Consider the following 66,650-nt stretch of genomic DNA (forward strand, 5'->3'; position numbering starts at 1 on the left):
GAGGGCGACGTCGTCAGCAACAAGGACATCAACGTCACCACTGCTGCTCTTCATCCCGAAAGTGGGCGTACTTGTTTTCAACTTAGGGCCCCTTCTAACCACCTAAACCAGAGATTGTTGGCGGCACCATCACCAACCCCGCGAGCGGCCAAATCCGTAGCTTCCGCATCAAACGTATCGTCGATGAGCGTTCTGGCTCGGATACGGAATCGGATGGCGAGGATGAGGACATCAACAGCGTCGTATAGTGTACCTACAGCAGTCGCACATTGAAGGTGTATATTCCAAAGCAATGTATCTCATCGTTCGCGTTATGCGATGCCCTCAGCCAGATTTCAACATGGCCGGTTTTTCGGACATGTTCAGCCCTGGCTCCCTACCACTCTTTTTCTACATGGGCACGCTTTCCCTAGCGTCCAGGCAATCTAATCTGTGCTTAATACATGCGTGCTGCCGATCCCATCCACTGGCGCCAAATGGACTGGTGGCAGTGCCTGAGTATATACCCGGGATCCCGGGCATGTTGCGCATCTTCTCATATTGAGCGCCCACACTGCTTTCCTACATGCGCGGATTTCCGCTCATGTTCAAATGCACCAATATGTGGCCTCATCTATATTGCATATCTGGGTCGTAAAGTATAAAAGCTGGACATGCCCGGAAACCCGGCCGTGCGAATGGAGTGGCGACCTAGTATCCCTGGAATATTTGGAGTCAAGGCTATATGAATCGGCGCTAAGGGTGAAATACATGGCGCTTATGCTAGCCCTACCGGCGCCTCGTCTACCCCTAAGGCTAGGAGCCTCTTCAAAACCCCCTTCTATGTCGTGTGCCCACTGCTTGTATCCATCGCGACCCTTGAGCACCGAACCCTTGGCGACGGGGACAGTGTCCATGAGTGGTAGCGTGTAGAGGATCTCGAGGGTATCGTCTAGAGGGACGAGAGTGGGTGAAGGCGGAGAGGGAGTGTGAACGACGATAGGATAAAATTCGAGGGGACCGTAGACGTAGGAACCGTAGAGCAGAGCGTCTGGGGTGACGTCTGCTTCAAGGACTTGCTCGACTTCGAGCGAAGAGTGGTGTGAGGAGATAGGAGAGGGAGGAGGTCCGGTTGCTGCGGCCGAGGGAAGTGGAGAACCTGGCGCAGTGACCGAAGTTGACGCAGGAAGCGCGGGAGCGAGAGAAGATGAGAAGGATGCTGCGGATAATCAGGAGCGACAAGTCGTCCTGGTACGCGTAGATTAGCAGGTCTGTGACCAAAGTTTGCTGGCGCGTTGATATCCCGATGACGGTTAGGACACGGTTGGAAGCCGCAAGCGTAAAGATCTTCTTCTTCTTCGTCCCAGTGACAATCTTCCTGGTCTCGTGTGTCAAATACGTGAAAACAGCGGTAGCAATGAAGATCACTCGGAGGAGTGTTCTCGTCGAAGACAGGCTCAGTGGAGGAGTCGTCTGAGTGATCCGATGCCACGGCTAAGTCGGTTGAAGGTACAGAGAAGCGCGATGTTGAGAACGATATCCCCTACTCGTGGAGAATGAGCACCCGTTGGGGCAACCTCGCTACGAAAGCCTGTCGGAAGGCCTTGTGGAGGGTAGAGGTGAAGACGGAGGAAGAGGACTGCGAGGGTAAAACCCAAAGCTATGTCCGACTGAAACCGTCCACGAGTAGTCGATGGGGAGATCTTGAATCGTTGGCGAAAGGTGAAGCGCGCGTTGCTCAACGTAAGCAAGCTAGAGCGCAGGGCTCATAACCTGATGAACTCTGAGTAAGGCAGGGACCGACTGTAAGCACACGAAGAGGAGCGATCCTCAGTCAGTGATAGAACGACTATATTGAGGGCATAAGTAGTACCTGTAAGCACACGAAGAGGAGCGACTACAGATACAGTAAGCATATGTGTAAGGAGCGCATAAGAGTGTAGGTACTTACTCCTCAGTCAGTGATAGAACGACTGAAGAGCAGTGCGAGCCAGAGTCCTCCCTATATACTGTCCAGGAGTAGCATACGTAAGCAGTGATGGGAAGACATATATGGCGCAGAGGTCAGACCGAACAGAAGATGGTTACAGGGCTGTGCGGGCTGTGCGCTCAAGACAAAGAAAGTCCGTAAGTGGAACAAGGGAACAAAGAGAGAAGCGTAGAAGAACGGAATGGAAGAGATAAGGAACTACAAGGCAGTGAAGTGACATATGGAAATATGGGAAGTCTCTCACAGAGTCCATGTGGATGCGTAAACTGTCCTAATGTACGTATGTTCGATATCCAATGTTCAACAGCATGTCGCAGATGACCCGCCTCTGAGGCTAGTCCAGCCGCTAACGTCGAGATGCATGTGGTATCAACGCTCGTGAGAACTGCACAGAAAAAAGTACTTGTCTGTGCCTGCGTTCACAGAGGAAGGCTTCGATAATGATTGGACTGTACCCGCGGTAATTGACGTGTGGCCGGATCGCAGTTGTTCGGAGTCGGAGTCATCTGAGGCAAGGTCATCACGTCTGCGCTCTCGAGCGGACTCCGGAAGCTCCCCCTGAATGTGAGTTGACAGGGCCTTGGTAATACCGACGGCGCCACATCTACAACCATCCCAGAGCTAGTTTCTTTGGCTCGGACGGACTAGACTTGAGGATTTGGAGGCGCACTGGGCCCTGTGGGCGCCTACAACCAGCCCGCTGACATAACAATGGCACCCAAATTAAGCGTCCCGACGGTCGACTTTCAGTTCGGCCGAGCCACTTATTCAACATCCACAACCCAGGTCCAGAGTCTCCCGAAAACCCGAGCGAGACAAGGCAGCCTTTTATCCCGCATTGCTCCACGAGGCTGTGGTTGTCGGTGAGTCAATACTTCTCTGTGCTGTCCATCCGCTCCTATGACAAGTCGCTCATATATCTGCTTCGAAGCATGCAGGACTCATGGCCCCGATGAAGCTTGCCATCGTCGGTGCGGGGCCGTCCGCGTTTTACGTGGCATCGAGGCTGTTGACGTTGGTTCCGCCGTCCAGTGCGCTGGCGTCGTCCATCAATATACACATGTACGACCGCCTGTGGGCGCCGTACGGCCTCGTGCGCTACGGAGTAGCACCAGACCATCCTGAAGTCAAAGTACGATCAATAATGGTTGAGTATCTCGCGCCACTGACACACGCGTAGAATTGCACACACAAGTTCGACGCAACGGCCAGGGACCCTCGTCTCCGTTTCTTCGGCAACGTGAACATCGGTGACGCGTCACTCATCCCGGACGCCCTCCCCGTCCCGCTCGAGTCCTTGTTGTCCCATTATACTCACCTCCTCTTTGCCTCTGGCTCGCCCGTCCCGACACTGCACCCTGCACTCCCGCCCTCGCCCTTCTGCCTCCCCGCGCTCTCGCTCGTGCACTGGTACACCCAGCACCCGTCGCGCCCCGCGGCCCCGCCCCCGCTCGAGCGCACGAAGCACGTCACGATCATCGGCCAGGGCAACGTCGCGCTCGACGTCGCGCGCATGCTCCTCACACCTCCCGACCACCTCGCCCGCTTCGACGTCCCCGAGCCCGTCCTCTCCGTCCTGCGCGCGTCCGCCGTGGAACACGTGTCCGTCGTCGGCCGCCGCGGGCCCCTCCAGGCAGCGTTCACCGCCAAGGAGCTGCGCGAGATGCTCCGCCTGCCCAACGCCGCGATGGCCCCGCTCCCCGCCGCGCTCCTGCAGCCGCCCCCGGGGGTGCCGACGACGCGCCAGCAGACGCGCTTGCTCCAGCTTCTGTCCAAGGGCCCGGACAACGCGCACGGGTCCGCGCCCAAGAGCTGGGCGCTCGACTTCTTCCGGCAGCCCACGGGCCTGCTGGCCCCGCGCGCCCCAGGGAACCCGTCCGCGCGCCCGCTACTCACGCTCGCACACACCGCGCTCGACGCGAGCCATCGCGCGGTCCCGACGGGGGAGACGAGCGCGCTGCACACCGATCTCGTCGTCACCGCGCTCGGGCACCGCGCGGAGCCGGGCGCCCCGTGGGCGGACGGCGTCGTGGGCGGCGCGCACGTGCGCACGCGCGGGGCGAGGGTCGTGGACGCGGGCGGGCGGCTGGTCAGGCGGGTGTACGCGAGCGGGTGGGCGGCGCACGGGGCGCGCGGGGTGCTCGCGACGACGATGATGGACGCGTACGCCGCGGCGGAGACGGTGTTGCGCGACCAGTTCCCCGACGCGTTCGGGGGCGCCGACGAGGCTGCGGAGGAAGAGGTGGAGGTGCTCCCGCGCGCGGTTGCAGACTTGGACGCGGTGCCGCCAGAGGTCGTGGCCGGGGTCGAGGCGGGGAAAGTGACGCAGTTTGGGGACTGGGAGAAGATCGACGCGGAGGAGGTCGCCAGGGGGAAAGCATTGGACAAGGAGCGCGAGCGGATGGTGTCTTGGCAGGAGGCGCGCGAGTTTTTGGCCAGGACGAGGGCGTAGGCCCTAGCCACGTTGACAAAGTAGCTACCACCACTCTGCATCTCACTAACACATAATCCGAGCTCTGCATTTCTGTGCTCCCCTCGCTCGTCTGCATTTCCCCTCCGTCCGTTCACGAAGAGACGGTGCGTGCTCTCTATTATAAACCAAACCCGAGGGAAAGATAGAGTTCTCCAAGGAACATCTAAGTTCTTTTTCGCTCGCCACTTGTCATATCCTACGTATGCTGTGCAAGACTCGCGCGGCGCGGTGCCGCGTGCGCTTTCATGTCTCCGGCTCTGCCGTTCTTGAACGTTGAACCGTTCGCCTTCGAGATCCCGCCAAGATAGAGACGCGCGATGCGAAGCCTTGCGGAGCGCGAAGATATTCATGGCAAGCATCCCCTGGCCGGAGCCCTCAGGCCTCAGGCCCAACGCGAAGCTTGGGCGCATCGCCGCATCTGTTGTATCGCCGTTCTAAGACATTCTGTTGCGCAAGGTTCAACGTTCAGCCAGGGCAAGACATGGCATGTCGCGCGTGGCCTATTCTGAGCGTGCGCACATGGTAGACCAGGCCCGTCCGTCCGCGGCATGTCTACGGCGTGCGACCGACATCATCGCTCCTAGCGCCCTCGACAGACACTGGGTAGTATACTTATTCGTATGTAGGTGCTCACTCTCCCTGTGCTCGTTTTCCTTCGTCTGCCCCTCCACGCCCAATACGACTCCTTTCGTCTTTCTTGTTGCTCGCCTTGACCCTCTTCCTGCGCGGCGCGTCCACGAATGCCCCACCACCGCCGCCACCACCACCGCTCGCGCCGCCCCTCAACCGCGATGGCGCGCGTGAGCGCCATCGCGCTCGCGCTCTGCGCCACGACGTCGCCGCTCGCCGCGCACGCGCAGAAGCTCTCCGACAGCCAAGTGGACGGAGTCGTGCAGCGGCTCGCGGAGGGGGCGACACACAGGTGCGTCTCTCGCTCTCGTCGCGCGCGACCAACCGTCAGCCGACATTCTTCCACCTGCTCTTCCCGTCCGCCCGTCCGCCCTCGCTCCACCCGTCCGTCCGTCCGCCCTCGCTCCACGCTGGCTGCGGCAGCTGGGAGCTCGGCACGCGCGCCCAGGCCCTCCTTGAACTCAACTCGCCCGCCTACTCCGTCCTCACCGCCAACGCCGCCGTCCCGCCCTCGTCCAACGGCCCGGTCTCGCTCTCAGACGTCCTCGGGATCGCCAAGTCCGTCGTCGCGAACCTGACGAACACGAGCACCGTCGCGCAGCCGCTCATCAGCGGCGACGGCGCCGCGGGAGACCCTGCAAGCCTCGGCGTCGCGGTCTTGATCGCGAACCTGACCGGCCAGACGGGCGAGGACTACGGTGGCGCGGCGGCTGACCAGCTGCAGTACTTGCTCGAGAAGGTGCCGCGGACGAGCGACGGCGCGATCTCGCACAGGGTGAGCCAGGTGCAGCTCTGGTGAGTGTCTTTCGCGTCTCTTGCGTCTCAGCCCTCCCCGAGCCCTCCTCTTGCTTCGACGCCGCGCGCCGGACGTGCATCGCGCGGGTTGCCCTGGCCGCCCGTGCGCAAGCCATGTCTCGTTCTCATCTCTGGGTTCCTTCCGCATCGCCCTATCCGCTGCGCGACGGTGCGTCCTCACCGTGTGTGCCCAGCCATTCAGATTCCGACATTTTCGGTTCCGAGGCTTTTCGTCGGCTGATGATCAGCCCGAGAAGTGCCCGCTGACCTTGATGCCTCCCAGGTCAGACTTTGTGTACATGGTCCCGCCGTTCCTGGCGTATTACGGCGTGCTCTCGCGGAACGAATCCTTGATCCAGGAAGCGTACGTTCAGTGCCAGCTTTATCGGCAATACCTCCGCGACGACGCTGCGGGCGGGCTCTGGAAGCACATCCTCCTTGGGGACTTCAACGACGCAGGGCATTGGTCTACAGGTCCGTACCATTCTATTCGATAGCGAACAATACTGAAGTCTGCTCCAGGGAACGCATGGGCTGCGGCGGGCATGCTGCGGGTGCTCGGGACAATCCAACGTTCGTCGTACGCCAAGGACTTCACCGCTCAGCAGAGCTCTCTTGTCAGCTGGGTCTCGGAGATCCACGACGCGATGTACGCTCACCTCGTACGTATCTCTTGTTCACGGCAGAGCGTAGTGCATTAGGGCTGACGCACGCGCGCAGCCGTCCAGCGCGCTGTTCAACAACTACGTCGACGCCAACAACTCCTTCGCGGACGCGTCGGGCACAACCCTCCTCGCCGCCTCCGTGTATCGCCTCGCGCTCATGGCGGGCGTGCACACGCACCTGCCCAACGCGGAGAAGAGCCGCACCGCGCTCTTTGGGCCATCCAGTGGCTCGTCTTCATCTTCTGCTTCCTCGTCCTCGTCCTCGTCCTCGTCCTCGTCCCCCTCCTCGCCGTCCTCTTTAGCAGCGTCCAGTAAGACATCCAGCGCCTCCGCAGCACACCCAAGCACCACTGCTCCCCCGTCGTCGCTCGCGCACTTTGACGGCGACATGTGGCTCACGCCTGTCGTGAACCCGAACAGCTTCGGCGACGAGGGCTCCCAGTCGCCCGAAGGCCAGGCGTTCGTCGTCGAGCTCCACTCCGCCTACCGCGATTGGGTCGCCGCAGGCTCGCCCGGGGCTAACGCAGCTACTGCGCGCCGTGCGCCTGCGCTCGCTGCTGTCGCTGCCGTCGTGCTCGCGATGGCGGTCGGGCTCATTCACTGAAGGCGTCGGCCGGTGGTTAAGGGCGTGACGTGCGGGGATTTTACTGCGCTTCTTTTATCCATTTTCGGCTCTTTTCGGCGGTCGAGTGTGCTCGTTTGTATTGCACTACGCTGTGGATGTTTGTGGGCGCCGATTGGACGATCTACATTGTTGTCTGCTCACACTCGTTTACCCTGCTATTTTTACTATAATGCGAGATGTTTACGAGCTGCATAGGACGGACACTCTATTTGTACAAGCACTTTCCTCGTAAGTAATCCACAGGGCGCTCGGCACACCCAAAAGTATGTAGTCACATGAACAACGTATTAGTGGCGGATCGGTGAGAGAGAGAGAGAGAGAGAGAGAGAGAGAGAGAGAGAGAGAGAGAGAGAGAGAGAGAGAGAGGGCAGTTCAATCACCTCCTCTACCGGAGGTGATCCCGGAACGCTACTTAGATAAGCACGGCAGCACGCCGACTCCCGCACTGTCCTGTAGACGCCGCGTCGTCCGACGAGTGGCCGCATGAGCACATGTCTAATATAGCATACACGTAAGTCACGAAACTATTGAAGCAGTGATCAGCCACCGCATATATGGAAAGTATGAATCAGAAGGTCTGCCATCAATGCCATAGCAGCCTTGTCTCCGATCCACGCCGCCAGCCTACCGATGTCCCGTGACGTCATGCGCACGAGTCACCACTTCTAGGGGTGCTCATGTCGCGAGTCACCAATCATAGGGGTGCAGGGGAATGGGAATAGGAGCACCTACACACCAGACGAGATGGGGGCAGAGGACGGGAGGGAGAGAAAGTGAGTGAGAAGTAGGAAGGCTCTGAAGGAGCAGGACAATAGTCAAGACATCGGCGCTGAAGCGCAGGGAAACGACACGAAGGACCATAGAGTAGGACAACTCGCGAAGACGAAGTCGGCGCTGATGCTCAGGGAAACAGCACGACGGCGATAATCGCGTAGGGATAGGATGAAGCTCACCCGTGGAGCTGCCGATACAGAGTCTTGAGAGCGTCCGGGACAGTTGTGTAGAAATCAGCGCTGATGCGCAAGGGAATCGGCGCTGATGCGCAGGGGAATCGGCGCTGTTGCGCAGGGGAATCGGCGCTGTTGCGCAGGGGAATCGGCGCTGTTGCGCGGGGGAACGGCGAGGAGAGAACGGCATATAGTGCGTACCGGGCGCGCGGGAGGCTCATAGAGAGGTTGGAGGGTGAACGAGAGAGAGAGAAGCTGGGACGGCCGATCTCTTGCTGGGTGCTGCTGACTCCTGTGGGCGTTCGTTGACAGAGCACATCGAAGGTCGGGCACAGACGAGACAGACAAAGAGGCGTTCAGGAGCGGAGCGGCGATGGTCGCGAGTGCTTTGGGTGAGGTTTTGACCCGTCGAGGGGCGCGGCGGTATTGTTTTTGCTTTCCTGGCAATTCTAATATTGGCGCTAATCGCTCTCGCGCGCCCTGGCTCGCGTTCGGCGCGTGGCCCCGACGCGCGCCACCGTGCCTCCGCCGCAACTGCTCATGGATGCGTGCGCGGGGCGGTGGCGTTCCAAAGGACCCGCAGTTCACGCCTGCAGAGGAGACGCGGGGCGCGCACCGCGAGCTGCGTGAGCGCGAGCTCGAGCGTACGCGAGCGGGCCTGGCGCAGATTCCACCCTACCTTTCGACACGGGAGCCACGAGAAGCGCGGCAACGCTTGTTCACAATACGTTGATCACAAACCAAATGAAACTACAAGGCACATAATCAGGAGCAAGGCTCCATAAATATCTTCAAAACAGGGCTTGATACTGACATGTGCACACACACCCTAACTTAGCTTACACCCATCCAGACCTCTGAGGGTCGTCACGAAATTCTCCCGTATGCGCCAGCCTTCCTCGTCTGGATAGATAACTGTACGTACAGCCTACCAGAGGGCTCCGCCCTCACGGGCGATAAATGGGATACAAGCAAGCACGGCACGATAGACAAGAGTACAAGACGCGAACCAACGACGTAACTTACCCCAGTACCGACTAGTGCACGACAGAAACCGATATTTGTAGTGCCTTCGCACTCTCTCTAAATTCGGGCGGTGGCATCTGTTCGGTGATCGTCACCGTCATCTCCCCCGCGCACACACGCTCGTGCTCGTCCGCGCCGTCCGCATTCGCGTTCGCACCGCTCGACGAGGCCGGCGCGGACATGCCCAGTGTCTCGGTGGGGGGCAGCGAGAGCGGCCGCGGCGCGAACAGCGGCTCTGCGATCGTGCTCCCCGTCTCCGGGTCCGCGATCGGCGCGAGCCGTTCCGCCTCCCCGCTCGGGCCCGCGGCGGACACCTCCTGCGCGGCCGCACTGGCAGCGGGGGCGAGCGTGAGGCACGCGCAGGGCACGGAGACCGCGGCGCGGCGCGGCGTGTTCGACGGGTCGAGCTGCATGTTGTCGAGGCTGGCACCATCGTCAGCCCCAAGCGATGAGAAATGAAGAAAGCACTCACTCGACCGCGACGTCGACGCACAGCGCGATGTCGTGTAGCGTCTGCATCAGGACCGCGTCGTCGACCTTCTTCCCGACCACCATCCACATGCCGCGGAATACCGTCTTGCCCATGATGACCGGCAGCTGGCTCTCGTCCAGCGCCTCCTGCTGGGATCCAGAACTTGAACCCGATGTCGATTGCGCAGGTTTCTCGATGATGGTTCCACCCGGGCGCGCGACGAGCGCGGCACGCAGGGCGGCGAACGCGGCCTCCTTCGTCTGGAACTCCACTTCTTCGTCCTCGCCGTCCTCATCCGCCACGCGTACCGTGTGCCGCCGCCGCCGCATTCGGCCCAGCCCCTGCGGAGCCCGCTCGCTTTCCGCGATTCGGTCCTCGCGCCGCTTCCAGGACAGCGTTGCCGCATCGAGGTAGTGCTCGCGCGGGGCCGCTGCAGCCGCCCGTGCCATAGCTGTGCGAGGGGTCAGTGGAACTTCTTTGGGAGCTTTACTCCGAGGGCGGGGTCGGGGCTTTGGGGGTTGAGAAGTGGACGCTGACCCAGCGCGACTCTGGGATCCGGCACCGGTTCGGCTCTTACTCCTGACCTTGCTCGCCGACGCAGTCGCAGATGGGGTACGGGCGCGAGAAGTGCTTGCGCGAGTCCCGCCCCCACGACCGCGGCCGCGGCCGCGCCCACGCCCACGCCCACGGCTCGCAGTGCGTCCGCGGGGGATGTCGGCTTCCTCGTCGCTGACACCCACGACGTCGATGATATCGTCCTCGTCCTCGTCCGGGTCCCGCAGTGGCTCCGTGTAGTCGTACGTCGCGCCGAACGCAGACACTGACGCCTGCGACGTTGAAGCCTGAGGCGGTGGCCACACCGCGTCCTTCCGTGGCCGACCCCTGGGCCGCTTCGGCAGTGTGCTCGCACTCCCGCCCATCACGGCCTCGCGCTCCAGCGTGCTGCGACTTTTTGAGCTTGGGGGCCGCCCGCGACGCTTCACCGGCGGCGCGTTGGGGTTCGCGTTCGCGTCCCGCCTCAATGGCCCCGCCGATTGCGACCGCAACCGCTCCTGCGCCTCGCGCTCCAGCGTTGCCCTGTTTTTGCTCCCTGGGGGCCTACCACGCCGCCTCACCGTCGGAACCGGTCCCGGGGGCGCACTCGTGGCGTACACGTTCAGAGCCGCTTCCGCGGCAGCTTGCCGCTCGAGCGCGTCTGCGAGGGGGCCGATGTCGACGGACTGGTAGTGCGGCAAGTGCTGCGATAGCTCTGAGCTGATGTGTGGGGCCGCGCGCGAGCCCGTGCGGGACTTTGAGCGCATGCGGCTGGCGGCGCGGGAGGCAGACGCGGAGGGCAGAGCGGGCTCGGGGGGAGGATTCTTGCGTGGACGGCCGCGGGGCCGTTTAGGTGGCGCCTCGAGTCGCTCGTCTTTGTTCTGTGCCGGTTCTTCCTCGCCGTGGTCGCGTCTAGTGCGCGAGCATGACGTACGAGAAGGGGACCGCTTGCGTCCTTGCGTCGTGGAGGCTACCCGGACGGATGAGCGCCCGCGCGCGGACGTCGACGCGGCGACGTCCCTGTGTGACACCACGGGCTGCATAGCTGAAGACCCGCGTCCGCGGCGTCTGGGCAGGGGACCGGCACTGGAGGAGAGTGCATTGTGTGATGGAGAGGGGGTCTGGTGAGCGTACGCGGAATTGAGCGCGTTCATCAACACGGTGGATGGGTTCGTCGGTGCGGGTGCGGGTACGGTGCCTTGAGAAGTTGTGGAGGGCGTTGGGAGCGTGGCGTCGTTTGTTCGCCGGGATTGGCCTCGGATGGACGAGGCGCTTGCAGCGAGTGTGGCGGATGGCTTGCGTGTGGACGATGGACGCGGTGCAAACGGAATTTCGACGTAAACACTAGAGAATGACTTACGCCGCGTTTGGTGGGGTGGCGGGTCGTTGTCGGTGGGCTCAGCTGCAGAGACTATCCTGCGTTCGGCTGCCTTCTTCGTCGGACTGTCCTCCTCCTCCCATTCTGAAGGAGACACACGTGCAACTGCACACAGATGAGCCGATGGGTGAGGTTTATAACAATCAATACTCACTGTCATGGGCGTCGCCTCCTTCGTCGCTGTCGGGCACCACCTCTTCCTCTCGCTGGCTCCTCGCGCGTTTGTACGAGTACGTCTTGTATGTATGCGCCGAGCGGGCCTTGGGCGCGTCGAACACGTCTCCCCGCTGAGGGGTCAACGGGGGATCTGGATCGGGGACCACGGGAGAAACATTGCGGCGTTTGCGTTTTCTGAGAACGGAGGGAGGAGGATCCCCAATATATGCGTGAAGTGAGACAGGCATGGGGACCGCGAGTGCAAGAGTTGTAGTGTAGCGTAGGATGGAGAGAGAGAAGGGTGGCGAGCTCCGCCATTTTGTGAGACGGCGGGAGCAGATGCGTCCAATATTCTCACGCCGTGTGCGAATGGGTTCGCCATAGAATAGTTATATAAGTATTGATGGGCATGCCCGCCTAGCTCAATCGGATAGAGCGTCAGACTCTTATCTGAACATTTGAACTATCGGGTGTATCTGAAGGCTGCGAGTTCGACCCTCGCGGTGGGCTAATGGAAGCTTTTTTTGGATTTATACTCACTGTGTTACGCTTGGTGGAAACCACACCTTGACATGTGATACTTGCTCGATACTTGCAACTTGAACCTATGGTCTCGTAACTTTTATGCGACAACAGCCTGAAGTTTATGCTGAAACGCGGGCAAGTATAAGTAAGTAGTCGCGTGGCTAGCTACGTTTCAGGACGGCGCGGCTGGCGTTGGGGCTGGTCAGCCTCACCAGGCCCAGGGCGATAAGCGTTTGACAGAAGGCTGGCGTGCCTGAGAGCTAGAACCCATCATCGGTAAATAGCCCGGGGCACGAACCGCTCACCCGCTCCCCTCCGACGCTCTCCCTCTCCCACTGCGACACCCTCCGCGCGCACGACGGCAACGCTTGCTTCAGGTCCCATGGAGGGGCCCTCAAGCCTCCAGGCCGGAGATTCTCCACATACGCGCGTGGGCTCGTCCTACCTCGAGGTGAGTTCGACTTTTCTGCTGCGGGGATACGGTACATTCCGCAAGAGACCTCCCTATATGCGTCCCGCGCTCGTCTGGTTGGGTACCCTGCTGCACCTCCCGTGGACTCTCGACATTCACGGTCAGCCACGACGGCGGGGCGAGCGCAGCAACCCGAGGACGTTGCAAGCGCGCGTGCCGCTTGATCAGCCCAGGCCGCTGCCCAGCTCCCGCGGGGTTGGTGGCGCTCCACCGCCCATCATCCACATCTCCGGTGGGAGCAGGAGTGCCCAGTCCACCGACGGGGCTGTCCGGCTGCAACGGACGGCGTCATCGTGCGACGCGCTCCAGCAGGCACAGAACGCGAGCTCGCGTCGCCACTCCCGCTATCTTCGTCTTCGCCTGGCGTCTGGACCGTCGGGCGCGAAGCCCTGCGCGCGCCCAGGCGGTCCTCGTCGTGCTTTCCTCCTTGCACTCCTGCAGCCTGCCCCGGGGACGGGCCCGTCCTTGTTCCATGTTCCATCCATGGCGGGCTGGGCGCGGAAGTTTGCGTGGTGGCGCAGAGCATATGGCGCACCCATCCGCGCGCTGGCATTTCCTCCTGCGCTCACACGCCCCGTCGCGCGCAGATAGCGCGGCCGGTCAGCCCATCGCACGGCGCGGCGCGGCGGTGGGCAGATTGCTCCCGCGACTGACACCCCATCTTCTTGTCCGCGACGCTCGTCTTGAACCCAGATTGCGTTATGTACAGGACAAGGCACTGACCCCTTTCGCCCCCTCCCTTTCAGACCCTCGCCCCCATCATGCCGGCACACATCTACCACGCCCACGATATGCCGAGGTCACCCGCGTCGTTGCACGAAAAGCTCTCGGTTGAAGTTGAGAAGCTGCACGGTGCGCACGTTACATCCATTGCCTCCTGAATGTCGCTCATCTGTTCGATTCCGATCTGCAGCCCTGCACGATCACGAACAGCACTATGTAGTGCCCGACCCGGACTATGATGATTGGGACGACCCGAACATAGACTCAGATGTGGTATCGCTTGGTACGTCTTCTCTTTCGGTGTTTCCGGAGAGCTTGGCGTAGCGGGTAGATGTGCGGGGGAACCATGCACCCGCAGCTCGGCATCAAGATGCTGCGATTGCGCAGTATTCTTTGTGGGAGCGCCTAACGGTCCACATTTCGCCTTTGCTCGATCGAATGTTAGTGCCAGGCTAATCGTTACGATGACGCAGACGACGATTCACCATATCCAGAGGTACGCTCTGCTGTCGCGAACACGGACGACCCGGACATGCCCGTCTCCACGCTGCGCGCTTGGGTCATTGGTCTGGTGTGGGCGATAATCCTGCCGGGTATCAACCAGTTCCTCTTCTTCCGATATCCGTCGATTGTAGTCACTGGAGTATGTGCCACTTGCCTATGGCCAAACCAGCCTGCTCACCCCGCCTCAGATCACCGCGCAGCTGCTCTCATACCCACTGGGTAGATTATGGGCCTACATCGTTCCCGGATACCGGATATTTGGTGTCTCATTGAACCCCGGGCCATTTTCGATGAAAGAACACGTCTTGATTACGATAATGGCCAACGTCGGTTACGTTTCTGCATACGCGGTACGTGCTTACTTGCACGGTCTTTGCACCTGTCTGACCCTCGACGCAGACAGATATCGTCGCGGTGCAGCGTGTATTCTATGGCGAGGTGTACAGCTTCGGATATCAGTGGATGCTCGTCACTTCCACGCAACTTGTGAGTACACTGTCGTCGTCAGAAACACTGTTACCTGACATGCCCAGATCGGCTTCTCCATCGGAGGCGTCGCCCGACGGTTCCTCGTCGCGCCCCCGTCCATGATCTGGCCAGCGAACCTCGTCACATGCGCGCTCTTCAACACCCTCCACTCCCAGCAGTACGCCGGTATTGGGAGCCGTGGCGGCATCACGCGCGAGTGGTTCTTCCTTTACTCGTTCGCCGCCTCTTTCCTCTGGTACTTTTTTCCGGGGTACCTCTTCCAAGCGCTCAGCTACTTCAACTGGGTATGCTGGATCGCGCCCAAGAACGTCGTCGTCAACCAGCTGTTCGGATACTACACCGGCCTCGGAATGTCCGCCGTTACCCTGGACTGGTCGCAAATCGCGTACATCGGCTCGCCGCTCGCGACACCGTGGTGGGCGTCCGCGAACGTCGCCGTCGGCTTCGTTCTCTTCTTCTGGCTGCTCTGTCCGATCCTGTACTACACCAACACGTGGTACGCGGCGTTTATCCCGATGTCGACACGCTCGAGCTACGACAACACGGGCGGGACGTATGACGTTACCCGGATCCTCACCCCCGATCACACCCTCGACATAGACAAGTACAAAGCGTACTCGCCCCTCTTCCTCTCCATGACGTTCGCGATGTCTTACGGGCTCTCGTTCGCTGCCATCGCCGCGACCATCGTCCACACCATCGTCTACTTCCGCAAGCAGATCTGGATCCAGAGCCGTCGCTCTCTCTCGGAGCAGCCCGACATTCATGCCCGGCTCATGTCACGGTACCCGCAGGTTCCCGACTGGTGGTACTCTGGAATCTTTGGTACACTCTTTTTCTCCACTCCAGCGACCAAGCACTCACCTACTTCTCTCCCTCCCAGTTTTGATGTTCATCTTCGGTGTCATCGTGATCGAGGTGCAAGAGACGCAGATGCCCGTCTGGGCTCTCGTACTAGCGTTGATGATCTGTGAGCAACCTACGGCATATTTCCGGTCACAGATACTGACACCTTCCTAGCGTTTATTTACACCATCCCGGTCGGCATGATCCAGGCCATTACGAACCAGCAGATCGGACTGAAGTACGCACGGGAGTAACCGCGATCCTACACTATACTAATCCGCTCACAGCGTGATCACCGAGCTCATTGTTGGCTACGCGCTCCCCGGCAAGCCGATCGCGATGATGCTCTTTAAGACATGGGGCTACAACACCATGGCCCAGGCGTTGCAGTTCACGTCCGACTTCAAGTTGGGGCACTACATGAAGATCCCACCGCGCGCGATGTTCTTCTCCCAGGTGGTCGCCGCCGTTGTCGCCGGCACCGTGCAGCTCGGCGTCCAGTCCTGGATGTTCAGCAACATCCCGGACATGTGCCATCCTCGACAGCCGGACGGTTTCATCTGCCCCTCCACCGAAGTCTTCGGGACCGCTTCGATCGTCTGGGGTGTGATCGGACCGCAACGGCAATTCTCGCCGGGGCAGATCTACCATTCGCTCACGTACTTCTTCCTCATCGGCGCCCTCTGCCCTGTCGCGGCGTACACGGCGAGTTTGTGGTGGCCGCACTCCTTCCTGCGCTATGTCAACTTCCCCGTCATCTTCAACGGCACGTCCTACATTCCGCCCGCGTCCGCGGTGAACTACGTGCCCTGGACGATCGTCGGCTTCGTCTTCAACTTCTTCATTCGCCGCCGCCACTTCTCATGGTGGACCAAGTACAACTGTGCGTGTCCGCTTTCTCCTTCTCTTTTCTCTCCTCTCCTCTCCTCTCGTCGCCCCAATATCTCCTCCTTCGCCTCCCTCTTCTCACTTCTCAGGGAGATCTTCATCGCTAACGCCGCACCTCGACAGACATCCTCTCCGCCGGGCTCGATGCTGGCGTCGCGATCTCCATACTCGTCGTCTACTTCTGCCTTCAGTACCCCGCGCACGGCACGCTCGGCACGAGCACCATCGGCTCCTGGTGGGGCAACACCGTCATGACCAATACCGCCGACTACGGGCCCGTAGGGAGCGGCGTCCCGCTCACCGCCGTCGCGCCCGGCGCAACCTTCGGGCCCTCGAGCTGGTAGCGGTCACGCGCGGTCCCGGCGACGTACGGTCATGCGGGGATTGACTCGTTCTTATTTTGTTTCGTCGCATCGCGTCGTGGCCGTAGTTGTTGTACTTGTAGGTGTGCTCCCTCTCTCTCGATTATCGCCTCCATTATTGGGCCTATGCTTCGCTTTGTACGCTCTCGTTATCAATGTCCAGACGCTTGTAACATAATTACCGACCCCCATCCTACCACCACTACCTTATCTCTCCCCGCTGTCCGCTATACCCGGACCGAGGTCCATGGGCTGATACATACGGACTTCGGTCGCTTGTATAGAGGCGCACCCGTTGGTTTTCCCCGGCGCCTCCGACGGCGGACGACACTAGTTGTACCGTTTGTTACATAGCGCAAAAATTAAACTTGAATAAACATCGACAACAAAAACGACGACGACGACCGAATGGCGGCCGCGGCGCGGCACGGGGGACGCCTGGCCGTGGAGATCCTGCAGACTGATCATAACGTCCGTGTTACGAGCACGCTCGACATAGATTGGAAGAGAGAGATAGCACAACATAGGTGACGGAAGGCGGGGTGCGGAGAACATACGGAGAGGTTTCAGAGAGAGCGGAGGGTGCCGGGGGGGCGGACGCCCTCACGGGAGGGTTTGAGTGTCAGAAGAATCGCTGGTGCTGGGTACGGAGTACGGACGAGAGCGTGTGGTAAAGTAAAGTGAAGGGCAGCCGGAGCAGCCTGTGGTATCTTCTGAAAGGAATGCGGTGAATATGTACGATGGTGTAGCAGTAGCAAGCCGCGCCTCGCTTTTCCCGTGAGGCGCGCATCCAAGACAGTGAGACCCGTGAATAGCAGTGAGAAGACGGTAAGCAGAGGCACGGGGTCCTGTGTGTGATGTGTGTGATGACGATGCTGAAGGGAACGTACATGTACGAGTCACGGGAAGGTGCGAGGGGCGGTAGTAGCCGGGGTGTTCACCGGTGCTAAATACGATATGATATTTCAGAGACGACCGACGCGAGCGAGACAAAAGGGGTAGGGCTGGCGAACGTTCAAGGGAGCACGTTCAAGGGAGCGTCTCGGGCGAAGGGCGTGAACGCAAAAGGGCGGAAGGGCGGGCGAGCGAGCGACGAAGCTACTCTTCCTCCTCCTCCTCCAGGACGTTGTGAAGGGGAGCGCCATGAACGTAGCGGGTGGGAAGATCGATCTCAATATCTTCGACGCTCACCTTGTCGTCCGTCGACTCGATCTCCGGGATGTCTACCACGGCAGGGGTGGGGGAGGGATGGGGGGAGGTCTTGCCGTTTGACGCCGTCAGCGACGCCTGCCGGACTGGGAGGCGCGAGGAGGGGATCGGAGAGCTGCTGTTCTGACGCTCACGCTCACGATACATCTCGATGAGCGTCGCGGTCTTGCTCGAACCCTTCGTAGGAGGCTCAGGCGCCTCCGGTTGACCATGGGGGTCAGGGAGGGCGCGGAGGGGCTTGGCTTCTTTGGGAGCGGGCTTGGGCGGCTCAGGAACGACCTTGGGTTCAGGCTCGTAATCAGACGCCGTCGACTGGCGGTAGCTCGACTCGGAGTCGTCCACATTGAGGTGGGCACGTGTTTGCACCGTTCCTGCGGCGTACGGATTCTCCGTGGAGGTGTCGCTCTCGTACGACGGTCTTGATATTTGATCGCGAGGGTCGTCGGTGAGAGTTGGCGGACGACGCTCTGGGTGGAGGTCGAAGTAGCCAACTCGCCTCCGGGGCTTGACCTCCGCGTCGTCGTCCGCGCGACCGTACCGCACTGAGTCAGAGTCTTCGCGCTCGAGCATCGAGTCTTGCAGCGTGTCCGTGTCCCCGTGAGGGTCTGCCACGGGCTCCATCCCCTCGTCTTCGTCGTCCGAGAAGCGTCGTCCACGAACCCCTGCGAGGACCTCGGAAAGCTCCTGGCTGGCGAGCTCAGGGTCAGACCGGCCGCCTTTGAGGGCCGCGTGACGCATCTCCGCATCCTGGCCTCCTATACGCCGGCTGTTCGTCGCGACGAGGATGTCTACCCATGCGTCGTCCTTCGATCGCCGTCGACTGCGCTTGTTGGAACCTTCTTCCTCGAAGCTCGCGATGCGCGTATCGAAGTCGACCTGCTCGTATTCCGTCGGTGTGAGACCGGCGCGTTTCGGTGGTGCGGGGGAGGAGGGGAGACCCGGCAGTCGGAGACGAGATCCTTTCTTGGGCTGCGGCGAGCCGTTCTCATCCTTGGGGGAGACGGGTGAGTCGCTACGGAGGGTATTCATAGCCCTCGACAACGGGCTAGTCACCTTGACGAGAGGAGGTCCGGTATGAGCCTCCTTAACAGGAAGTGGAGGAGTCACGGCTGCGACGCCCGTTGGCTTCTCCCGCTTAAGGGTGATGACCTTGGTCGAACTACCGTTAGAGCGCAACAGGCCCTCGAATTCAGCTTCGCGGTAGCTGGGAGTATGTGGGACTGCGCCGAGAACGTACGGACGGCCGTTGAGAGTGGCGGCGGGCTTCCATTGCTTGGACTTGTTGGTGGAAGAAAAGAGTGAGGGTAGTCTTCGACGCGCGCCGCCGGCCGAGGCGACGAGTTGTTGCCGGTATTCGAAGGGCACAAACTCCTCGAAGAGAATGAGTGTGGTGGCCGTCCGCGGATCCGCAGTCCCTGACACAGTTGTTCGTTGTACCGGAAGAGCCTTGAACTCGACCTTCACAGCGCATATAAGAGGCTTGTGCGCTCAGGTGATGTTGCACGGAACTCACCAATGCCCAATTGCACTCTCTGTCCGTCTCCACCCTCCGCTCGTCGTCCATCCACCCTCCTCCATAGATGAGATCGCAGAACACGTCCACGAACGCCTCCTCGATGACCTCTTCACTCCCAATGACCGGCTCTGTATCCCACCCGAACGCAGGCAACGCCTTCTGCGTCTTCTTGAGCTTGCGGTGCATTTCCGCCTGGTTAACCGGCCAGGATTGTATGGTGTTGGCGACCGGGGCGCTGAATTGAAGGGTGGCGCTGAGGTGGGCGTCCGAGCGCGAAAACCCCGCCGACGAGAAGTCCTGCCAGTTGAGCGTCGCACGCTTCGCGGCTCGGGCCTACCATGGTCGCAAGATGGTTGGGGCTTCAGCACAGACAAGAAAGAAAGAGGGGAAGAGGCGTACCGCGCGTGCACCCTCGGTGAGATCAAACTGCAGCTTCTTCTCGTCCGTCTGCGTCCCGAAACCCATCGCCTCGAACTCTCCCCACTTTAGGTCGGTCAAACTCCGGAACCGCTCCTCGCCTTCTTTGTCGTCGAACAGTGTCGACGTGACGGAGGAAGCGGATGAGACTGACGACGACAGGGAAGGGGGCAATGACCCAGAAGAGGCCGCTGCGCCGGTGTCTGGATGGAAGTTGGACCCGAGAACCATGCGCTTCTTGTACGAGTCCGAGTATCGTGGGGGCAGCTTGAGGGTCGGGGGAGAAATGCGGTCCCACTCTCGTGAGCCAGCGAAAGCCATCTCGCCTGCACTGGAAGTCGCGTTCTTCGGCCGGTACGCCCATGATGCGGTGGTCTTGACGAGGTCGGGGGAATACATTCGCACGTTACGACGCACGCTCATGACGCGGACCGTGCGTGCGCCGCGCCGTGGTTCTGGACGCTCGTTCTTGCCGATTAGGGGAAGCATTGAAGGATAGCCCTGGATCCAGGCCTTGAGGCGAGTGGGTACGCTCCCAGGACTCGACGAGCTGGCTTTGGCGTCCTGCCAGCGAATGAATGCAAGGATAAGATGTTCGGTCGCTATTGCGGCGCGGAGATAGTGAAGATATGCATGGTGGAAGTTGAGCGTAGACGGTCCCAGCCCGAACAGTAATGGCCCAAATAGTGGAGACAAGGTCGGAGGGGTGTGTCCCGATGACGCCGAGTGGGCGATGAAACGGCTGAGCAGTGTAAAAAGGCCGACCAAGAGAAATTGCAGTTGAGGCTCGAGACGGTCCAAGAATGCTGAGAAGTGCATGCCAGGGTAGTTCATGGCTGTAACGAGGACTGATCAGTTCCGCTGAACATATACCAGCGACCCCACTTCCACCAAGCAAGCAAGACATTTTTCATCCCCTTATGCTTCCGCCGACTAGACGCGAGAATATCCTAATACTGCACGGGGTATCTAGACCCCAACAGCACCACCCAGCCTAATCCTGTGCGCATATAGTGGGTGCAAATGGTCCAAGCACTTCCGCAATCCACAATCCCCGAGCTATGCGCATTGTCGCATGACAAACAGGCAAGGAAGAGAGCGAAAGCTCTCCCATCGTGCCTGGCTGGTGATGGAAGCTGGCGATGACCGGCTCTCCCACAGCCGCAGCGGTCCCCAGTGGCTTGGGCATAGCGAGAACCACCCATGCCCCGGAAAATTGCCACGAATTACAACCTCCGTCTCGCACCAACATCCAGCACCAACAGTGCACTGGGCGGCACACGCAGGAGGTGAAACTCTGCGGCGCGTTTCCAAGCCCACGTCGCCCCGGAGCCAACGCACAGAGCAACGCATGCACTCACCGGCTTCGGAATCTCGCCACTGGAGATACATGTCGTACGAGACGAGCCCACGCACTTCCTGCCCGTTCGTCCACCGCACGACTCGCGCTAGGCCCCATCGGAGGGTCATTCCGAGTTCGGGCGGGCCCGCCAAACGCGCCTCCTCCCGCCACTGCCTCTCCGCCTCTCCCGACGGCTTGCTGCACGTCTTGAGGAAGACTTGAACCAGCCTCTTCACGGACGTCGCGGAGACGTCGAGGGCGAGGGACGAGAAGATGAAGGGGACGGTGAGCCCGCGGGTGCCCAGCTCCTCCCCGACGACGTCGACCAGCCGGGCGATCTCCTCGAGCCCGAGCACGACGTGCCGCTCGAACGAGAGGTAGCCATAGTCGTGCGTGGGGGCGGCGAAGGGGGAGTCGTCGTCGGTCTCGTAGCGCGGCCGATCGAGCACGAGCGGGAGGAAGCTGCCGTCCGGGGGGCCGTAGTCGACCGTCGGGTCGTCGTCGGGCGGGCGTACGCCGGGGCGGGGCGTGGTCCGCCCGCCACCGCCGTCCTTTTTCGAGCCTTTGCGGTTGGCGGTGAGGCTCTGGTCGGGGCGGCCGGACCCGCGGCTGGGGATGCGCCCGAATTCGTCGTGCGCGCCCGCGCCGAGGTCGAAGGCCGTCTTCTTGTTCGGGGTCGAGGTGGTCCGCGCGCGCGAGAAGATGCTCGGCATGAAAGGAAGGAGGGGGGAGGAGGAGGGGCTCGAGCTCGTCGAGGTTGTGGTGGTGGGAGGCAATTGATGAGTTAGGCGACCCACGCGGCGGCGGGGATTCTGGGCCTCGCCCCGTCGTCAACGCCGCAAACGCCCGCCTTCCGTCCTCCGTCCCGCTCCCGCACAAAGACAGTGGCCACCTTTGCCCCGTCGAGTTCCGTGCCATCCTCACGTCCGCACGCGACCCCTCGTACGCCTTCAATGCCTACCTTGACACACAGCATGAATGGAGTCGTAAGATCTCAGACGATTCTCGTGACTACGTAGTGGCAGATATTATGATACAGTAAGATCGCTTCCATCCTCCAATACAAGCACATAGTCTCTGGTCGTGAACAATGAGCCGTTACGCTACCCCCGCTTCTGGTCCGTTGCAGGGGGAGGGCCGGCAGGCGCTTCGTACTGGGGAAGATGTCCCGGCGGTGGGCCAGCCGGCGGAGCGTAGTTGTGCAGGTCTCCAGGCGGCGGACCCACTGGGGGGCTGTACTGCGCATAGTAGGAACTCGGGGGCGACTGCGATGATTTCGGACACACGGTGTAAGTGGGCATGGGGTACTGCGGCGCATAGCCATCGTTCGGTGCGGGTCCCCCTTGGTAGGGATAGTACCCTGGCGCGCCTGTGGGGTAGCCTGCTGGGGGCACTGCGCCAGACACCGCCGAAGTGTTCACATAAGCGAGGTTACGGCGGCGCGAAGCCCTTGCTCGCATGAGGCGGAATGCGATCAGAAACACAACCAAGGCAACGACTACGATTGAAGCAGTCAGGCGAGGGGGGCTCGAAAGGGAAGTAGGGTACGTACTTCCGGCGACAGCGAGCCCAATGCGGACTCCCGTGGACAACGTACAATGCTCTACTCCGAATCTAGAACAAGCATGGGTATGTCAGTCTCATACGAAGCCACATGAGACCAGTGGGAGCAAACGGGATAATCTGCAAACACACATCCGCATTCATCTCAACTTCAACGCGTTATACGCACATGCCCCTTATATCCCCACGTGTTTGGATGCCCCTCCCCACCAGGTAGCACGAACACAATACCAGGCTCGGGGAAACACTCACCGATCGAAGTAACAGTACGCATGTGCTCCTGGGAGTGACGAGAAGGCGAGGATCGCCGCAAAAACAGCCGTGTATCCTCCAAATTGGACGCCTGCGCCGTACCGCGATCAGTGACGTCGTTCTCGCCGGTGCAGAGAATGAGAACGCACTCATGGGCACGTGCAGAAAAGCTGAGTAGATGTGCTGGTGAGGAGGGGGAGGAGGGTCGATAGGGTGGTGGTAGTACGAGGACAGGGTGCGTAATGCTGAGCGCAGCCTGAGCACGCGGATTATGTTCTCGGCGTTCAAGTCTCGGCGACTTCGGTGGACACAGCCCGCTTCCAAACGCGGACGATCATTCCGGGTATGTAATATTCTGGCGTGGGAACCGCCACTGCCCTTCCCGCATTTCTCCGAGCAGGCTTGGCACGCAGCGCTTAGCTTTGATTTGCTCGCTTACATACCACTCGTTGAACCACTCCAGTCGTTGAACGGTAAGTGAATTAATGGCGGGTCAAGACTGTTCTTATGCTATGCGTAGTTGAAGTTGACCTTTGTTGTTTTTATACACATGCCACTGCCGCTTTTTCCCTGTGACCCCCGGACGCGAGCTTCAATTCAGTGCTGGCAATTTGCGCGGCGTTTCAGTCCGAGCTTGTCTCTGCTTTGCCCGCCCTTTTGAGGTGCGTGCGGCTTGACCTACACGCTGTCCTCCAGCGCGCCTCTGATGGGTACGGGCCAGCGCTCATACTATTTGCAGAGGGCCGAGTTCCGAGAAGGTAGCCGGAGACAAATGGCGAAAATAGCGCAACACCCCAGAGGCCACCCCCGTTCCTGCCTCGGCCCTGCTCTCCTCTTGAGAAGACCACTGGCTAAATCTAGGGTCCGGTCGAATAGAGTTGAGGTTGAAGGTGAGCCTGCGCGATGGACCGATGGCGCAGCTGAGTTCTGTGCCGTTGACCTGTGCGGCGATCAAGGCAGGTTCACCACGAAGAACATTCAGTAGAGGTCACCATAGTTAAGCTTTTCTGTTCACCTCGTTCTGGTAGTCGATATGGACGGATGCAATCGTTTTTTACTGCCTAGGTCTACATATCTTTCCTTCCAGCCGCATCCAAAATATGCGCTGTCGACCGATATCGACTCCCATGATCACCACGGTGTCGCACTGCATGTACACGTACATGTAAGTCTTCTCGACTTCTCACTCAAAAGTATTGGCTAAACCCCGCACTAGGACGCAAGGTCACCCGTTGCCAGCTTTCTCAACTCCCATGTAGGGATACTGCTAGGATGCGGTATCCGAAGCCGTCCCGTAATCTTGAGCTTGAGGCTCGGTGGTTGCAAGTCGCCGACTCCATCGACATGTTCAAACTCCGCTATATCCAAGCCATTCGACTTCCATCGAACGATCTACTCGTACGAGCACCGCCCGTGACCAAGTACCCTGTTTCCAAAGCGCGGCCAACACGGTGCAGGACGAGGTACGTTCGTTCAAACCTCCGTGTACGACGCCCACAGCATTCGGCCACCGCAGCGGACAAGGATCGAGGCGAAGTCCCGAGGCTAAATCCGCGAGGGACCCATAGCGATTGTTCACCGTCGCGCCATCGTCGTCCGTGCGTTGGTTCTCATGTCCTGTCTTATCGATCGGCCTCGCGGGCGCGTGCCGCGCACAGAAGCTCCTCCGTGACGCTCTGCGTGCACGCGCGCACTAGGGGGCGATGAACCGCGAGAAACAGCGAGCGCCCTACAAAGCGTCCGTCTGCGCGTTCGAGAAAGACGTGTGGGCGCGAGCGCGGCCCTTGCAAGGATGCCGTGGGGCCCTGGAGCGCGAGCAGACACCGCCGTCTGCTCCCGCTGCCGGTGACGTTGTCGTGGGCTCCGACCAGCGCAGCGGCGACTGCGTTTCCCCATCCTTACCTCGCGTCCCCACTGCTAACTGAGGACATGCGCACTGGGCGGGTAGTGCTGGGCGTTCGGGTCGTACATCCGAGCTCCCCGCACTGCTTGTTACATGGTGCTGGTGCCGAGGTGCCGATGCCGTAGGCTCCATCTCTCCGCCACAGACGAACGGTGCGTCGTTCGGGCGAGCGAAGCCTTCGTCCGCCCGAGTGCCCAGAGCCTCACCTTCTTGTACACACAGACTTGGCCTGGGCCCGGTGCTCGTGCCGTACACACGCGTCGTTCCGATCGACCGCCGAGTACTGATCGGAGGTATCAGACTAACAGGCTCGCCCAAGTTCCCGGTCGTCGTGAGTGGTGGGCGCTGCGCTCGGCGTTCACGCGCGATAACCAACGGCGATTCACAGGACTGAACACAGAAGCGCAGTTCAATATATAGACTCGGTCACCAAGATACGGCCCCCTCAAGTGCGCACGAAGTACGTCGTTGATCCGCACGCGCTTCGATCGCAGACTCGCCACAGCGCGCGTGCGGCGATGGTTGCACGAGATTAGAATGCTGCAAGCTCGAGACCAGCTGAGTATCATCCCCGCGGCCGCCTCGCCGCCTCACCAGGCCAGGGCGGCCCGGGCCTAGGCCATCGTGCGCACCCAGCTGAGCAGCATACTATGTAAACCGGTGAGCACGCACGCCACCACCCGCCCTGCTGCGGACGACGTTCTCTGATGCTCGCACGTTCGACCGAAGAAATCCACCGCCTCCTTCCTCCCCCCGATCGCCGTATCGTGGTGCGCGTGGGCGCCCGAATCGCCTCCGTGACGACAACGCGAACCTGGAACTCAAAGCGTAAGTACGCGCGCGCACGACGCGAGTCTACCACAGCGCAGGACCGACTCCAGAGGCAGCACGCCGCCTCACCTGGCCTCCGCCCGCGCGTGCATCACGGCGATCGGGCGCGGCGCGCCTCCGGGGCCGTCAGGCCCGCGACGGTGGCGACGAGTGCACTCAGCGCTGAGCACGCGCCGGGAGACTGCGCACCAACACGTGGGTGGGCGATCTACCAGGAATCAGGATCTACCCCGACGTCGCGCGCGCGCCCCCACGCGGGGCCTGGAGCGAGATCTGGTGAAGAGAAGTCACCCCCGTTCCGGAGCGGCGACAATACCGTCGCGCGCGCGGGAGCTCGAGTTCGAAGGCCGGCGGGCAAATTGCGTGCGCGCGCGGGCCCGATGGCACCTGCTCGCGCGAACTTATGTACTTATATCGACCGTCTGCGCCGGCCACTGCCTACAAATACACTCCGTCTGCCACACCCCGTCGCCCACATACCCACCGCGCACACTCGCACTCGCGCCTTCCCGCACTCTAAATATCGAGCCTCCGCTCTGAGCGCCCACGAGCCTCCGTCGCAAGTCACGTGCCGGTATGTTCGTCCGGGCGCCTGCACTCGCTTGAGCTGAGTCGCATCTGTCCTCCTCCCCCCACTGACCTTGTCTACCCCCCGTCTGTCTGTCACATCATGACCTCCTTCCTCCGCCGTTTTATGAGCACAGCGTCTGCTGCTGCAAAACCCATGTACGTCCTTTTCGCGCGCGCACCCTGACACGTCACATACTCATATGCCGCATTGCGCCCCAGGTCGAAAGTCTTCGTACGTACGCGTCACGCAGGAGTATGGAGAACAGGGAGCTCACCCAGAGTTGGAATACGCGCAGTTTGATATCACGATCGACTCGAAGCCTGCCGGTCGCATTGTCTTCAAGCTGTACGATGACGTCGTGCCCGAGACCGCGCGGAACTTCCGCGAGCTCGCGACCGGCCAGCACGGCTTCGGCTACCAGGGCAGCGGCTTCCATCGCATCATCCCAAACGTACGTCCCCCATTCCCCGTGTGCGCCCGCGGCTTCGACGGGATGCTGAGCCGTTTGGCGGCGCAGTTCATGCTCCAGGGTGGCGACTTCACAAGACACAACGGCACGGGCGGCAAGTCGATTTATGGTGCAAAATTCTCTGGTACGCAACAGCCGCGTACAGCCTGCGCCGCTCCCGTGTGCTGACCCAGCTCCTGCGCCGGGCAGATGAAAACTTCGACCTCAAGCATACCAAGCCCGGTCTCCTGTCCATGGCGAACGCTGGCCCTGACACCAACGGCTCACAGGTGAGCGTTTGTGCCCGTTACATCTCCCAGTCGTTCCAGATGCCTCTCTCGCGCCTCACCGCCCATCCTTCGCTCCTGTCTCTCCGCTCGTCTTGCTCGTCTCGTGCGTGGAACGAATGCTCATCCTTACGTCTAGTTCTTCATCACGACTGTGGTGACGTCATGGCTCGACGGCCGGCACGTTGTGTTCGGCGAAGTCGTCGACGGTATGGATGTCGTCAAACAAGTTGAGGCTGCGGGCAGCGAGTCCGGTCGGCCGAAAACTCGCGTCGTCGTCGCCTCCTCCGGCACCGTCGACGAGTAGATGCCGTGACTCCGCGCACCCCAGGGAGGGCGCCGGACGTGCGGTGTGTACCGTCGCGGTCTCGGCCCTCGCGGCGTGGCAAAAGGTTGTTAGGATGTTGGATATCAGCACATGCTTTCCCCCGTCCCGGACCACATGCGTACATGCGTCCCCGTACTTTTCATCTATTATCTTGCCATTACTTAATACAGCTCTGTTTGCTCTTGCTCTCGCCTCTCATTTCGTTCCCCCTAGCCTTACACCTGCCCAATCTTCGTGCGCTTCCAGTCTGACCCTTGGACTCCGCCCGGTTGCCTCACGAGGAGGTCGTCCGTGCGGGTACAACGCCAGGTGAGGGCGCCCAGAGTAAAAATTGAAAGGATGCGCTCATCGCGATAAGAGTTTCTTATCCGAGCAGGAATATAGACGGCCTCGACACACAGTGCGCCAGTGGCTGGTGGAGTTCAAGCGCGCGGGGACGCGGTGAGCAGCTGTTCGTGCGAGACCTGGCGAAGCGCAACTCACGCGACCTCTCGATCGGCCTCAGGGTCAGGCAGACGGCTGCTTTCAAGCGCGCCATCGACGGATGGAGCGAGCGGCGACTTGGATCCAGGCGAACACCAGAAATGCGCGTGCGCGTGAACATCCTGGAGCTGGACGTAATGTCGCAGACGAGACACGTCTGACTTGCTGTGGAGGCCGCACGCTTCAAGCTCGAGTGCGTCGCGACGCAGAAGTGAGAACCCGCTCTATATGCCGCCGTGCTTCGACGCATGGAAACACATATCCACACGCATATGTGCATGCATCCAGTCTATCGACGAGGCCTTGTGCGTCATGAAACCACTCAGAGCCGAGTAGAAGGTTTTGTCGAAAGCTCTCAATCTGGCGCAATACTAAGGCCAAAGCCTAAGGGACGCCTGTCTCGGCCAGTCCGCTCGTAACTGACCTTTCCTTCTATCCGACAGCGTCAGAAAATGTCACAGGGTCCCAGCTTTCAAATTTTCAAGTGCAACGACTACAAATACACCGCGGCTATACAATGAACTTTGTTTCCCAGAATCGAACTCAGTTTTCGATCGTCCAGACAGACGTTAACCTTCTGTCAACGGGCCTTCAAGCCCCAGGACGTCTCCACCTCCTTTCCACCCACCTTGCCTCTTGACCACACCCCTCACAGATGCCAACCTCTTACGCTGTTATTGGTGCCTCCCGCGGGATCGGTCTGGAGTTCGTCCGTCAGCTGGTGGGTGCCCCGCGTCCTTATGAGCACGAGGTGCAGCGCTCACTTCGAGAAAACAGGCCGCGCATCCCGATGCCACGGTATACGCCGTTGTGCGCAACCCGTCCTCGTCGACCTTCCTCAGCGATGCCGTCAAGGGACTGAATAACGTGCACATCGTCCAAGGCGACGTTGCGAGCCCGTCCTCGATGAAGGTCAGCGTCTGGCTTTCCTGGGCCGTTCGTTGTGTCTGCTGCTCATCATTCACATGCGACAGGCCGCCGCAGACGCCGTCGGCGCGCTCTCCGGGGGGAAGCTGGATTGCCTCATCCACAACGCCGCGAAGCTGGACGTTCCCTCCGTGATCAAGGGCTTCGACGACTTGTAAGCGCACCTGTTCTTGCCCGTGGCTCGATGCTGACGCAATGCCCCGCGCAGCAAGGACTTAGACGAGATGGACGACGCGCTGATCGAGATGGTCAGTCCTGCCGCACCACTCCAAGTGCGACCCCAGCTGACCCACCCGTTCTCTCGTCGCAGTTCAAGATCAACGCGCTCGGCCCGATCCACAGCATCTCCACCTTCCTCCCCCTCCTCCGCGCCGGCCCTACCAAGAAGGTCGTCGTGATCGGCACTGAGGGCGGCTTCCCCGACGTCATCCGCCTCCTCGCGCTCGACAACATGGTCGGCTACGGCATGAGCAAGGCCGCGGCGCACACCGCGACCGCCAAGTGGGCGGCCAAGCTCGCCCCGGAGCGCTTCGTCGTCGCCACCGTCTCCCCGGGCACGGTGGACACCACCGCGACCATGCCGCCTGGCGACCTCGACCCCGCGCTCCTCGCCGCGATGGGCGCGCAGATCGCGGCGTGGAGGGCGAAGGGGGTGCCCGTCGTCGTGCAGACGGCGGAGGCGGCGGTGGGCAAGATGTTGAAGGCGGTGGAGGGGCTGACCCCGGAGCAGAACGGGGCGTTCTTGTCGCCCACGAGCGGGGTTCCATAGGCGTGTGGCGAAAGTCGCGTTTGTTGTATGTGGTGTGCGAATAGGAGTGCTGAGCGTCGCCAAGCTACGTTCGAATGGGATTTGTGAATCTCATCACGCGATGCTTGGCCGTCGATCCCGCACCGAGAGTTGGAAATCTGGATGCAGAACGACTTTTCCAGCCGGCTTATGGTGATGGCGAGCGGTCGTGCGGCATGTCCATACATCATCCAAATGGGTGTATCATTGTCCTATGAAGCTGCCGGCCGGCATCCCGACGTAAGACGTATCTAATTGTACAAATTCATCAAGGAATCAAGATTCCACATGACTGCGATCTACGGGTCAAAAGCAGAAGCCATGGGGTCACTGGTACGGCGGAAAACCACATCTCCTGCCCGGTTCGAGATTCCGACCATCACCCCGTCTGCGGAAATCGCGAGCCGGTTTATACTGCGACCGTCTGGCCACCAGAAGGCGGTCTTTGTGGTGCCTTCTTCGATGTTCCAGATCCAGCAGATAGAGACGTCGTTTTCTTTGGCCACATATACTGCCGTCCGTCCATCTGCAGACCACTCCATGCCATAGATATCCACAGCATGATCGAGACGAAAAAGCGTGGACCCGGTCATCGTGTCCACCACCGACAGTGTCTGAGGGTCCGGCCGCACCAAGAGACGAGCACCGTCGGCGGTGAACTTGGGTGACCAACGGCGGCCGAATGACAGGTCTGATTCGTCGATTGGCGGAAACACTGCTGGCGTGACGATGGGGGTATCCTCGACCGTTGGTGCGACCTTCGATTTGCGCAGAGTTCCATCCTGGCATGCCGAGATGACATGCAACTGATCTTCTCCTCGTGTTCCGCTCCACAATTTACTGCTGAGAATAGGGTTCTGGCTGTCGGTCGACTTGTAATGGCAGGTCCCGGTGCTCGGATCCCATAAAAAGATGTAGTTCTTCGCCTGGCCTTCATGAGGAATTAATCGTAGAGTTGAAAGAATACGATGACCGACTGCAGAGAAACAATAAGACCGATCGAAGTGGCCCTTCAAGCGCTGAATTTCGTCCAGTTCGGAAGATTGTACGAGGAGCGAGCGGAGATGCGCGAAGCTTGAAGCATCCCAGACATGCACCTGAGCCAGGGCGTCTTGAACAAATATTTGTATGCCGTCCAGAGACCAGAGAACCCCGACAAAAGGCGCGTTTCTCACATCCAGTGTAAGGCGCCCGATTCCCTGCGGGATCTTGCTAGATGTTGTAGAGCTAGTCGCCAGGGGGAGAGCGTACATGTGGATGGTTCTGGAGGAGACATACGCGATCTGCAACTCGTCGGGAGACAACGCAAAGTGATGGGGCTCGTCTTCGTGTGTGTGTTCTTCGTACCACTCGGTGAGTACTGGGATGCCTGGCGCAGTATCCCAAATCGTGAGCGCCGTTACGGCTGGGTCGGCACCCCAATTCGTGATACTTGCTGCCCAGTTTCCACGTGAACTGAAGACGAGGCAATTGGGACAGTGCGCAGATCCGTAAGGCGTGAAACGCCTTTCTGAGATAGACACTGTGATTATGGCAGTCAGTGCTTGCCGTTTACTCTATCATAACAAGAGAAATACCCGTATTTTCCAGTGGTAGGATATGCAGCAGGCTTTTATGATGCAGAGTTTTGAAACATCGTGAGAACAGAGTCTCCCATTTTGCGAGGTGATTCCGCGGAAGGTTGTGAACTAGACACACGAGACCGGCGGAGCGGAGACGATTATGACGAGCCACAACCTGAGAGAATTCTTCAATCTCTCTCTCTCCTGTCTTGCTGGGGTCTTCACACTCCCAGTATACCATCTCGGAGTGAAACACTAGACGGAGTGTGCGTAGCAAGCCTGGGAGCTTCATGAAAGCACGCAATACCGTATAGTCCAATAATTGGCTCCAGATGAGCATCGCCGGGAGTGTCATCCAAACGGAGAGCGACTCAAGATTGTGACACAGCGTGAGGTCTAAGTCTAGGCGGATCCGTTTCTGAGTTAGCTGCATTTACTTGGAAAGTGTCATGCTCTCATACCCGCAAGGTAAGAGCCGTCCAATTCGATGACCACAAGCGTCACAGCGTTCTTGACAAACAGCGTGCTTGCCGCGGTAGGATGGATTTCCGATAACGGAGCAAACTAGTATAAATGGGTTGCTATCAGCTTGATTCCAACGATGTGGATTCATTAGGTGTTACCTTCAACCACCGAAGCCTCTGCAAGCCCTTGCATTTGCGTCGTGCAAACAGAAGCGACGGATTTGACGAAATACAAGCATGCTCAATGTCTTCTAGGGTGATTTCTTCCAGGGCAGGAAAAGCGTTCAGGAGGGGGTAGAAGTGGAAAAGGTTCTTGAAATATACACAGCAGATGATTACCCGCTTCACATCCCGATACTGGCTCAGGGCAACCAACGTCGCTCGCCGGAGCGGAAAAGGTGTCTCTCTAGTTTTGTATCCGAGAAACTCCCAAGCCCGAATGTGGATGAGGTATGGGAGTAGGACGATCGGGGCAGTGACAGGGAACGGATGCCGGCCTTCCACATCCTTCACTGAGCGATCGGGCTTCAGCCGGACCACTTCTACCAGGGATTGAAGAGTGGGGTTCCGGTCAAACGTGGCACAGATGACGGGGAGTTGTTTCCTGCTCGACACCGTGAGCGTGCGCCAGAGATGGATGCGAGTCCGGGGAATCCAGTCCTTGTTTACTCGGATGCAACGAACGAGGGCCGTGGTATCTTCGGCCGCACCGAGTTCATCGATCATGTGCTCAATGACCTCGATGGGGACACGGGGAAATGACATGACAGGATGACAGAGGAGAAAGGACGATGGTGCGCCGTGAGGGCAGTTTCTCGTTGGAGGCTTGCGGGACGAGGCGAGAGAGCAGACCCAAGGAGAGCGCGAACCTAATCGCCTCGCCGTGGGGAATTCCGCCTGCGGTGATGGATGCCGCGCGCTCAACTCGGGGATAGACATTGTTTCCATTGGGAAGCCGAGACTACAACAGTACTCCCCGCCCTCCGAACAGGCTACCTAACGCATCGGGCCACTTCGGAGGACTCACGGGGATGTGTGTGCAGATATGTCGAGGCAGCACACTATGTCCTAAAGTCGGTGGTCGACGACATGAGGAGGTTGACATCGAGAGAGATACAAGAATTGCGCACCTTAGCCGCTCCACCCAGTGGTCCACATGCGCTACATACATATTTCACCATCCGTAAGGCGCGCTGATTAGTTGCTCTTGATACCCGGAATTAAGGTAATTGTGTCGACTTTCGAGATGGCCGCAACTCGTGAGTGGACGCCACGCAGGAAGGTGAAAGAGGTATGGGGAGAACAGCGGGGTGATGAACCAGAGTCGACGTTGAGAGAGAGAGAGCAGCGCGGGAATCGCCCACAGTGACGCTCGAGCGTACGCCTCAGCGAGTCTTCCTGCACAACTGTCTTCATGCGGAACCCTCACGTACATGCAATGATCCCTATCTTCTCAATAGCTTCGCGATGGTAGCGAAAGGCAACAGGGATAAACCCTCTGGGACACCGGTCCGTTTCCAGACGTCCCCGATGACGGCATGTACACATACTTCAAGCCCTCAGTCACTGGTCTATGCTTTCATCTGTGACCGCCTTCCATCGTCCTGGATGGCATCTCTCAGCTCTGTACGAAGCCGTCATGATTCGTGACGACAAATTTAGCAGGCAAGTACATCACGCTTCGCTCGCGCTCCTACCGCGGAATGGTGTCCGCACTCACACGCAGGAGCCGCCCCACAGGTCACGGCCAGACCAAAGATGGGTCTAATGCAGCCGGTACCTTCGTGCCGTTGGCTTCGTAGCTCTCACCACGCCACCTGAGCTCGTCTGACCCTGCGCTGAGTAGACCTTCTCTTGATATATGCAGCGCTTGCTCCAATGTGGACAGTCGTCATCTCCCGTCGTGGCAGCGCTCCGCACCACAGCATTCCCAAGTCCACGGCAAGGTTTTCGCGTATTCGTTATTTGTATGGGGGGCAGAGTGCTTCAGAAGTACGGTCTGACTCTTTCTCAGTTCCCCCCACCTCTCCAGTGTGCCTCACTCCGGACTCATGAACTCCTCAACACCAGCCATGCAGGCCATCGCGAAGCTGACCAATGGGTACGTGTCCCGCTCTGTCCTCAAACTGTTTCTCACTTAAGCCGGCTTTACAGGGTCATCGACAACTACTGTGTAGTAGCGTCTGATGGTGATTCATCTTCCTCTCGATGACGCCCCCGCTGCACTCAACCTGACCCCCTACCAGCGATCGTCGTGGCCGAGTTTTTCCTCCTCCTCGAAGAAGAGGTCCGGTACTTCTGGTCGACGCGGCTCACCGGTGCCACCCTGCTCTTCTTCGCCAGCCGGTACATCTCCCTCGTCTACGCCCTCTACACGTTCGTCGACAAATTTGTTCCGACTACAGCAAAGGTGCGCGAATTTCCAGGCCGCCCTAGCAGCACTCGATCGTTAAGTGCGGTCGCTGGCCTTGCTTCCGCTCCAGAGGTGCGCGTAGCGGGTCGGTTGTACTACTACAGCAGGCTCACGGCGACACGTAGCTGTATCGTGGTTCCGGAAGCTGCGGACGCACTCGACTTCTCGCGATACGCCGTCTGGGCCGGTGAGTCTGGGCCCGCCTGCCCCTGCATTTACCTGTGGCTTACCGACCACTCGCGATCACAGCATTCTCTTCTCTGCGCACCCTTGCGCTGCTGAAGTTGCGTCTCGGACAGCGTGAATGGTCGGGGCGGGCGATCGCGCTGCTGGTGTTCCTCCTCTCCATGGTCCCTTGCGGCATCAGCTTCGTCAGTCGCTTCCGCTCTTCCTTTGATTAAAGTCCACTTCAAGCTGACATCATATACTCCGATCGGGCCCCAGTCTGGCTACGCATTCACGAAGCCGGCCGAGGTTGCGCCTGGAGTGTGCGCCGACGCGATCACTTGGAGCGCTGAGCTGTCCATGAAGTGCGTCGAACCGGCGTTTTCATCGTGCTATCCGTGCATTGACGGCTTTCCTCGCGCAGCTGTAAGGGCGGAGAACGTGCCTTTCATGGGGATGTACCACTGATGTTCATAATCACCTACAGTGGCGATCGCAAGTCGGACGTGTCTCATCGCGGCGGACCTCCTTGTCGTCTACATGACCTGGTACACGCTCGTGTGGAGCGACGCCGCGCGGGGCCGCATGAAGAGCAGAAGGCTGACGTTTTCCGGCGTCCTCGTTACCGACGGTGAGGCGCATCTTCAAGCTTCGTATACGGCTGACTGAACCGGCTTTTGTTTAGGGGTGCTCTGCTTCCTGTGGGTGCTTCAGCACGTCCCGCATCGTCCCGTCAGCTATCTCACGTCGTGGTCACGCAGCGCGCTGTGCGTCATGAACATCCTGCACGTAGCGTTGACCGTGTCCGCGGTAAGCGTCCCCCTGACCATGTCGCGCTTTCCTTTCTCAATCACTGCGACACGCGCAGATCACCGACCCCTCCAGCGGGCATAGTTACGTGACGGTGTTCACGCAGCCGTACGTGTCACTTTTCTGCCTTCGCACATGGGCAGACTCCCCGTGTGCTGACAGCCTTCCCGTCTCTTGCCTACAGCATCACGTCTATCCTCGTCTCGCGTTTTCTGCTCCACCTCCAGCGCGCGAACGTCGAAGCGGAGCAGGACAGAGGGTCTTCAGAGTTGGACACCGGCGGCGCCCAAATCTCCACAGTGCGCTTCGAGCGTGCTATGGGCTCGATAGGTTACGTGCCCGGAGGCGGGGCGGGCGGCGGAGAGCATGAGCTTGACGGGCACAGAGGCGACGAGGAACGGTTCGACCATAGGTGAGGCCGAACGGATCCATCTGCGCTGTAGCCTGTGTGTATGTATGTACGATACCGCTAGCTTTCTCTCGATTAGTTTGGGGTCGTTCACGTAGTGGACTTGTTCGTCAGCAACGATAGATGATTCTCGTCTCAGATCGTCTACACAGGTCTACACGTTGACCTCCAAGCAATAATTGAGATCGCCAACACGGTAATGAGGGAGACGACGACGACGATGATTGGTGAGGATGGTAAACAGAGAGAAATGGGATTGCAAAGGGCGGTGCGTGAGTACTCGACGCGAACTTCGCTTTCTCCTGGGGGACCTCCAAATCCCAGGCCCCCCTCCCTCGCCATCGCCCGAATATCCACCCAGAGCCGACCATGTACTTTACCTGCTAAACGTGCGTCGTTACCGGCCCAAACGATCTTACCCGGCTCGAGGACGTCGTCGGGGACAAAGAAAGAATAGTTGAGCTCACTATCCACACCGTCCCTATCTCCTCTTGCCCTCATTATCCCGGGAAGAGGTTCTGCGTCATTTCAACAATGGCGCACGGATGGGCTCTGCGCCGGAGAGTGAGCATCGTTTTTGTTAAGGCCACAAAGTTCGATGTCGTTTGAGGCCTGAGGAGTGAGGCACGGGGGTCGGGTTGGGTTCGAAGGCGCATACAGGGACAAGCCAAGAACAGAAGGTGTTGTAGTAGGAATGTGAGTTTTTCAAGCAAAGGAAAAGCCGTGCCTTGTGTCGAAGATGTCGATGAAGGACTGGTTGACAGTCGGGAGGATCAGAGTCGAGAGCAAACAGCTACGGGCTACGGAACGGCGACGGGCACTCGGAGTACCGGGCCGGTGGACGGCTTTCGCATGAATCTGCCAGACTCTGACCAGATCGAAAATTCAAATTCGCTATAGCCTTTCGTCTCACTCTCCCAAGCTCGTCCAATCGGTAACTTTGTTCATCTGGCCGTTCCTCGTTCTTTTTCAAGCACATCCCGGCATGTTGTCAAGTCTTCTAGCGCATTTGCCACGTTGTAGACTTCCTGCTCGCGACTAACTTCTAAAAGGACTTCCTTTGAAAATCCTGTCCGCTTTCCCCCCTCACGCCGCTCGGCGCGCATGGCCCATTCTTCAGAAGCGGTTCGGCTTGTCGCGAAGCTCCTCTATGGGTGCGTCGTCTTCTCCTTCACTGAAAGCCTGTCTAACACGTGTCAGTCCCTAGGGTCATAAACAGCTACTGCGTAGTGGCCGCAAGCGGTGACTAACACTCAATTTAAGCAGCATTGGCAAGCTTCTGATGCAATACGCGCCCTTCCAGCCCTCGTCATCTATGAACACTTCCTTCTCCTCCCACAAGAGGTCGCCTACTTCTGGTGGACGCCACTTACCGGGGCCACTGCGCTCTTCTTCGCCAGCCGCTACATCACCCTCGTCCACGCCTTCTACACTCTGGTCACGCGTTTTACGCCCAGCACAACCGCAGTACGTACTCGATGCTTTTGATTGGGTGCGCCGGTTCCCCCCGCCCTGAGCCAATCACTGATTCGATTTCGTTCGCAGAGGTACGCCGTACACGTGGCTCCGCTACTCCCGCCTAGTTGTGGATGTAACTTGATCTGACGCACGATTCCACCAGCTGTCTCGCCGTCCCTGAGACCGGCAATGCCCTCGACTATCTGAGGTACTTCATATGGGCAGGTGAGCTTGGCTGCGTCGCTCCGAAATGCGCTCGCCGCTGACCGCGGCTTGGCGTGACAGCATTCTCGTCGCTGCGCGCACTCGCGCTCATGCGCCTCAGACCCTCGTACAACCTGTGGATGGGGCGCACGGTGGCTGGGCTTATCTTTCTGTTGTCGATGGTACCGTTTGGCATCGGTTTTGTGGGATCTATTCGCGTCCGTCTTCCCCTTCTGATCGTACTGACGCGAGCTCCGGCTAGTCTGGCTATTCATTCACGGAACCCGCAGAAGTCACCCCGGGACACTGTTCTGCGGCTATCACGTGGAGCGCGGAATTGTCAAAGCAGTGAGTCGTAATGTGCATCTTTGCTCTTCGTGACCGCACTGACTTGTTACCAACAGACGTGCGTATCTTTACTACTCTGTACGCTCAAATTTCCTCTGATCTGTGGCGCGGTTAGTGGCGATAGCATCGCGGACATGTCTTATCTCGGCCGACCTCATCGTCGTCTTCGTGACCTGGTCCACCCTCGTATGGACTTCGGTGTCCAGAAGCAGATGGAAAAGCCGAAAAGCAACGTTTTCGAACATTCTGCTTCAGGATGGTGAGTTTCGTCTCTAGAACATGCGGTATTCGATAAAGGCTGACACTGAGCTCATTCCCCTACCAGGACTGTACTGCTTCGCGTAGGCTCCTTCATAACCACCTTCTCAAACCGACTACTCAGCTTACTGATTTCTTTGCAGAGCGATGTGCGCTTTGAACATACTGCACGTCGTGCTCACAGTGCTCGCGGTACGCATGTCTCCCGCTTCCAACGCCCACCGTTTTCATCGGACCCGGCACAGTTCACCGATCCCGCCAGCGGTCACAGCTACGTGACGGTGTTCACCCAACCGTGCGTTCGCCCATGTCGCGCCCCCCGTTGCCACCCTGCTGATCTGCCCGCCTCGCGCGCGACCGAAACAGGATGACCTCGATCTTCGTCTCCCGCTTCCTCGTCCGTCTGCAGCGCGCGAACCTCAAGGCGGCGCAAGACGGCGTGCTCTCGTACTCGGACGAGAGCGAGCCGTCGACGGTGCGCTTCGAGCGCACGATGGGCTCGCTGTGCTACACCTCCGTCAGCTACGACCACCGGCCAGAAGACGTCCGCGCAAGCGAGGGGGACCACGAGATGCTCGAGTACGAGTACGAGGATCGCATACGGACAAAAGACGGCACTCGTGACTCGTGAGACTCAGCCTCGGATTCGGGGTGGATTAATAGCTTATGATGCTGGTTTTATGTGCTCGCTGTACTATAGTTGGTGATCTCTATATTGTTGTCTCCTTTGCATGTGTCACGTCACGGGGAAGGCTTTCCTCAAACATGATGAAGGGCACAATATGTTCATTCAACTTTGCTACATATGAATCCGATATGGTGTAGTGGCTAACATTATCGCCTCTCACGCGATAGCCCGGGGTTCGATTCCCCGTGTCGGAATAGTTTTTAAAATTTTGACCTTTTGTCCAAGCACACGCCTTCGTCAAGCAATCCTCGTGATGGCACAATAAATCACAGTGTCATATTGTACAATTTCCCAACAGATAGTGTACATTTTTCTTTCCACATGACTCCATAAAGGGCAACCGCCCCGGACAACTCAGAAAATGGTCGTTCAGCAACCTGCAGGGACCGTGAAATCGTTCCTGTGGTTGGCCGCGTTCACGCCGAGTCCGCGGGACGCGAACGAGGTCCACAGCGTGCAGAAGTTGGCGCCAGCAAAGCGGTTCGCGTCCGCCTGGATCCACGCGTTGCGCGCGGTCAGGACTGGTGGCAGAGTCAAGGTGGAGATTAGATCGCCTGCGCGCGCGGGGCACACAAGTCAGGATGGACGCACAAGTGGGGTTGCAGGGCTGGATCGTGAAGGCGTCGAGGAAGAGGTGGAGGAAGACGGTGTTGCCGCCGGTCGTGCTGCGCGCGGGCTAGATAAGCACGCGTGCAGCGAAAAGAGAGAGAAGGTGTCTGCGCTTACGTCGCGTCCGTCTTCGCCGTCGCGGAGAAGCCGTGCACGCCCACGAGGCCGGCGTAGACGTTGTGGAGGATGTTCGCCCAGACCTCGCCGATGTCGTGCACCTCGGTGAGCGTCTGGAGGCTCGCGTACGTGAGCGGGTTCGTCGTCCTGTCAACGCGCGCGCGCGCGGGTGCCATGATCAGCTCGGGCGCAGGACGGGCGGCGCGCAGAACGAACGCACATGGACGTCGAGTACGGGTGGGAGCGGATCCCGGCGGGGTCGTTGATGACGTACTGGCCGAGGACGAAGTCGGGCACGGTCGCGTCCTTGTGCTCCGTCCACTCCGCCATCGCGTCCGACCAGCCCTCGCCCATGCCGCCGGCCTCGGTCGTCTGCAGGCAGCGGCCGGTGCCGCCGCCGGTCATCCGGTTGCTGATCCCGTGCGTGTTCTCGTGCGCGACGATGTCGTTCTCGAGCGCGCCGTCCCGCATCGGGCTCGTGAAGTCCCAGAGGAACATGCGCATCCGGCCGGACTGGCCGCTGTGGTGGGGTGCGCTCGTCGGTCAGTTGCGCGCGCGAGAACTACGGAGGAAAGGCGGGGAAAGGCGAGGGAAGGCGAGCGGGGGTGGGCAGAGAAGGAGAGGAGACGCACTCGGCGGGGGTCGCGAAGTCGGCGTTGTCGATCCCGGCCGAGTCCTGGACGGAGATCGTGACGCGGTCGTTGCCGGTGCCGCCCTTGCCGAAGTTGTTGGTCTGGAAGTTGAAGCCGGCCTCGGTGAAGCCGTAGATGTACGAGATGTCGTGGATGGAGTTGACGATGTAGAACGCGTTCGTGCGCGCGGCGTCGAGGTTCGCCTGCGTCGTCGGCGCGGCGTTCGGGTTTTGGGTGAAGACGAAGTTGTCCGTCGCCGACGACTGCTGGGTCGTGCTCGTCTGCGCGCCCTTGAAGGAAACGGCGTTGTTGCCGCTGGAAAGGAATTAGCGTGTTAGGCAATCAGAAGGGAAAGGAGACGACGTACTCGGTGTCCGTCGTGGTCGTGGAGCCGGTGCTATGCCAGCCGTCGGGGGAGGCGGCAGTGTTCTGGGGGTTGGTGAGAGTTTCGAAGCCCTCGGTGAGAACCTCCTTCTGGATAGGAAGGACAAGGTACTGCAAGGGCATATGCGTGAGAAAAACTTATTGGGTGAAGGCACGATTGATGCTTGCCGAAGCCCTCGCGACGAAGTCCGTCAGCTGAACTAGCTTGCCCGAGTGCGCGTCCACGAAGGCCTCAAACCATGCGCCAGTCTCGTCGTTCTGGATCTGCACGACGTGCGTAAGGGCGAGGGAGCCGTCCTTGAGGGCAACGAACTCGAGCGTCGCGGGGTGCTCGTTGAACTTGCCAGAGAGAGCGCTCTCAGCGTTGGCAATGGCGTCCTCGAGTGAGACCGTGGGGGTTGTTGATGGGACCGACGCTAGTACAAATCGTCAGAGGTGCAGTGAAACGAGGGTACGGGAAAACGCACTGGGCTTGACGAAGGACGAGCCAAACGAGACGACTTTGTTGTCCTTGTTGAAGGCTACGTTCGCCACTGCGTTAGAGACCGGTACGCCGTTCTAAGACCGATATGTTGAATGAATGAGGAAGATGCGAGCAAATGTGTAGAAGTACGCACGAACTGCTGGGAAACGAACGCGTGCTGAGTGATGTCGCTGGAGAAGCTCTTGCGGAATGCAACAGACTCGGCGTCCACACCAGTACGAGACTGGATGAACGCGGCCGTTGCATCTTCGATGCTGAACACGTCGCGCGCCGATAGCGCGTGGTCGAGTCCCTCACCGAACGTCTATGGCATGAGGTCAGAGATCATTCATTCCATTATTGTAGCCCTAGTGAAAATACCAGGACGAAGACGTACCTCAAGCGACGCCTCAGGGTGGAAGCTCTCGACGACGAGGGATGGACTGATGTTGCGGACCTGGATCGTCGTGTGCTTGAGGCTGCTCGCAAACGGAGCGGCGCTGGCGGAAGCGGCGCACACGACAGCGAGCACGACAGACCGGAAGAAGGCGTTGGAGAACTTCATCGCGATGTGCAGACGGTCCAGTCGAGTCGGGGGCGGTCAGGAGGGCGTGATGGACGGGATCTCGCGGAGGGTCGTCTGGCTTGTTCATGCGTTGTTCTTGTGACTTTTGTACCTTGCCTGGCTCGAGGCCGCTCGCCATTCTCAATGTAGATCCGGCCTCTAGTGCATGGGGACCAGCAGGGACGCGCGATGCGCGACGCATGGGCGGGTTCGCTATCGCGTCCAGCATGGGAACAGCGTGGTCGCGGCCGGCGCAATCGCTCGTTAAGTCACGTCGACCAAATTTCAAGATCTACGAACTTTGCATGCAATGGGGAAGAGGCTCAAGGTCGCGCGAGGCGACGTGGGGAAAAGAATGGGTGTGTCCTACGGGTGTGGGAAGGAGATGCATGCCTGGAGCTTCGTGAGCAGATCATGTGAGGTGCTCGGAGGTGGACGACGTGAAGGTGCGCACCTTTACGAGAGCTTCCGAGAGCCGAAATGATAGTCTACACGTGGAGGCAATGGACGAAGTGGATGCGGATGTGGCAGGTCGTGGGCGGCGCAAATGCGAAGTCCTTGGGCGCTGCTGTCGGGCCGGAAGTCTCCGAGTCCCAGGGAAACTTGAGCAGGTGGACAAGAGCTTGGCATTCTATATGTGGTGCGTTCTGATAACGACAGGGCATGGACGGATGCTAGCCCTTGAGCGCATTCAGAATAACTCAGTATTGGTTCGCGCTCAATGAAGTTTTGTTCACTGACTAGATGACAGGCGGCCAGAAAATCATCCTGGCGTAAGTTAATTCTGCTGAGACCATACTTACGTGCCATGAGATCCGGACTAGAAATGAGAGCATGAGGTCTTGAGGTGGAAGCGCGTCGCGTATAATGGCATTTGACAGCACCAGGTTGGGGCGAATTCTGGCCGCATCCACTGTGGTGACTCATCAGTAACATCCCTGGGTAGAGAAGAACAAAACGAGACAAACATGATGCCAATTGGCGGGGCAAAGGCGTGTTCTGTACATGCATACTTAGTGTACGAGCAACCCTCGTCGACGGCGATCATGGCACGATTCAGAGCGTTTGGTCCCTGGGAAGCTGAAAGCCTCGAGAGAACAGACGTGGCCAAGTCACGTGGTACAACTTGATGTGACAAGATTAGGTGATGTCACAGCGTGGCCGATATCGGGCCGAGAGGCTTGTCTGGATGCGCGGCATGATCCGTTACCGTCGGAATTCCACACGGCGAGCGCCCTGAATTTGATCTGCCCTCTCGGCTTGAGCTCGTCCGGCAAGCCTCGAGCGGGAGACCCGACCCACAACGCATCATCGCCCTCTCTCCTCTTTCGTCCTATCATGGCGTCCCCCCGCGTCCCCATCGAGGTTATCGAGCACATCATTGATGAACTCGGTGCGACTGAACACTCGACCGCGGCCCTCGCTCGTTGCATCCGGGTACACAAGTCATGGATCACCCGGACTCGCATCCATCTCTGGCGCACGCTCACGGTGTCTAGCAGCGAGCAACTCCCCATCATCCGCGCCACGTTCGACCGGAACCCCACTCTGCGACTCCTGGTCGAAGTTGTCCGGCTGAAGCCCGATCGCTCTGTGGAGCACTTTGCGCGAGGCCGCCCGCGTCCCTTCCCTTTCACTGCCCCGATTGTCCTCCTCCCATACCTTACACACATCCAGGCTTGGGAGTTTCTCGCCCATGGAATGACGCCTTTTCCACTCGTGCAAGCAACGTTGACTTCCCTGTGTCAGTATCGGGATGTGAAGCGGGTGATCATTTGGGGTGTAAAATTCAAGAACATGTTCCATCTCTACCCCCTCATGTACGCTTTTCCTTCGCTGGAGGAAATCATCGTAGAAAGCATGCATCTACTTGCTCCTCCGTCAAATAAGCCGCTTCTGTCTGCGCATGGCAGACTAAGGAGCTTGCAGCGGCTTCGGATCTTCGAGGTGACATCTGTTGAATTCACATCGCTGGAATCAGGCTGACAGCATTAATGCAGCCACCGTGGGTCACGGTGCCGATAATCCCTGCTGCGGCAACCACGCTACTAGTCAAGAACGCTGCGACGCTTGTGGACATCGAGCTAGAAGGCTATCGGCTTGGGGGTACGAGAGCATGACACTTGCTACGGGAATGGAGCTGACTCCGAAATACATCCGACCAGGCTTGGACCTCACGTTATTTCAAACTCTTGAATCGCTCTCAGTCTGGATGCAACGCCCGGTGCTTCGCGGTCAGCACGTACCACCGGACCATACAGTATTGCGCGCTTGTGTGAACCTCCCGAACTCGCTACGAACACTCCGTCTGGTGTATCAATCCGCGACTGTGTACTGCGCGTGGGACGATCCCTGTTGGAAAGAACAGAGAGATGCTGTCGAAGAATTATCCCGGGCTATATATCATCATCATGGTCTCCGCTCCGCCGGTCTCGTGTGTCTAGTCCACGACATTCCTCGGAATCACCTGCCAAGATGGGAGACCCTATTATCGCGATGGTTCGAAACTCTGCACAACAAACAACTGCTCCATATCTTGCCTCTAGATACCCTGGGTGCGTTCGCTTATCATAATATCGCAAACAGCAAGCACTGACTGTCACTGGAATGACAGGGCCTGTCTCAGAAAGGCGTTGCACGCCTTACGGATCTGCGACCCATCTCTGTTTCCTTGTTCTCAGTTCCTGTGGGAAATGGGCAGCAAGCATTGCGCATGGTGGGATCCACACATCGGAACTCACGATTTGGGATACCGAGCCGGGCCTCCCAGTGCTCAGCGAGTGGTTCAAAACAAGCGACCGCCCCGACAGTGACCTGTCCCATTGCGTTGCATTTTCCCCCGACGAGGCGCAATTTGCGCATGCTTCCTCCACAACCGTCCACATGTACTCTCTCCCCCTTGCGACTAGCTCTTCAACATCAAGCAAGATCCCCCAGAGAATCGGGCACCTTCCGCTGGATGCTAAAGACTCGCATTTTATTGGGGTTCTCTGGTCGCTGGACGGCACGCAGATATTTGTTCAAGACGCCTTTGCTCAGGTGCATGTCTGCGATGCTTTGAGCTTCGCGCATCTCCGCTCGCTCCTCGTGCCGTCTTCCGAACTGGCCGGGATTCAGCGCGAGAGACTCGTATCAGGACAATATCCTGCTTTGTTTACAGTCGGCGACCATGTTCTTTCAACTTTACGGTATACGCTTCCAGATGGTACGCTGCCAAAGACCTACGACTTTGTTTGGGATTCGAGCACCGGGATCTGCCGTTACAACTCGACCGACATCCAGAGCTCTATCATGATCATCAGCAACAAAGCCTTACGTATCGGAGGAACACAAGGAGAAGAACAGTTGCATATAATATCGGTATGCAAGAATGAAATTATGCGCACATCGAAGGTCACATCAACGACGGTTGAGGACACCCCCGTCGTCACGCAGGTTTTTCCGCCGTTAGACAGCCCAGTTTCCTTATCCCGACGAGTCCCTGAGTCATCGCCCTTCGCCGCCGACGGTGCTCGTGTTCTAGTGCTGCCGGATCCTGGGACGTGGTCGGTGGTGGACACGATGACCGGGTCCACGCTTTTCCGTCTCGATCATGCCTCAGCTACAGATATCAGTGGCATGAGGTGGTCCGCGGATGGACGGACGGCAATATTCGTGCCAGCCCCGATAGAAGACAAGCCCCCCGTTATCTACTGGATCTGGAACATCGAAGAAGGTACCACAAAGGCCGTCTTTCGGTGGCCAAACAACATTGGGCGTGGCGCGCACGAGATTTCGGCGGACGGGTCGATGGTCGGATTCTCAAATGATCGGGGAGATGTAGTTTTCCGCCGTGTCAGCGACCTCATGGCCTCTGCTTTGGACCCTTAGATCGCAGTCATGTCGAAGCTGATTCCTTGATTATTTTGTACAATTAAATACCTCTTGCGTCGGAGTGCCGGCCGGCAGCCTCAAAGGACACCGATGCACCCGTCCGGATGCATCGACATACGGGACGACCGCTCACTATCGCCATACATAAGCCGACAGGAAAAGGTGCTCTGCGTCCGGGTTTCCAATACTCCGTTCGCGGTCGACAGGGAGACATCGCGTGATCACTAATGAGATTCGCGCATTATATTTGAAAGTAGAGGTAGATAGAGGGATCGAAACGAACAGTGCGAAGGAGCCACACTGCTAGACTAGTCCTAGTGTCCGGCGCACCCACCCTGGAAGCCAACTCTTCATGTCGAATAGGTGAATGCGTGTCCTCGCCTGCAAAGGGCCCATCCAATGCTGGTCGCGCCGCCGTGGCCCGCCGAGCCGCTCTCCCGGCGCGCATCAGGGCGACCGTCCTCACGAACCGCACCAAGAGCTGTCCGCCGTCTTCCCAGTGGGTACATCCGGCGTGAGGCCAGAAAGCTCTGCACGTCGGGCACGGTTGGCGTCGTCTCCTTGGCCGCGGCCGGTAGCGCAGAGGCGTCGCGCTGGTGAACAAGGATGTCTAGGGTATCGCGATCCCGGCATCGTGCGCAACTTGTACGCGTCAACACGCGTCAGCATGTCGCGCGTCCGCGGCAGCGGCGCAGGGCCAGGGCGCGCTGCGTTCGCGGCTGAGCGCGGCGTCGTTCGCGCACCTGCGGGCGGTTCGGTCCGCGGGTGCGCCCAGCAGAAAACGCAGTTTTGCGTGTTCGCCACCAACGTCCCTGGCGAACGTAGTATGCCTGTAGGTGGCTATGAATGTCAGGGAGGTCATGGAGGCCGCCGCGACACGAACATAGATGGAATACGTGGTCACTTCCGTGGAACTGGAGTGGGTACTTACGAGTGGAGGTCCTTTGCAACGCATTCCAACATTCGGGAGTCGGACTCGTGGACAGTGGTTGATGTATGTACCGGGGACGTCGGGCCCGGGGTGGACTAGGCGGCCTGCGTGCGCTCAAGGTTGGCGGAACGGGTAGTGCGGGCTTGCGCTGGAAGGATCCGCGCGGAACAAGCTTGGGAGCCGCGCGGGCACCGACGGCGGGCGAGGGTCGTGACCGGACTCCGGACGGAGGTGATTGCGAATACGGGCGCGCGGGTGGGGACGAGTATTAGACGGGCAAGTTGACGAGGCTATGTGTCTTCATATTTGAGACCCGCCCGACGCCCCCGGTTGTGCGCACACGTCCTGGACGGGCTTAGGCTTGCACTGTGCGTAGTCGTCGTTCTCGCCTCCTGTGCTGCTGCTGATTTTACTGTTCGAGTGGGACGGCTGGAAAGGATAAGGGTTTCGTACGCCATCATCCCCCTCGTCGGTGCTGTGAACGCCAACTTACTGCTCGGCAGGACTTCGTGGACGGAGAGCGGTGGTACATGTTGGGCGTGAGCGAGCGACTGGGTGGCTGGAAAGACGAGTGTTTAGGCTACAGTTGGATAGCTGTGGGGACGGAAGAGGGGAACTGCTCGCCTGAGGCGGGCGCATACGGGCGCGGGGCGGGGTGACGTCGAGGAAACGCAGGTGGTGCGGGCCCGCGACATGTCTTCCACGTCCGCTCTGGTCGCGGCCCGGAATCGCCATCGGAGACCGAGTCGTGCGCGTGGACGTCCTGCCGAGGAAGGATGCCGACGACGAGCACGATGGGTTGCACGAGATCGAAGGCGTCCGAGAGCACGCCCAAATCGTCCTGCTCCGCATTTCTCGTTCCATCGGCCGCGTCCACTGCGTGAGATGGAAGCAAGCGAAGCACACGGGGGCTGATGTCGTGCGACGGGATGAGCGAGGCAGCAGCGACAGCGACCAGCGAAGTCGACGTACAGGAGTTCGCGAGCAGGGACAAAACCGTGATGAACGCGAGTAGTGGGGGAGCGGGAGGAGATGTGAACAAGTCGTGGGCATCTTAGCTGCAGATTCAACGCACCCGTGGCCCGTGGAGATGCCCGGCTGCCGACTTCAAAAACGCCTGATGCCAAACAGACGGCGTTGATACCACGCGTGAAGACGTCGTAGGCAGTGCACGCAGTTGAAGTGGGGGGTCGTAGCAAACGAAGTGGACGACCTGTAGTCAGTAAATGCAAATCCATGTGAGCACTGGGACATGGCTTACCCGGCAACGGCGCACCCAAAGGAGGCAGGGCTGGCCTAAGGCGTGCGCGCGCGTACAGGCGCACACAGGCGCGGGCGTGGGCGAAGGACAGGCTTGATCGAGAGAACGGCGTAAAGATGAAGAAGTGCGGAAAAGGCGAACGAGAGGGCGCCAGGACGGCGCAGCGCGCGAGAGGGTGTGCGCGAGCACCTCCGCAGATCGGGACGTGGCCGTCTTCGTGCGCCTGCACCCGCGAAAAAGACGCCATCTGAAACCGCGCATCTTTAGTCTTACGGCGGGGACGTCACGAAATTTGGGGCAGCGACGGTAGGATGGTGAGGGTGGGCGTTGCAGTTCAATCAGGCGGCTGCGCCATGGCCAGCGCCCCAGGATCTAGTAAGCTAGAGCTGACCGTGACGAAATGTGTGACGAAATGTGTGACGGGACACGCCCTGCCCGCCGCTCCGCTCATCCATTCTGAAGCTACACTGCTCGAAATGCCGCGCTACTTGGTTTTCCTCCTGGGTCTTTCCTCTCCTTTATCCTTGTCCAAGACGCAACTTCCAGTTTGATCCTGTGATTGCGTGGTCGCCAATCGGACTCGTATCATTCAGCCCCATTACAAGACCCATCATCAGCCGTTGGGACCTTCAAAACCCCAAGCCACACGGAGACGATGAGGGGTGCCTAGCAGGGGGTGCCTCCAACGCTTCTTAGTCTGCATGAGGGAAGTCTGCACGAGGGAGGACATGTCGGGGCAAGAAGTTCACGGGGAGTCGAAAAGTGCGTTCGCTCACATGTCGATGTACACCGCCAGTCTAACAAGCCTCTCTATGCTAATCCTTAGGTGTTCAGCTACAGCGTGCGCTTCTCACGCTAGATCGTTGCATCTGTGATGCCCAGTGCTCGCATGTGAAGCGCCTCGTAAGTCAGTGTTCTAGCGAACGGGTGCTTTCCTTGACGATTCGCGCGCCCCACAGCTTAGGACGGTCTGCGCTAGACAGTGGCTCGGCCAGCCAACGTTCAACGTTGCAACCCCGGCTTGGAACCAGATACATACACTTTATTTCACGCGCGCTTGATCCCCTACGTGCTCATCGAGAAGAAGCCCTTGATCCACTGCCCGCCACACAAGACCGCAAGACCCTTGCGCGCTGTGATCTGGTCTGCGTGTCGTGGACCGCTCGCAGTCGCCACCGGTTCTGGCACAATTTCATCGTTTCCAGCCACGAGCAAGTGTCGGGAATTTGCGGTGTGTGCGCATCCAGTCGTTCCTTCGTTTTCCTGGCCCACGCCGTTCGACTACGGTCAAGCTCGCCTGGACCACCCCCACAAGTTTCCCCTCCCGCAAGGCCATCCGAACGCCGCGAATGACAGCTCTCTACTGCCGTCACCGGCGTCGCCAGGTCACCCAATGGACCGCAAATGTTCGTTCAAGACGATTGTGCGCACGCCCACGTTTTCGACACCGAGATCTCAGGGCTCAGGGAACACGACACTCCGATCCGCGCGGCCTGGGTCTCTTCTTCCCTGGACGGCCAGTACCTCCTTTGACACATACTACGACGACGTTGTGAAGCACGTGGACAGGAACTACTGTCTGGGAACAAGTCACCTCCACCTGCACTCCCACCTTCACCAGCGACCGCACCGGCGCGAACGCACCCAGCGAGTACATTGCCGCAACCTCCGGGGCGTGAGCTCGCGAGCGCATGTACGTCGTCGCGCTGTGCAGCAACCGCCTGCTCACCGCGGACGTCTGTTTTCCCGAGGTCATCACCACCCTCAGGTCTCAACTCCTGCACCAGGCCGTATCATCCGCGGCGGAACTTCCGCCTCTTCTCCACAGACGGGACCCGTATTCTTGCCCCCGGGTTTCCCATGGCGTTCGAAGCACTCACCGGCACCACGCTCTTCGCACTGCCCACCGACCACCACCCCGCGCGGCCGCGCTCGTGGATGCCGGGGGCCGTAGGCGCGCACGAACTGGTGGGTCTGGGGGGTCGAGATTAGGACGGATGCGCCGCGCCCGAACGGTGGTGGGGTTCGTGGGTGGGCGTGGTTAGGCGTTCTTCTGTCGGGAGCGGGATGTCCGGTCGGGCTTACTTCTATCGTGCGCCGTGCAGAACGTGTGTGAGTGTACCAATCATTTTGCCATATATTTTACTTACTGTCGGAAACAACAGTACCAACCAGAGTCTTACGAAAACCTTGCATCTGCGATGTTTCTCAAAGTCGTCGTTGTCAGTCCTCACGGGCGATGGTCGGCAAGCTATGCCACTAATGATAACTATGTCACTAAGGGTTCAACATCATGTTCCAGCCCAGTCGCGTTCTCGCTATTCGAGACCCGCTCGGCATATGTGATACCCACCACTGTCCACGTCCATCGCCTTCCCTAATTACTCAACGGTGTCCACCGAAGTCCCTCGTGCCACCAGAAGCATATATATATTGGGCTCACCATTCCTTTCTCCGTCGGAGTTGCCGGGTCGTGGGATGGCGAGCAGCTCAAGTGCATATCTACGACGCCTGGAGCCTCGCCCACCTCCGCTCCTTCCGTACCATCCCCGGACTTGGCCGAGCTGACTCCGACACCTCACCCACGCTGCACACGGGCTCCGCCGCGTGAGTAGGAGGCGCGCTTGCGCGACGTTGGGTCGTCGTTTCAGTGTTCGGAGGGAGACGATCGGGCAAACGCGCCCTCGGCGCCGCTTGAGTCGACAAACCCTGGCGGGACGCTGAGAAGTCCGAAGGATGAAACAGAGCCCGCTTGAGGCTGAAGACGACGTTGCCGGCCATCACGCAATGCTTGAAAGTGGGCGCATTGCTGCCGCCGTACGTGCTGCCGTGGTCCGTTGTGGTCCCTCTCGTTGTATGTAATTAATCTATTGTGAAACCCGTTACCTTTAAGCTTAGACCCTCGCTAGTCTCACCAGGCGGTGCTCACGACGTACGCGTGCATGCACCGAGTCCGCCTGCGCACGCGTCCGCCTACGACGCGCGACGGCAGACGTCCGCCGTCGCCCGTCGCGAGCCCGCGTTCGATGCACGGCTGTCCGCGAAGCCAGAAGCGACTCAAGGCCTGGGGTGCCCGCACGGCGAGCGGGGATAAATACCCCCTCCCCGGCTCCTCCTACTCCCCACCGCGCTCTCCCAGTCCGCATCTCTTCTCTCGTCTCTCAAGCCCACTCACCCAACGTTCATTACCCCCACACCTCCACGCTCCCTACAACCATGTTCGCCCGCGCCGCCGCCTTCTCCGTCCTCGCCCTCGCCCTCTCCGCGGCCGCGACCCCGGTCCGCCGCGGTAGCTGCAACACCGGCGCCGTCCAGTGCTGCAACTCCACCCACGACGTACGTTTCTTCTTTGAACCCGCTGTCAGGCTTGACCGCGAGGGAATGCTGACGACGGTTCCGCGCCGCAGAGCTCCGAGACCGCGATCTCGACCCTCGTGAGCCTCCTCGGCGTCGACCTGAGCGGCATCACCGGCAAGGTCGGCCTCCAGTGCTCGCCCGTCTCCGCCGTCGGCGTCGGCAGCGGGAGCTCCTGCTCGGCGCAGGCCGTCTGCTGCCAGAACAACAACATCGTAAGTCTCCGGTCCTCTGCGGCGTCGTGGCGAGCGCGCACTCACATCGTCTCGCACTGCAGGGCGGTCTCATCTCCGTCGGGTGCCTCCCGATCACGCTCTGAGCATCCGGTGCTCCGCTTTGGAATGCGTGCAACGGTGGAGGAACGACGTGGATGTTATCGTATTACCAGATAATCCAATAATGGCTTCGGAATGACTTCTATGGCGTGCGCGTGTCCGGTTGAGGCGTCTTCGGAAGGGGTCTGAGTTTGTATTGGAGCCAAGTATTCGGACACGCACCTTTCGTCTAGGTGTGATGCAAATCTATTCACGAGGTCAACAAGAGAACGTACACAAGGAACTTGGGCGCACAGTCAATGTCCGACGCTCGCTATCCAACGCCGTCCGAGGATGTGATCTGCGACAGTCGCCGGGTGAGGGTGAGACCGCCCACGTCATCCGTAGCCTTGACGGCAGCTCGCTCCCTGCAGGAACCCGAGAGTCAGAACATGCGAGTACGCAGTCGAGACGTGCGACGAACCGGGCTGCTTCTGCAGATTGGTGCAGTAGCGGTGACTGGAGCGAGGAACCGGTTCGAGTGATTGATGGAGACGGCGACCGGGGCACTCGAGGTATCGAGAAAGCCGCACACCCGGATGTCGATGCCCACTTAAGGGATGGTGGAGGGGATGACAATGCATAGGAGCGTGCTACATCGACATCGGTAAAGTTGAACAGCGAGTAGATGATAGTACCAACAAGGGTTCGGCCAGGCTCTCTCTGTGCTCTGTAGCGAGTTGTCCAATGAAGAGCAGATGGGGGAACCGCGGTATGAGTCGTACTTTCGGAAGTCGACGTAGCGTCATCGGGAACCGGACACACCTCGTAGCCACCGCGGTCCGCGGCCCCTGGCCCCTCCCGTAGTGAACAAGCTCACCGGGACCACACCCTGCGCCCTGTACACCAATCCCGCCCCTTCAACAGCTCTGCAGACCGCCGCGTTTCCGAGGCCAGGGTAGTGGCGCAGACCAATAGGCCCAGTGGAACGTCGAGGAAGGCACCCCAAGCTCGGTCTCAATCCCGTGCGAGGCCGTCGTCTTCCGAAAAGGGAGTCCTTGCAACTTCCGCCTGGACAGTAGACTGCAAGAAGGGCTGGACAACGACCCGTGAATGGAGGGATGCCAGGCCACGGGCACGGGCAGCGAAGGGGCCGGCCTCAGACACGCGTTGAACTAGTGAGTTCGATGGCACAAGAGAGCGTAAGAGAGAGGTGTTTGATAAGGTACATACCTAGTCTTCCCACCCGTTCCTCAGACCAGGACGTATTGAAGTCGACATGTCGTAGTATATTCCTCGCCAGCACTCGTCGGATGGCGGTGTCGCGCGTGCGGGACTCATTCCAGCGAGGGTATGACGCGCGCGTCAACGAGCAGTGCTCGCAAAGGGTCGAAAGACGCGCCGAGTCCCGACTGCTCGAGTACTCACGCAGTGAGCTAGCATGGGAGGCGAGAACATCGGGATTCGGAGAGGCAGGTCATGCCGACACTGAAGCTGCGCACGTCCAGGCACTGTTCTGCACGCGGCAGAGCCGCGAAAATGTGTGACGAAATATGACATAACCGGGCTCTCCGCGCCATTCGGGGCGCCGGTACATGTGCCCAGCCGGCCCACAGCTCGAATATTGAATACCCGAATGCAAAGCTGTGGTCGCTCGTCCGGCGGATCTGCTTGCGAAGTTGCACTCGGCCGCAGGCGCACGCTTCGGGTTCATGACGCGCAAAGGTTCGCGTCGGATAAGCAAAAACCCTCGAGCGTGCCATACGTACGCCAATACGGACGGGGACGAGATACACTACCGACGGGTTTTGGACCGCGCTGGCCGGGCAGGAGGAGGTCGAGGCATGGGAATGTGGGGGCCGCGGACGGGCGCACCTACTTACTAGCAGTGAGTAACAAGTACGACTCGCGCTGCGCTGTCGAGGGAGGGAGGGAGAGAGGGCGTGTAGATGAGATTAGAGCATGGCGCAATGTATGTGGAGAGGCTGCGGATGAGTGCGAGAAGACGATGAGGAGATGCGGGGTGTACTGTAGAGCTGACAGATGGGGCGAGATGAGCGAGCGGGATCGAGATGCTGATGGGCGGCAAGGGTAGGTACGTAGAGAGCGAGCCGGTGGGAGAGAACGACGGCAGGAACCAAATGAAGGACGACAGCGACAGCAGCGGGCAGATGCGAATGCGAGCGAAGACGACCGTGAACCCTATGCAGTGGGCGGGAGAGGGCGAAGAACCCGCGGGAGAGACCGAGCGCCGCGCGCGGTCCCAGGCGGGGTCAAGCATCCCCGCACGCTTGCCTTCGCCCGACCTCACGTTCATGCGCACGGCGCGTAGCCCACGAACTCGAACTGCGGCTCCCCGCCGACCGTCGGGTCCAGGAACACGCCCCACTCCGCCCCAGAGAGGAAGAGGACGGTGCGGAGAGTGGGCCGCGCCCGGCACCAGAGCGCGAGGTGCGCGCGCTCGTGCACGCGCGGGAACGGCGAGCCCGCTGCCGCCGACGCCGACGCGCCGGGCGGGCGGAGGAACGCGGACGTGGAGGAGGTGGAGGTGGAGGTGGAGACGCGGCCGGGGTTCGGCGGCGCGTGCGGGTTCGGCGAGATCGGCGGGGTGATGGGCGGGAGCGGGAACTCGAGCAGGGGGGAGGGCGGGTGGGGCGGGGGCGAGTCGCGGAAGAGGCGGAGGGTGCGGAGGACGCGGAAGCGGGCGAGGACGCTCTGGATGAGCCGGTACAGCGCCTGCGTGGGGAGAAAGAAGGCGTCAGCGACCGGGTTCGCACGAGAAGAGCAGAGCGGTGGCAGATCGAAGGCAGCGCGGACGGCAGAGATGCTCCACAGCGATGCGGGGGGCGGGGAAGATGCGGGGAAAGAGACGAGGGACGCGCGAAGTGTGCGGAGAGAGGGGGGGAGAGCGTACCTCGTCGTCGAGCATCCAGCGTACCTCGAGCTCCTCCACAAACTCGCCCAACTCCGCGCCCGCGGACATGACGACGCGTTCGAGCGTGCGTCCGTCGAGCTTCGCGGACGCGGGCGCGATCGCGAGCCCGCGCAGCGTGCCCCGCGCCGCGGCGAGCGCGGACATGAGCGCGGACGGGCGCAGGCCGTCGTACAGAGTCTGCTGGATCGGTAGCGTGACGTGCGTGAGCGGCCGCCCGGGGGCGAGCGCCGCGCAGATGCTCACGGGCGCGTGCAGGCGGCGCAGGGCGGGGGCGACGTTCGCCGGGAAGGGCGAAGCGGGTGAGGGAGCGTCGGGGGCGTCAGACGGGTCTGATGGGAGGGTATCAGAGACGGGGCTGGTATCTGGAGACGGTGTGCGTGACGGCAGCTGGAATGCGGGCGGCAGGGCGGGGAGAACGAGGGCGGGGAAAGAGAGCGAGTGTAGGGCCGGATGGCGGGCAATCCAGGAGAAGAGTGCGGTAAAGTCGTCGGGCGTGATCGTTCTACACTGGATCGTGAGGTGGCGGAGGGAGAAGGTGGCGTGGCAGAGGAGACGGAGGTCGAAGTGGGGGAGGGCGAGGGTGTGGAGGTGGTCCATGTTCGTGAGCGCGATCGCGAAGGTGACCGTGTTGAGCGACGTCGGGCCTGCGTCGGGCGGGGGGAGCTCGCGGCAGGCGAAGGAGCGCACGAGTGCCGCGAGCGGTCTCCGCCGGGCGAGGAGGGTGATGCACTTCTCGACGTGCTCGTCGTCCGTGTTCCGGAGGTCGAGGGTTTTGTACAGGGCCTGGAGGGCGGCGGTGGAGAACGCCTTGGAGGTGCGCGCGAGAGAGAGCAGGTCGGGGTCGGATGCATAGGAGAAGACGAACGACAGCAGGTCTGGGGATATGCGGGCGACGACAGGGATGCTTGCCACCGGCTTGACTGGCCCGTTGTGCGCTCGCCATCGAGCGGCCTCTGCAGCGGCGGGCATGCTGACGCTCCGTCGCCGGATGAGGGGGTCGATGGAGAAGGACTCGCCTGCGATGTCCTCCCGTTCTTCGAGCTCGCTTGCGCGGCGGCCGAGCCCTGTGGGCATGCGGATGTCGAGCGACGGGGCGGGGGACGGCGAGCGACTGCGCCAATACGAGAGCGGGGTCGCGACATGGCCGACGGGGGCAGCCGCGGGCGTCCGGGACTTGGAGGAGAGCTTGGCGGCAAGTCGGTTGAAGGTGGAGGGGAAGTGGATGTGCTTGCGGAGGACGGAGGGCGGCTTGTCGACGGAGTAGACCGAGCCTCTGACGCTGCTGGCATACGTGTCGGGCTGGACGAGCGTGCGCTGGGGGCGCTCGGGGTGCCGACGGGAGCGGGAGAGGAAGGACATGGTGCAGGCGGCGGGCTCCGCGACGGTCTCGACTCTCAGCGCGTGTGCGGCGGGGACTCGGGAGGCGGGGCAGGGAAGTGAAGGCGGGAGCGAAGAGAGGAAGGCGCGTCGGCTCGAGGAAGAAGTACTATAGCCGACCGCCTCCTGGACGACGCGGCACGCGCGCCCGCTGCTCGTCGCGAGCAAAGCGTCCGCCGCCGTCGAGTCGCCGCCGAGTTGCGCATCGTCGGTGGCGTTCCCGCCTCGCCTGCCCGCCCCGATCGCCTCCGGCCCCGCCCCCGCCCTCGCCCTCGCCCTGCGCTTGCCCGGGCTCACTCCCGTCCTCCTCTTCGTCATCCGCGGCCTTCTCGCTCTCACGAGCGACGTCGCTTTCCTCGCGTCGTTGCGTCCGCTGCATCGCCGCTTCTGGCGCGCGGTGCCAGGCCGTGCCATCAGCGGTGGCCAGAATAATTTCTGATCGGCATCTCCCTCTCACATCGTGGCCCGTGCCGCCGCGGCCTTGGGAGGGAGTCCGAGCATCCGGGGCCGGGGGCACTCCCCCGTCCAGGAAGTATGCATCTCCCAGAGCCCACAACGACTGCGGTCTTTCGTCCGATGTTTCCGCGGGTGTAAAGCTTTTTGGGATCCTTATCTGGGAGCACAATGATCCGAACTATTAGGCTTCAAGCTGCGCTGGATTCCGTCCGGATGGTGCATTCACAATGCATGGGACCTTGACATACTCACTTCCTTTCCGGCTTTTCTGCAGGAAGATCACACGAGCATCCCTTGGTCGTGTGCTCAAGGATTCTCTTATGAACAGCCACCTAGGCACGCGTCGCGCGGCTCTGTTTCGTGCGCCCCTTACAACAGCCCGATCTCTAACACTGTTGTGTTTCTGAATGCATGTAGACTTGGAACGAGTCAAGAAAGTCCAAGCGCCGAAGTTTACATGGATTTTCTTTTCCATGTACTTATCGATGCTATGCCTCTCCGACAGCCGCGCCATCCGCCGAGGTCGTTTCTCCGCGGAAGAACTGGGCGCATAACTTCTTCCTTGACGTCCCTAATAGCACGCAGAGTGAGCGAGTGCTCAGTCGGAATGGAGAGACGACTAATTATATCATACCTAATAGCACGCAGAGTGAGCGAGTGCTATGGGCGACGTAAGTACATGTGTCGTAGACAGAGTACCGTAGGAGACATACCTCAGTCGGAATGGAGAGACGACTGAGGAGAGAAGCGCAAGCGCCAGCGCGAGATAGACAAGAGCGCGGGCGCGGCCGAGCGGAGTACGAATAGTAAGTAAGAGTAAGTAATAGTCCATCTAATCGAGTTGTAAACACCATTCTAACACTCCCCCTCAACGAGAAGAGACGGACGTAGGTGAGGAGAGTCCCAATTGAGCTGCGAAACGGAGGTGTGTAACCGGAGCGAGCGCCTTTGTGAAGATGTCAGCGACATTGTCCTCACCGCGCACATGCTTCACGACAAAGTGCTTGCGCTGGACCGCTTCATGAACCCAGTGCAGCGCGACGTTGATGTGCTTGGTGCGGTTCGACACAGCATCAGGCTGGTTGATGTATCCGATCGCGCCTGTGCTATCCATGTTCTGCGTGGTCGTGGTCGGTGGAGGTCGAGGGTTCGTCGGCATGAGGCGAAGCTCCTGGTAGACTGAGCGGAGCCAGAGGACGTCGCGTCCACAGTTCGCGGCTGAGTAGAACTCGGCCTCAGTTGTAGAGGCAGCGACAACGGTCTGCTTCCGTGCGGACCAAGAGACGACACCCTGGCCGACGAAGACACAGTGGCCGGACGTGGACTTCATCTTGGCCGTGTTTGCGTAGTCAGCATCGCACCAGGCTACAGGGTCGATCGGACCTTCGCCGCCCACAGTGAGGACGAAATTGCGGGTCTTCTTGAGGTACTGGAAGACGCGCTTGACAGCGAGGTAGTGTGAGCGATTCGGGTTCGCCATGAACTGAGCGACGTTCTGGACAGCCTTCGCAATATCGGGTCGAGTCCAAACAGCGATGTGCATGAGTGTACCGACAGCCGAAGCGTACTTGAAGTTCTTTATGAACGCTGCGTCCTTGTCCGAGAGCGAATCGACCTGGGGAGTGAGGCGTACACCGAGTTCCATGGGCGAGTCAGCTGTGCGGGCATCAGCGAAGCCAAACTCCTTGAGTGCTGCGTCAATCTTGTGCGTGTGGTTGAACGATACTGTCTTCATCAGGAAAACCCTCACTTGCTAATTAGCTCTAATTTGCCTAATTTGCTCTCTGGTAGATCTAATTTCGCGCAAATGAGTGCTCTCATGGAAAATCGATCTTCTTTGCACTAAAATGTCTCTCATTAGATCACTGAAAAGCTTATTATCACTAAGGTGACTACTTTATTGATGATTCACAACAATATAGAAGGCCAAGACGATAAAATATATTGGTCTCTAACTACAATAAACAGATATGTGTCTGGCTACGTCTTCCGCATCGGGGTCCCACTCAAAGTGGCCGCTGACCCGGGCCGTGAGGGCAACGTGGGGGACACGAGGCGGGCGAGGAGGGAGATGCAGGGGTGGGCGAGGAAGGGGACACGGCGACGTGGGGGCAAGAGGGTGAGATGGGCGATGTGCGGAGGAGACAGGCGATATGGGCGACACGGGGGCCACGTTCGGGCGACGTGAGCGAGATGGTGACGCGGGAGACATGGGCGACGCGGGGGTGAGACGCGGGCGACGCGAGCAGTGTGGGCGAAGAATCCAATGACATGGACAAGGGCGAGGTGGGCGTGATGCGAGGGGCAACGCGGGGGCGAGACGGGCACATGAGACGAGTCGCAAGGGTGAGGTGGCGACGCGGGTGGCACAGGGGGCAAAGTGGGCGCGGGCGAGGTGGGTGATGCGGGCGAGGGCCGACGCGGGCAATCCAGGTGAGATGGCTGAGGCGGGCGAGGTGGGAACGAGCTGACGAAGACACGGCGGAGACGCGGGCGACGGGTGTGACGCGGGCGAGGTGGGCAACGCAGACGACGCGGGGACAACGTGAGGTAGGCGCGACGCGGCAATGTGTGTGACGTGGGCGAGGTGGGTGACACGGGCAAGGCGAGCGACGCGGACTTGGGCGACGCGGGGGAGGTGGGAGCGATGCGGGGGGCGACGCGGGCGAGATGTGGGCGGCGTGGGCGTGGAAGTGTAGTCGAGGTTGAACTTGACGTACTGGCCGTGGAGCTGCCAGCGACGCTTGTGTTCCGTGCTGGGCGTACGGACATGAGGTCGAGTCCAAATCTGCAGCTTCGCGCAGAGGTTATCGAAGACTCTACCGGCGCAGCGGGACCTGATGGGGGCTTCGAGAGCTGGGAGAGGGTGCGCAGGGAAGGGCAAAGTACTCACCATGGAAGGAACTACATAGTTCCCGAAGAATCCGAAGGGATGCTTGAAGGGTGAGAGGCTGGTGCGGTCGACGTAGGGGAGGCCCGCGCAGAGTGGCTGGAAGGTGATGAGGCAGATGGTGGGGACGACGAACGCGGTGCTGGCAGTGCCAAGCGCGCAGTCCGCGCGACGCGCGTTCGTTCCCACGCGAGGCTGGGCCGCACCTGCCAGCCGCCAGCGCATCATCCCTCTTGCTCTTTGCTTGCTCTCGTCGCCGTCCTCATAGCCCCACTCTCCCCTTGACCTCGCCCACCTTATCCGCATCGACGTCTTGCCCCTCGCCCGCGCCACCTGCATCACCCCCGTCACCCCGAGCAGGTCACCGCGAAACCCCCGCCCCTGATACACATCTGCGAGAGTAGGAGAACGGGTTCCTCCGACGCATCAATGAGCTCCGCCGCCAGCTCAAGGTCAAGGACTGCCCCGTCGACGTGTTCCGCCTGGGCACCTCCGCCCAGGACACCTGCCGCCGCGGATCCTACACCCGCACGCTCTCCGACGAAGACCACCTCGACAACGTTGGCACCAGGGCTAAGTGCCGCCGCACTACAGACACGATATGCGTGAGTGCACTTGTTCTATCGTAACATTTTTCTTTCCTTCCTCTTTCCCCAACATGCTCACACTACAAGCTTGTCAAGCCGGGGACGAGCAGCAATTGGTGAGCACCTTTCCGTTTTGCGTCGCACTCTGCGCGAGCTTATCGCCCCCGTTGCCTACGTTGCGCCCGCATCGCCCTCAACACCTGCGTTATGCACTTTATCTGACTCACCCGTCTCGCCGCTTTACCCGCATCGAACACATCGCCGTCATCTGCGTCGCCCTCGCCCACATCGTCCACGCCCGCGTCCCTCACGTCGCCCGTATCATTCCAATCTACCGCGTCGCTCGCTTCCGACTTCTCACGCACGTATTCGCGCCAACCGGCGGACCCGCGTCGCCCGATGGAGTATGGTGAGTCCTGTGCGGATCTTGACAAAATTGTTTCTGAACGACAGTCGTGGCGCGACGAACACACCAGCGTGCAAGCACAAGTAGACCCACGCGAAGACGAGCTTGTTGGACTCGCACGCGGGGTACCAGGCCTGTGTCAGTTGCGTCACCCACTTTGCCCACGTCGTCACCTCACCCATTGTCACTCAGATCACTCACCACACCCACTTCACCCGCGTCGAGTGACACGTCAGCGTCCTGCCCCCACGTCGCTTGCGTCCACTTTGCTTGTGTCGCGCCTGTATCATCCACGTCGCTCACGCGCCTCGTCGGCCCTGCATTGTCCAGATTGCCCGTGTCGTCCACCTTGTACGCGTCGCCCGCGTCGCCCTTGCCCGAGTCGCCCTCGACCGCGTCGCAACATCGCGCGTCGTTCATCAGATCGCTACCTGTTCCCCATGACCCCCATGTAGCTCATGCCTGGCTTGCGTGATCCACATCACCTGTGTCTCACACGTCGCCCGTGCAGGGCACGTACAGAGAGGCTGTTTACCTCGATACTATATCATCATATGTAGTATGCAGTTTGTACCTTGTAGCACGACAAATATAAATTTGTTTTCTTCTCATACACTTGTGAGATCTATTGAGAGCATTGTGTGAACTTATTAGGCCCTCATTGAGTGCTCCTTGAGAACTAACTTGCAGCTAATGAAGAGCTCATGAAGATCTAATTTGTATCTAATTAGCTCTAATTAGATGCCTTAGCAATGTACTACTCTAATATGCTCTAATTAGAGAAGACTTGCTAATGAGCACTAATTAGAGAGAATTTTCTCTAATTAGCAAGTGAGGGTTTTCCTGATGTTTGCCTTGAGATCGCGTCCGACCTTGACACCGAGAAGGACCGATCCTGCGATGGGTCCGTTGTCCTTGATCGGGACATGCGATGCGATCTCGGCCTTCAGCTTCTTCATCAAGCGTTCAGACGGGCAGAAAAGTGCGAGATCGTCGACATGTGAGGTGATGATGGTGAGGTCGTGGTCGCCCCGGATGTGGTAGAAGACGCAAGGGTCAGATCGACAGATCTTGAAGCCAAGTTCGATGAGGATAGCGCAGAGCTTCTTGTACCAGAGATGGCCGGACTGCTTCAGACCGTAGAGCGCCTTGCGGATGATCCAGACGAAGTGCTCCTTGCCTGGCTCCTCGAAGCCGGGTGGCTGCTTGACGTACGCCTCTTGGCCTTCAGGTATCTCGCTGTTCAGGAACGCGGAGTTGATGTCGACAACGTGGATGGATGCGCCGCGCATCGCCATGATAGCGCAGATCGCGCGGAGCGATTCAGGCTTGACGACAGCGGCATACGTCTGGTTGGTGAAGTAGTCGACGTTGGGCTCCTGTGAATATCCTTGAGCGACGAGACGAGCCTTGTAGCGTAGAATGCGACCGTCCGTGTCGCGTTTGACTGCATAGACCCAGCGCGTACCAATCGGCTTGCGACCTGGAGGCAACTCGACGAGCTCGAAGCTGTCTAGCTCAGCAAGCGAGTTGATCTCCTGGAACATCGCGTCCTCCCAGTCGTTCGCGTCCGGTGATTCCATCACCTCCTTGTACGTCCGTGGTTCATCGCCTGAGAGTCATCAGCAAAAATGGGGCTTACTCCAGAGCGCTTTGTGGGATACAGAGTGCTCATAGAGTGCATGCCGCTATTGTAGCTAGGGATACCAGTCATATTTTTGACACTGTAGCCCAGGGATACCGCTCGGGTGGACTCATATGAGTGGGCGCTTTGTAGCCTCTGTTCCCACTCATATGAGTGCACAGCCACCTGTGTAAGCCGCCTTTCACTGCCTGTCTATAGCATTGTTACTATGCCACTACTATTACTGCTTTATTATCATGTAGCCCAGGCTGCTGCTCATATTAGCCTGTCGCTTAGGCTACCGCTCATATGAGCATGTTACTTAGGCTGCCACTTGTATGAGCATGTTGTTTGGGCTCCCACTCATATGAGCCTGTCACTTAGGCTACCACTTGTATAAGCCTGTTGCTTAGGCTGCCACTCATATTGGCACAGCGCTTATCCCGTGTATTGCCACTGTGGCTACTATAAATTTATATATGTTATAGCCTGCTGCACCTGTATGGTTACAAGCTTTGGTGTGCACCCACTACAGATCCTTAGCATATGAGAGTCGTCCACCATCATTAGCTTTATATACCATTCCCGCACCTACCGTCTCGCTTTGCGATTGCCTCCTAGCTCCTCCCTGTCACCTCTCCTACCCGTCTCCCCCGCTATCATGAGCCTCCCCGAGGTCAAGTGTGTCCCTCTAATCCGACCTGACTTCCTGCTCGTCTCCGACTTGCCCGACCTCCATGCTCCTGCGCTCCGTGACTGTAACATATACATATATACAAACACGTTCTCACCCTTGCTTATGGTTACTAGTATTTTCTCTGAGCACCCATTCATGTCCATGGTATGTACACCAACTCCTGAGTGCCCGTTCTCAATCACACATGTGTGCAGACCACCCACCCTGGTTCATAGTATAGTATGCACTGAGCACCTGCTACTACTATTACACCCCATCCACCAACTGCCACCCTACCCCACTTTGAGTTCTCCACTGTTTGACATTCGCCCAGGATTTTTTTTGTGCCACACATGTCTCCCCATTCTTTGTAATACATCCTATGCATGTGAAGCACACAATGATTCTTGTGCACATATAGCACTCTGAGTGCTCCACTTCCATGGGCATACACACTCTGAATGCCTATTTTTGATGGCTGTATACCCTCCAAGCACCCAATTTCATGGGCATACACACTGCCATAGGCATACTAACTCTGTGTGCCCACATTTGATGGCTCTCCTCCTCCGAGTGCCTGTGTGTGGTGGTCATTCAACTCCGAGCGCCCGCCTGCAGGTGGTCATTCAACTCCGAGCACCCACCTGCAGCCTGGCAGGTGGTCGTTCAACTCCGAGCGCCCGCGTTTGATGGTCATTCAACTCCGAGCGCCCGCCTGCAGGTGGTCATTCAACTCCGAGCGCCCGCCTGCAGGTGGTCATTCAACTCCGAGCACCCATCTGCAGCCTGGCAGGTGGTCGTTCAACTCCGAGCGCCCGCGTTTGATGGTCATTCAACTCCGAGCGCCCGCTTTTGATGGTCATTCAACTCCGAGCGCCCGCCTGCAGGTGGTCGTTCAACTCCGAGCGCCCGCGTTTGATGGCTCTCTTCCTCCGAGCGCCCGACTGCCACACCCCGAGCCCGCACCCTCATTACCTTACCCTCCTCCGAGTTCTCCACCGTTCAACGACATCTCGGGCTTGTTTTATGCGCGTTTCTACCCTCTTTCTAACGAGCCGCCCCGTTTCACCATGCGACCCGCCGTCGTCCCGCTGCACGTCGTCTTGTGCGACACAAGATCGCCCCCCACATCACCTACTTGATGCTCCCATCTCTTGACGGTTCGGAGCTCGTTTTTGACGCGGTTAGGTTCGTTCTCTTCCCCTCTTCAAGGCCGTTTCGATGCACCTTTGCGCGCGTTGGTACGCCCAGCCAATTGCCCATGACAGCTGCCGCATTGCCACCTTTTTGCCCTATCTGCATCTTCCTCAACCCCCGCGATCTTGAGCACCACGGCCACATATCCCGTTCGTTCCGCACGCATTTTGGTACGCGTGCTCCCCTCATTACCCCGCATATAACGCGCCCTCGACGCCGCGAAAACGCGCAGCCGTTCACCCGCAGCAACCACTGCTCTCTCCACACCGCCTCCAGCCATCCTCAGGCTTGGACTCGATGCGCCGCTTTCCCAGTTTTGCTCCGATCGCACTGAAAATCGGAGCTCAGATTGCCCTCATCAATTCCTTTCAAACGCGCCCACCTTCGTCTCGCCCGCCGCACTCGTTCGCCCGCTGTGCGCTGTGCAAGACCGCCTGAAATCAGCACTCCCTTCCCATCTTCCCAATGCTCGATCTCGCCCACTTCGCCACCTAAGAAGACGTGGATGGGTTCATTCGTCGCGCGTCATCAAGCCCTTTCGATCGCGCGCTTGGATGTAGCAGTCGGAAGAGATTTGCGCCATGTATGACAGGATATGTGTATGTTCAGCTTACCTTGCCCCCTCCTCCTGCCTCCCCCAGTCTTGCCCTCGCATCTTGCCCGTTCCATGTCCGTTTGGCGTGCGTTTTGGTGCATAGGTTAGCATATATCCCCTCGTTTTAACGCCACCTTACACATTGTGATCTGTGCCTTCCATGATGTTATATTTTGGTGCTCAGCACCTGTTTGATCTGACCTATACTGTATACACTATCAACCCCCTCAGTCTCCCTCATTTTTTTGGAATGAAACTGTACACCACATATGAATGCAGTGCTGCACACTGCAGCATATTGATATGAGTTGGTCTACCTGTACTGGACACCTTCTCCCTGGGAAGTCACCCTTCACAGCAGCATGTGTAGATGGTAATTCACCAAGCTGTTTTCTATATCAGAGAGTAGCTTGTAAGATCTGTGGGTGTGCAAATTTGGAAGACAGTAGCTGCAACAGTGAGGGAATAATGAGGTATGATATTTTAAAATGACATACCACACACAGACATGGGATAATAGTGTATCACATTCCGGACACCTAGATATATTCACAGACAATATTCTGAATGCAATGCAGAAGATAGCGCACAGAAATCCGGATACTTGGTGAAGATACAAGATATGTGTGGAAAGTGGAAGTTCTGAGAAAACACGACATGTATAAGTTCATGTGCAGACATGATATCAACGGGCTGTTTGCTGAATCACACCTGGATACTATTAAGGTGCTCAGATCGGAATTTATACGCTTATCGGTGATGAGATGCATGTGGGGGATCATATGTCATTATTTTATGACATACGGTACCCTGGAACGACATGTGCTCCGATTAGAATTCAAAAACATGGATTAGAATGGGGTACGTCTCAGCTATCCAACACAGAAGAGACCTTGAAAAACGGTTGAGAACCAGTGGAGATGTGCAAGATGAGCCAGAAGTGTGGGTTATGCTGAATGTGTTCTGACCTCGCTTTTACTCCAACCAAGCTTCTGGCTCATCTTGCACATCTCCACTGGTTCTCAACCGTTTTTCAAGGTCTCTTCTGTGTTGGATAGCTGAGACGTACCCCATTCTAATCCATGTTTTTGAATTCTAATCGGAGCACATGTCGTTCCAGGGTACCGTATGTCATAAAATAATGACATATGATCCCCCACATGCATCTCATCACCGATAAGCGTATAAATTCCGATCTGAGCACCTTAATAGTATCCAGGTGTGATTCAGCAAACAGCCCGTTGATATCATGTCTGCACATGAACTTATACATGTCGTGTTTTCTCAGAACTTCCACTTTCCACACATATCTTGTATCTTCACCAAGTATCCGGATTTCTGTGCGCTATCTTCTGCATTGCATTCAGAATATTGTCTGTGAATATATCTAGGTGTCCGGAATGTGATACACTATTATCCCATGTCTGTGTGTGGTATGTCATTTTAAAATATCATACCTCATTATTCCCTCACTGTTGCAGCTACTGTCTTCCAAATTTGCACACCCACAGATCTTACAAGCTACTCTCTGATATAGAAAACAGCTTGGTGAATTACCATCTACACATGCTGCTGTGAAGGGTGACTTCCCAGGGAGAAGGTGTCCAGTACAGGTAGACCAACTCATATCAATATGCTGCAGTGTGCAGCACTGCATTCATATGTGGTGTACAGTTTCATTCCAAAAAAATGAGGGAGACTGAGGGGGTTGATAGTGTATACAGTATAGGTCAGATCAAACAGGTGCTGAGCACCAAAATATAACATCATGGAAGGCACAGATCACAATGTGTAAGGTGGCGTTAAAACGAGGGGATATATGCTAACCTATGCACCAAAACGCACGCCAAACGGACATGGAACGGGCAAGATGCGAGGGCAAGACTGGGGGAGGCAGGAGGAGGGGGCAAGGTAAGCTGAACATACACATATCCTGTCATACATGGCGCAAATCTCTTCCGACTGCTACATCCAAGCGCGCGATCGAAAGGGCTTGATGACGCGCGACGAATGAACCCATCCACGTCTTCTTAGGTGGCGAAGTGGGCGAGATCGAGCATTGGGAAGATGGGAAGGGAGTGCTGATTTCAGGCGGTCTTGCACAGCGCACAGCGGGCGAACGAGTGCGGCGGGCGAGACGAAGGTGGGCGCGTTTGAAAGGAATTGATGAGGGCAATCTGAGCTCCGATTTTCAGTGCGATCGGAGCAAAACTGGGAAAGCGGCGCATCGAGTCCAAGCCTGAGGATGGCTGGAGGCGGTGTGGAGAGAGCAGTGGTTGCTGCGGGTGAACGGCTGCGCGTTTTCGCGGCGTCGAGGGCGCGTTATATGCGGGGTAATGAGGGGAGCACGCGTACCAAAATGCGTGCGGAACGAACGGGATATGTGGCCGTGGTGCTCAAGATCGCGGGGTTGAGGAAGATGCAGGAGCAGCAGTGATTTCCCTGTTACAACTGTTGTGACAGCTTATCGGCAGGGCCAGATGCACCCGGAATAAGCGCCCATTGCGTGGGAGCCCGTAAATGCTACAAGCGCCCGAAACAATGGAGGCGCGGGAGTCGAACCCACGGCCTACACAGTTGTAGCTAGTAATCTACACCACTACACCATAGTCCTTTTCATATGGGTGGCTGTTTACAGGTTATACCACCTTATACATGGCTCAAGCCTTTGAATGCTCCACAGAACGCGGCCACAACACATGAGAGGGGTGCCATATGCGTGCGAGAAATACGCTCAATTCGTTCATCATATGGCACAACACTTTAAAGAGAGTAGCGCACCCGAAAGAACAGACTTGCGTGTGGATTCCATGAATTGAAAGTCGAAGCACACGATGTACGCGCACAGTAGACCATGCACGCTGGGGCTGCATGTAGATATAGAGGATATCAAGATAATGCGTACAAAGACGTAGCTCCGCTCGCGGCTCCCACAGCGTGTGCATGGGTGTAGAGTGGACAGCAGGCGCGAGACTTTGTGCGTGCGAAGGATGCAGTGCGAGGGCACCACGCGCGCACGTATCATGGCTTTGTGCGGTAGGTGCGAGGGCTTGCGTGAGGGTCGCGGGCCACGCGTGAATGACAAATGAAAAGTAGTATATTTGACAAAGCTGAGCCAAAGTAATGTACATGCAGGAGAGACATGCGCAACCAGACAAAGCGTGTTAAGTGGGGAACACAGGCACTCTCGCGATCTCGTGCACGCAATAGTCCGTGTGGCGCGCGCGAGCCCGTCGCGAGAGTCCATGTGGCACGCGTGAGCCCGTCGTGATAGTCCGTGCGGCGCACGCGAGCCCGTCACGAGAGTCCGTGTGGCGCGTGTGAGCCCGTTGTGGTAGTCCG

General features: G+C 59.1%; 15 protein-coding genes and 2 non-coding genes across 17 annotated transcripts; 11 read left to right on the forward strand and 6 right to left on the reverse strand.

The window, feature by feature from the left end:
* Nucleotides 1–2,912: 2,912 nt before the first annotated feature.
* BXZ73DRAFT_57139 (ferredoxin/adrenodoxin reductase) lies at nt 2,913–4,421 on the forward strand (the record flags this gene model as incomplete). The annotated part of the gene is made up of 2 exons (XM_048021544.1): nt 2,913–3,101; nt 3,150–4,421. 2 exons carry the CDS (start codon nt 2,913–2,915, stop codon nt 4,419–4,421), a joined length of 1,461 nt encoding a protein of 486 aa, XP_047871385.1.
* An 812-nt stretch (nt 4,422–5,233) lies between these two features.
* BXZ73DRAFT_57128 (Six-hairpin glycosidase-like protein) lies at nt 5,234–7,136 on the forward strand (the record flags this gene model as incomplete). The annotated part of the gene is made up of 6 exons (XM_048021543.1): nt 5,234–5,364; nt 5,496–5,867; nt 6,151–6,341; nt 6,390–6,529; nt 6,588–6,808; nt 6,878–7,136. The coding sequence occupies 6 exons, from the start codon at nt 5,234–5,236 to the stop codon at nt 7,134–7,136; spliced, it is 1,314 nt and encodes a 437-aa protein (XP_047871386.1).
* A 2,005-nt stretch (nt 7,137–9,141) lies between these two features.
* BXZ73DRAFT_82831 (uncharacterized protein) lies at nt 9,142–11,918 on the reverse strand (the record flags this gene model as incomplete). The annotated part of the gene is made up of 3 exons (XM_048023791.1): nt 9,142–9,553; nt 9,603–11,619; nt 11,669–11,918. The coding sequence occupies 3 exons, from the start codon at nt 11,916–11,918 to the stop codon at nt 9,142–9,144; spliced, it is 2,679 nt and encodes an 892-aa protein (XP_047871387.1).
* A 163-nt stretch (nt 11,919–12,081) lies between these two features.
* Nucleotides 12,082–12,180, forward strand: BXZ73DRAFT_t208. Its single transcript has one exon. It is a non-coding gene; the product is annotated as a tRNA-Lys (tRNA).
* A 1,248-nt stretch (nt 12,181–13,428) lies between these two features.
* On the forward strand, nt 13,429–16,461 carry BXZ73DRAFT_108054 (OPT oligopeptide transporter; the record flags this gene model as incomplete). The annotated part of the gene is made up of 10 exons (XM_048017055.1): nt 13,429–13,519; nt 13,581–13,673; nt 13,864–14,033; nt 14,083–14,244; nt 14,294–14,380; nt 14,428–15,208; nt 15,267–15,353; nt 15,404–15,467; nt 15,517–16,112; nt 16,241–16,461. 10 exons carry the CDS (start codon nt 13,429–13,431, stop codon nt 16,459–16,461), a joined length of 2,352 nt encoding a protein of 783 aa, XP_047871388.1.
* Nucleotides 16,462–17,577: 1,116 nt separating this feature from the next.
* Nucleotides 17,578–22,931, reverse strand: BXZ73DRAFT_82833 (uncharacterized protein; the record flags this gene model as incomplete). The annotated part of the gene is made up of 9 exons (XM_048023792.1): nt 17,578–19,146; nt 19,202–19,537; nt 19,604–20,457; nt 20,983–21,668; nt 21,761–21,924; nt 22,190–22,461; nt 22,561–22,577; nt 22,779–22,869; nt 22,928–22,931. The coding sequence occupies 9 exons, from the start codon at nt 22,929–22,931 to the stop codon at nt 17,578–17,580; spliced, it is 3,993 nt and encodes a 1,330-aa protein (XP_047871389.1).
* A 3,251-nt stretch (nt 22,932–26,182) lies between these two features.
* BXZ73DRAFT_108056 (cyclophilin-like domain-containing protein) lies at nt 26,183–27,125 on the forward strand (the record flags this gene model as incomplete). The annotated part of the gene is made up of 6 exons (XM_048017056.1): nt 26,183–26,238; nt 26,302–26,314; nt 26,379–26,534; nt 26,601–26,676; nt 26,742–26,821; nt 26,958–27,125. 6 exons carry the CDS (start codon nt 26,183–26,185, stop codon nt 27,123–27,125), a joined length of 549 nt encoding a protein of 182 aa, XP_047871390.1.
* Nucleotides 27,126–28,284: 1,159 nt separating this feature from the next.
* BXZ73DRAFT_108057 (NAD-P-binding protein) lies at nt 28,285–29,325 on the forward strand (the record flags this gene model as incomplete). Its single annotated transcript, XM_048017057.1, has 5 exons — nt 28,285–28,350; nt 28,407–28,541; nt 28,604–28,710; nt 28,765–28,804; nt 28,867–29,325. 5 exons carry the CDS (start codon nt 28,285–28,287, stop codon nt 29,323–29,325), a joined length of 807 nt encoding a protein of 268 aa, XP_047871391.1.
* Nucleotides 29,326–31,876: 2,551 nt separating this feature from the next.
* Nucleotides 31,877–32,119, reverse strand: BXZ73DRAFT_11702 (uncharacterized protein; the record flags this gene model as incomplete). The annotated part of the gene is made up of 1 exon (XM_048017451.1): nt 31,877–32,119. A coding segment is annotated over one exon (243 nt), but the record flags the coding sequence as incomplete, so codon positions are not given.
* Nucleotides 32,120–33,441: 1,322 nt separating this feature from the next.
* BXZ73DRAFT_108059 (uncharacterized protein) lies at nt 33,442–35,173 on the forward strand (the record flags this gene model as incomplete). The annotated part of the gene is made up of 12 exons (XM_048017058.1): nt 33,442–33,470; nt 33,524–33,558; nt 33,616–33,745; nt 33,908–33,969; nt 34,032–34,153; nt 34,227–34,312; nt 34,372–34,388; nt 34,435–34,578; nt 34,633–34,648; nt 34,709–34,757; nt 34,816–34,865; nt 34,942–35,173. 12 exons carry the CDS (start codon nt 33,442–33,444, stop codon nt 35,171–35,173), a joined length of 972 nt encoding a protein of 323 aa, XP_047871393.1.
* Nucleotides 35,174–36,270: 1,097 nt separating this feature from the next.
* Nucleotides 36,271–38,065, forward strand: BXZ73DRAFT_108060 (uncharacterized protein; the record flags this gene model as incomplete). The annotated part of the gene is made up of 12 exons (XM_048017059.1): nt 36,271–36,320; nt 36,374–36,408; nt 36,470–36,633; nt 36,712–36,726; nt 36,807–36,849; nt 36,910–37,031; nt 37,091–37,176; nt 37,233–37,254; nt 37,453–37,517; nt 37,578–37,626; nt 37,680–37,729; nt 37,801–38,065. The coding sequence occupies 12 exons, from the start codon at nt 36,271–36,273 to the stop codon at nt 38,063–38,065; spliced, it is 966 nt and encodes a 321-aa protein (XP_047871394.1).
* Nucleotides 38,066–38,244: 179 nt separating this feature from the next.
* Nucleotides 38,245–38,316, forward strand: BXZ73DRAFT_t209. Its single transcript has one exon. It is a non-coding gene; the product is annotated as a tRNA-Glu (tRNA).
* Nucleotides 38,317–38,491: 175 nt separating this feature from the next.
* Nucleotides 38,492–40,892, reverse strand: BXZ73DRAFT_93434 (Fungalysin metallopeptidase-domain-containing protein; the record flags this gene model as incomplete). Its single annotated transcript, XM_048026659.1, has 10 exons — nt 38,492–38,643; nt 38,714–38,787; nt 38,849–38,995; nt 39,069–39,368; nt 39,481–39,795; nt 39,848–39,975; nt 40,033–40,280; nt 40,332–40,422; nt 40,482–40,652; nt 40,725–40,892. The coding sequence occupies 10 exons, from the start codon at nt 40,890–40,892 to the stop codon at nt 38,492–38,494; spliced, it is 1,794 nt and encodes a 597-aa protein (XP_047871395.1).
* Nucleotides 40,893–42,230: 1,338 nt separating this feature from the next.
* Nucleotides 42,231–44,762, forward strand: BXZ73DRAFT_82839 (uncharacterized protein; the record flags this gene model as incomplete). The annotated part of the gene is made up of 5 exons (XM_048023793.1): nt 42,231–42,712; nt 42,874–42,998; nt 43,058–43,126; nt 43,439–43,447; nt 43,594–44,762. 5 exons carry the CDS (start codon nt 42,231–42,233, stop codon nt 44,760–44,762), a joined length of 1,854 nt encoding a protein of 617 aa, XP_047871396.1.
* A 5,411-nt stretch (nt 44,763–50,173) lies between these two features.
* On the forward strand, nt 50,174–50,630 carry BXZ73DRAFT_82840 (hydrophobin; the record flags this gene model as incomplete). Its single annotated transcript, XM_048023794.1, has 3 exons — nt 50,174–50,293; nt 50,365–50,526; nt 50,589–50,630. 3 exons carry the CDS (start codon nt 50,174–50,176, stop codon nt 50,628–50,630), a joined length of 324 nt encoding a protein of 107 aa, XP_047871397.1.
* A 2,248-nt stretch (nt 50,631–52,878) lies between these two features.
* Nucleotides 52,879–54,574, reverse strand: BXZ73DRAFT_57146 (uncharacterized protein; the record flags this gene model as incomplete). Its single annotated transcript, XM_048021545.1, has 2 exons — nt 52,879–53,301; nt 53,480–54,574. The coding sequence occupies 2 exons, from the start codon at nt 54,572–54,574 to the stop codon at nt 52,879–52,881; spliced, it is 1,518 nt and encodes a 505-aa protein (XP_047871398.1).
* A 3,578-nt stretch (nt 54,575–58,152) lies between these two features.
* BXZ73DRAFT_82842 (uncharacterized protein) lies at nt 58,153–59,636 on the reverse strand (the record flags this gene model as incomplete). The annotated part of the gene is made up of 5 exons (XM_048023795.1): nt 58,153–58,170; nt 58,227–58,322; nt 59,038–59,252; nt 59,284–59,389; nt 59,418–59,636. 5 exons carry the CDS (start codon nt 59,634–59,636, stop codon nt 58,153–58,155), a joined length of 654 nt encoding a protein of 217 aa, XP_047871399.1.
* Nucleotides 59,637–66,650: the final 7,014 nt, after the last annotated feature.

Source organism: Epithele typhae (assembly GCF_022376455.1).
Source record: "Epithele typhae strain CBS 203.58 chromosome Unknown BXZ73scaffold_138, whole genome shotgun sequence".
NCBI classification, from domain to species: Eukaryota; Fungi; Basidiomycota; class Agaricomycetes; order Polyporales; family Epitheliaceae; genus Epithele; species Epithele typhae.